At 37.5% G+C, this 72,089-nt stretch overlaps 3 protein-coding genes, 1 long non-coding RNA gene and 1 pseudogene across 4 annotated transcripts; 3 read left to right on the top strand and 2 right to left on the bottom strand.

The window, feature by feature from the left end:
* Positions 1-25,343: 25,343 nt before the first annotated feature.
* LOC130470410 (uncharacterized) lies at positions 25,344-28,702 on the bottom strand. Its single transcript, XR_008930694.1, has 3 exons — positions 27,134-28,702; positions 25,745-26,999; positions 25,344-25,610 (listed from the first exon to the last, which is right to left on the bottom strand). It is a non-coding gene; the product is annotated as an uncharacterized lncRNA (long non-coding RNA).
* Positions 28,703-29,285: 583 nt separating this feature from the next.
* LOC110795295 (cold-regulated 413 plasma membrane protein 4) lies at positions 29,286-33,520 on the top strand. The gene is made up of 4 exons (XM_022000298.2): positions 29,286-29,568; positions 32,763-32,870; positions 32,970-33,040; positions 33,117-33,520. Exons 1-4 carry the CDS (start codon positions 29,441-29,443, stop codon positions 33,356-33,358), a joined length of 549 nt encoding a protein of 182 aa, XP_021855990.1. The 5' UTR covers positions 29,286-29,440; the 3' UTR covers positions 33,359-33,520.
* A 2,401-nt stretch (positions 33,521-35,921) lies between these two features.
* On the top strand, positions 35,922-38,282 carry LOC110795292 (lysM domain receptor-like kinase 4; annotated as a pseudogene).
* A 313-nt stretch (positions 38,283-38,595) lies between these two features.
* On the bottom strand, positions 38,596-44,911 carry LOC110795294 (14-3-3-like protein GF14 kappa). Its single transcript, XM_022000297.2, has 4 exons — positions 44,309-44,911; positions 43,535-43,657; positions 38,980-39,096; positions 38,596-38,881 (listed from the first exon to the last, which is right to left on the bottom strand). Exons 1-4 carry the CDS (start codon positions 44,792-44,794, stop codon positions 38,861-38,863), a joined length of 747 nt encoding a protein of 248 aa, XP_021855989.1. The 5' UTR covers positions 44,795-44,911; the 3' UTR covers positions 38,596-38,860.
* Positions 44,912-57,677: 12,766 nt separating this feature from the next.
* LOC110795283 (protein FAR1-RELATED SEQUENCE 5-like) lies at positions 57,678-60,666 on the top strand. The gene is made up of 5 exons (XM_056839306.1): positions 57,678-57,786; positions 57,943-58,054; positions 58,138-59,185; positions 59,267-59,584; positions 60,388-60,666. The coding sequence occupies exons 1-5, from the start codon at positions 57,678-57,680 to the stop codon at positions 60,664-60,666; spliced, it is 1,866 nt and encodes a 621-aa protein (XP_056695284.1).
* The last annotated feature ends 11,423 nt before the right edge of the window (positions 60,667-72,089 follow it).

The raw sequence follows: 72,089 nt of genomic DNA, 5'->3' as shown, positions 1-72,089 counted from the left end.
CCTTGCTTGGCACAACCTTGCTCGGTCAGAGATTATAGAACCTGAATTTTGAATCTTGTACTTGTCGAATGGGTCTTCACATTCTCCTTGGAAATGGGTTCCTTGATCATTGATGGACTTGTGAGGAACACCATATATGCATATAATGTTTTCTTGAATGAACTGGGACACTTGCTTGGAGACCAATACCTTGAATGATCTGGATACTTGGACTTTTGAATAAACCCGGCCTCTAGCTGCTTAGAGACCTCTTCTTGAATTTTGAGGGAAACGTCCGGTTTTGTGCGACGGACTTTCTGCTTGATGGGCTTTGAACCTGGAATAAGGGGAATTGTATGCTGACCGATGCTTGGATGAACCCCTGGCATATCATGATAGGACCATGCGAAGACGTCTATATACTCTGAAAGTAGCTTGATAAGATCGTGCCGCTCTGCTGGAGAAAGAGTTAAACCAATCTGAACTAGTTTTGAATCACTGTTGTTAGAAAGGTTGATTTTTTCTGTTTCCTCAATTATGGGCGTCCTGTTTTCATGATTTTCGATAGCTTTTAGAAATTCAAAGTCAGTTCCTTGTGAAGCAAAGTTGTGTGGATTAGGATTTGATTTTGAATTAGGACTCGATGAGTAAGTAGAAATTGAAGTGTTATTGAAATCAGCAATCATTACATCGACTGTTTTGACTTATAGCTCGGCCTTTAGAGGCACTTGATTAATGCAAGACTCTAGTTCTAGACACTTAGACTCATTGCTAGACTCGAAAATTGAAAGACAGACTCTGGACCTGGACAAAGATACTAATCGAAAAGATAGTTCTCAGGGTATTCCCAGACATCTGCGTTGTAATCGTCATAATCCTCGAAGATGGGACTGCATGCACAGATTTTCAGGGCTTGATCCCAGACTTGGTTCCATGTGCTGTAAGGAAATGCGGTGAAGCTGCCCTTGCATGAAGTGTTGAGCCCTAAGAGAAACATTCTCACCATTTTGCCCTCTGGTAGCTCAGGCTGAATTGTACGAGCGGAGATTGCCCATCGGTGGTAGTATTCTTGAGTGCACTCATCCTTTTCCTGGCGTACAACCGGCTTTTGCTTGATGAGAGTGTCTCGGAAGCTTGAACCTTTGAGGGTGAGGCAGGCAGGGCCATCTAGTATTTCCTCGAACCAAGGCTCTCCGAATAGTAGGTCGAAGTTAGTAGGCACATCGATTACCAGGAACTCAGCATTGTCGTAATAGGTGTCAAAGGAAAAAACCAGCTCAAGGACTCGCAAGACTTTGTATGTGACACCCTGGAGTTTGACAGTTTGTTGGGCACTCAACATGAGATCGTACTCGGAGAATCCTAAAGCCTTCACGGTGGCGAGTGGACAGATGTTCTCTTGAACGTCGGTGGTTACCCTAGGCTCGGGGATCACCCAATTTTGAGCACTTGGAAGTAGATGGCAAAAGCTTGGAACCATATGCTCGTAACCTGGCTTGCTTATTGTGGAGATCAGATTACATGGAAACTCCTCTTCTTCATCTTCACAGTCATAGGAGATGGCTTGTACAGAGGGGGTTTGCTTAGCCCCGGGTGGTAAGGGTAAAGTCTTGTTGTCGACCATGTTCTGGATCAAGTGTTTGAGCTTGTAGCAGTCCTCGATGTCATGACCCTTCCCTTGATGGTATTTGCAATGAGCTGTCGGATCCCAACTCTTGGATCTTTTGTCAACTGGAGGATCGGGTGTTGGACCGATTGGTGCTATGACTTGTTTTTCGACCAGCCGATCAAATGCCTCACTGTAAGACATCCCGATGTTTGTGGAGACTCTTTGAAGCTTGCCTTGATAGTTGCGCTGGTTAGCATTGCTTTTGAAGTTGTTCGATTTGGGACCTTGAGGAGCCTCTAGGGCGTTAACCTCATGAACTTTGTGTGTTGTCTCAGGTCTCTTCCCCTTCCATTTTTCAGTTTGCGGAGCTGGGGCTGCGGGTGCTTTCATTAGGTCATCCTCTATGTCGACCCCGATGTCGTAGGTTCTCTTGAAGCTTTCCAGACCTAGGTACTTCATGTGAGCATTGTACTTTGGAAGAATATCGGCGAGGAAAATCTTGACTAACTCTCTCTCGGAGGGCCGGGTTACCATTTGGGATGCCATTTCCCTCCACCGGTTGAGGTAAGTAGTAAAGCCTTCCTGAGGCCCTTGCCTGAGAACTTCTAGTTCCCTTAGAGTAGTTTGCAGCTGAATGTTGGGCTGATATTGCTCCATGAATGCTCGAGCAACCGCTTCCCAGGTATTCGTTTGATGTTCCTTGAGTGAATAGTACCACTTCTGGCAGACAGGTTCCAGAGACATAGGGAATACCACTGGGTATAGCGCGAGTTCGACCCCCTTGATGGCCATTGTAGCTCTGAAGTTCTTGAGATGGTACTTGGGATTGTCAGTTGATTTGAACTTTGGAATGTCATTGGCGGAGAATTTGTCTGGCAGATTAGCCTTCCCCTTGAGGTTGTCCTCCATTGAGGTGTCAAAGTAGTTCTCTTGATTGGTAACCTTACTGATAAGACTCTCGATCTTCTTGGTTAAGTCATCAGTGGGCCGCCCTATTCCACGACACCCAATCGGTTGCTTATGCTCTCCATATTGGCACTGAGGCTGGCGAAAGCCTCTAGGAGTTGAGCGAGTTGATCAGAGGCAGACATTTGGACTGTTCCTTGAATGGGGCTGGGAGTCTTATTTGTAGGAGATGATCTGGCTGCTTGCTCGACACCGGCTATGCGGGAGGCTAGGGCTGCTGGAGTTCTTTTCAACCTCTCCCCTCTTCGGCGAACCCACAGGATCTTTGGACTCCTAGTTAGGACACACCAGACAATTTTAGAACTTGGACTTCCCGACACATGATATGATATGCATGCAATGAATGAGACCTAGACTTGACTCTAAGTGTCACTCCGAAGATTCGGGATTTTGGATTTCGTACTTGTATTCGGGATTTGCAACCCGTTGGAAATGTTTGAGAGGAGCCTTCATTCTTTTGTGAAAGTTGAATCTTTGTACTAGAATTTAGGAAATCGAAAAGGAATATTTCGACCTATTGGAAATTGGACTTATTTGAAGGGGATTTCAACCCGCTCTAGGATTTGGAAATTGGACTTGTACTAGGAAATTGAATTTTCAAGGGAATTTCAACCCATTGGACTTGGAATATTTGAAGGGAATTTCAACCCGCTTGAAAGAGAACTGGTTTTGTATTATTTAAAAGGGAATTTCAACCCGTCAATATTTTAGGGGAGTTTCAACCCATTGGACTTGGAATATTTGAAGGGAATTTCAACCCAATTGAAAGGGATTGGTTTTGTATTATTTAAAGGGAATTTCAACCCGTCAATATTTTAGGGGAGTTTCAACCCATTGGACTTGGAATATTTGAAGGGAATTTCAACCCAATTGAAAGGGATTGATTTTGTATTATTTAAAGGGAATTTCAACTCGTCAATATTTTAGGGGAGTTTCAACCCATTGGACTTGGAGTATTTGAAGGGAATTTCAACCCATTGGAATTTGTATTATTTTAGGGGATTTTCAACCCGTAGATGGAATCTTGAACTTGTATTATTTCTGGGGATTTTCAACCCGATTGAACAATTGGACTTGTATTATTTCTGGGGATTTTCAACCCGATTGAACAATTGGACTTGTATTATTTCTGGGGATTTTCAACCCGATTGAACAATTGGACTTGTATTATTTCTGGGGATTTTCAACCCGATTGAACAATTGGACTTGTATTATTTCTGGGGATTTTCAACCCGTTTGAAGTATTTTGACTTTTGTATTGGGAAGGCGAGGATTTTTTGTAACTTGAAGATGAGCTTGAAGTTTGAATTTGACTTGAAGTTTGAGTTTTGAAATGGGAGGAGATGCACTTTCGTATATAGAATATGAGGCTTTGTGTTTGGAAAATCCGGCATTGTGCCGCCGTTGGATTTGAAACATTGAATTTGGGAACTTGAAAGTCCGGCATTATGCCGCCGTGGACTTGGAATTTTGAAGTATAGGACTTGAGGTTCGAAAGGTTGAACATAGAACTTGAGGTTTGAGTTGAAACTTCGGCATTGTGCCGGCAATGAGTTTGGATATTTGAACTTGAGGTTTTGAGATTGGAGTTAGCAACTTGAGTTTGAGGTTTGAAGACTTGAACGTTTGAAATAGGGAATCCGGCATGAAGCCGTTGGATTTGATCTTGAAATTTGGCTAGAGAATCCGGCATTATGAAGCCGTTGTATTTGGGTTTTGAATTGAAACTTTGAAACTCGAAACTTGAACTAGAAAATCCGGCATTATGACGCCGTTGGATTTGGACTTGACAATTGAGGTTTTGGACTAGGAAATTGGGTTTTGAATGGGAAGCTTGAAATTTGGAATTGAAGACCCGGCATTATGACGCCGTTGGATTGAATTTTGAACTTGAAATTTGGAATTCGAAATGGAAAATCCGGCATTATGACGCCATTGGATTGAATTTGTGGCTTGAAATTTGGAATTGAAGACCCGGCATTATGACGCCGTTGGATTGAATTTTGAACTTGAAATTTGGAATTCGAAATGGAAAATCCGGCATTATGACGCCGTTGGATTGAAGTTTGAATTTGTAGCTTGGACTTGAAAATCCGGCATTATGACGCCGTTGGATTGATTTTGAATTTGTAGCTTGGAATTTGGACTTGAAAATCCAGCATTATGACGCCGTTGGATTGATTTTGATTTTGTAGCTTGGAATTTGGACTTGAAAATCCGGCATTATGACGCCGTTGGATTGATTTTGAACTTGTAGCTTGGGATTTGGACTCGAAAATCCGGCATTATGACTCCGTTGGATTGAACTTGAATTTGGCATTTGTGCGTGAGGCGTGTTTAAGGGTTTTGAATCAAATGGAGTGACACTCCTAAAGACCCTAAAATCGGCGATTTAGATGCATGAGGTTTGAATGATGCTCCTAGGGGTTTGGTTTCCTAGTTGGAGGCTAATTGGTTTTGGCAAGCCAGAACTCGAGGTTAGCCATTCACGCGTGCAAAGACGCCCACACAATGCACAAGTAGCACGTTGTCACACTAATCATGAATATGAATGCGACATGCAAAGTTCTCAACCTAAGGCCGGTCTAAGTTTTGTATGATGCAAGTGGTCGGCTTTGGGTGTCAAAAGGTACTCGGCTAAGAGACGGATCCGGCGACAAGCATTCACATCCGCCTAAGGGAAGTGTGTGTCGGCAGACGGCCTCCATACTTGACATCGGGAATGTCAAGCAAATGCCAAGTTTCGGTAGGTGCGGAAATGGTCACACACTTTGGTCGGGAACCGTATGGAGAGTCACCATTTCGTTTCCCCCGGGGCTAGCCCGAATGTAGAACACATCCGTTTGGGCAAAGGTAGAAATTCATTTTGCACAATATGGTTTTCGAAAAATGCATGAAATGCCTAGAAATTGAAATTGAAATCGTACTTGAATTTGTATTTGTAAAGCCCGTTTTTCGGCACTCGTTCACGAGGTTTGGGAGCGTCCTTCCAGATGCAAAAACAGACTAACTCCCAACACGAAAAGTTGAGCAAAAGTGGGCGACAAGCCACTGTGAGCCACTGTCCTGGATGCAGGCAGTGGCGTTGGGCGCAGGGGCTGCGTCTGGCGCCAATGCTGGCATCCAGTACTTCGGTAGATCAGTGGCTGGTTGCTCGAAATCTGCTCTCATTTTCGAAATTAAAATTAGAAATTTCCCCAATTGATTCGCCAGAATTGTAGGGGTTTTTTTTGTTTATATTTTCCCGTTTCCTACAAGGGGGGTTGGCACGCGGCGGTTCGTTTAGAGAACCATTGAATTGTTTTTGCACCTCGAAGGAGTCGCCACCAAACTTTATTTTAGGTCCCGTTTGGGAAGACCGCAAAATGACTCTATTTTTGGATAAGGCCTTGAATCCTTGAAAAGGATGGGTGAGATCCGGGCTCGGGAACGAAAATGCTTATTCGGCGAGCTTTAGAAATATTCAAGTACGTTGGCACCACATTATTTCGAAAATAAACCCTAAGATTAGACTATGTGGGTTTGAAATTTAGAGCAAAATAGAATTTATAATTGTACGGTGGTCACTTTGCTTTAAAGATTGATTTAAGGAACCTAAGGCCGGTTTGTCCAAAAATATCTTCGTTAAGTGTGATGTAACCTTTGTATTTTGTTGTATTTAGCATGTTGGTGATGAAAGCGATAAAGCACATAAAGCAACATCACAATACTAAATAAAGTGCGGAATTAGTAAATACAAGAACCCCTAGAAAAGGACTAGGGAGTAGGTCCACATTGCCTAGAAATGGACTAGGCAAGTAAAGGTGCGGAATTGAAAGTGCGAAATTGAAATTGCGGTATTGAAAGTGCGATATTGAAGGTGCGATATTGAAAGTGCGATATTAAAAGGTGCGGTATTGAAATTGCGATATTGAAAGGTGCATAATTGAAATTTGTACTTGGGCACATGAGATTCGAACGCCAAGCGGCTCCTTAAAAGTAAGTGCGCCCGACATGAATTCAAAGCCAAAAATCTCAACTTGGGAGAGGTTGCTCAACCCAAATGTCCTAGATTTTGCATATTGAACTTGAAATTGAAAGCTTGAATATTGAAAAGTTTGAACTTGAAATGATTGAAATTTGAACTTGAAATGATCCTAGTTTAGAGAGGTAGTTATAAACAACCCTAAACATGGTGGGATCTTGAAATTTGAAAACTTGAACTTGTGTATTGAAAAATGGAGTCTTGAATCTCAAAAGACTAAACCTTTAAATGCTAAAAAGGTGTCATCTTTGATTACTCCACACTTGAAGGTGATTCTAGTTCAAAAAGACGAATGTAAGCAACTTTGAACATCCTTGAATCTTGAAAGTTTGTATTTTGTATTTTGAAAAAGTTTGTATTTTTGAAAAAGCATGTATGATTGTTGCAAGAGGTGTTTTTTATGGCGAAAAACACCAACTTGCTAATCATTTGAAATCAAATAGCATGATTGATTGAAATGGGATTCGGATTTACCTAGTTAGGCTTAGGCACGAGCTCCCAATTTCTTTTGAATTTAGGAATTTTGTATGTGTTTTTGAGGAGTTTTGGAGTTTGTATTGTGAGGAGTAATGTCGAAATTACGACGTTGTATGTGTTGTGCTCCTCCTTTTTTCGATGGAAATGAGGGGTATTTATAGGAAGGAATGGTGCAAAATGCCAGCACACGCCAGCGCCTGGCGCCAGGCCAGCGTTGTGCGCTGCTGACGTGGCCTGAATGCCGCCAAAAAGGACGGAAAGATGCCGTCCTTGATTTGTCTTGTATGGGTGTACCTTCGTACGAATAGTACGATGTTTGGCGTGTAGTGTTTTCTTGGAGGTTAAGACTTGAATTTGCGTCTAAAAACAAGCCTTTCTCGGGTTTTTGAATTCCGGTTTTACGGGACGGGGCCCGGCATGCTCGGTTTTGTGGGCCGGCGCCCGAATTTGACTTGCCTTATATGATTTTGAGTGGAAAAGGCCTAGTAAGACCAATGGGATGGTCCACTAATTGAGATTGAACTTGGATTTTGAAATTGGATTTTGGAAGTTGTATTTTGTACCGAGTTCCGGGAGGGGAACGGTCTCGGGGATTGGATTTTGGACCTTGGATTTTGGAGGTGTTCTTAGCAATTGGCATTTCCGCCTGGAGTTACTCCAATCGCCTAACAAGGATAATGGTGTCGGCATCATCCCAAAGGGGAGACACAAATTAGGTGTCTACATTACTCTTGACTGAACCCATAGGGTCACACAAATAGTACGTGAACAGATCAAGTATTTAATGGAATTAAATACTCCATCTATGGATATTCGGAATCGACGGATCTCGGTTCCAGTGGGAGCTGAAATCGTCAAATGCAAATTATGGATACTCCGAAAACGATGATATTGCCGGAAACGGAAATATGGATCGTATCGGAAATATAAATATTATCCAAGTCGTAGATGTTGCCGGAAACGGAATCATGGTACGTATCGGAAAATATTATCGGAAATGGAAATATTGCCGGAATCGGAAATATTGCCGGAAACGGAAATATGTCAGAATCGGAAATATTATCGGAATCGGAAAATAATTCCGGAAACGGAAATATTAAAGATTTGTTCGAAACGGAAATTAATTCCGGAATCGGAAATGTTAAATATTGTTCGTATCGGAAGAGAATTCCGGAATCGGAAAATTAATTGGAAGTGCGTCGTACGAATTAAGCATCGGACGAGCTTGATAGATGAAGGCCCAGCGCGAAGCCAGGCCCACGTCCAGCAAGCCCAGCGCGCGTCATAGCAGCCCAAGGCAACGCCAGGCCCAGCACGCCAAGGCTGCGAGCACCAAGGCTGCTGGGCAGCGAGCTCGTGTGGGCTGCCAGCGAATGGGCTTCGCGCGCGGGCATGGCCTGCTCGCATGTGGGCCGGTGCTCGTGTGCGTGTTGGAGTTTGTGCATCGATAGAATCCTTAAGCGATTAGGATTAGATTAATTTTCTGAATTACTAGTTTAAGGGAACTCTAATTCTAATAGAGTTGGAATTCTTGAGTCCTAGTAAAATTCCAATTCCATATTCCTACTCTATAAATATGTGATGGCATTCACAAATTTATGATGACATAATTTTCAATCATACATCTAGTTTTAAGGATTAAAACTAGGAAAATTTTGTAATATTAATCCAACCTTTGGCCGGTTTTCTTTTATTAATCCCATCTACGACATATTTTTTAATAATCCCACCTTTACTACCCAACGACTTTTATTGGGCTTAAGTGACCGATAACCGGTGAAAAAATCATCGAGATGGTGATGATTTGATGATGATGACTGAATATATCGAGGGAGAGTACTTCCACGTAGGGACATATTATCGCCTACAATAGGTTTATGACGTTTTAGGCCCAATAAAAGTCGTTGGGTGGTATAGGTGGGATTATTAAAAAATATGTCGTAGGTGGGCTTTATAAAAGAAAATCGGCCAAAGGTTGGATTAATATTACCAAATTTTCCTTAAAACTAAGTATATTATTTGCCATAATATCCGAAAATATTCATAGAACCTTAGGTGCAATTCTAGTTAATTAAATCTAAGGCGGATTCGAACGTGCTGTGGACTATCTACTGAGGGACTACATTTGGAGTCCTAGACTTGTTCTTGTTCGGTTCGGGCGCAGCTAGGGAGGGCAGGCTACAAAGTGTATGTGTCCTAAATTATGCTAATTGTTATGTGGCAATTAATTTGGATTCCTGGATTTATGGTTTTTCTGCATGATTTATATTCAATTATATGTATCATAACCTAACAGGTTCCACCTTAAAACCATATGGCAATAAGGGGAGTAGCCCCTTGGTCGTATTAAGTATTTAAGTCTCTTCTCTTTTATCAATGTGGGACTCTCACACGTGATGTTTCATGGGTCAGAGTGTCTTTTATCACTCCCCCTCACATGGAACCCGTTCTGTTGGCCTAGAATCCAGTACAATAAGGTCCCAACTGTGGGCCCGACTCTGATACCATGTTAAATACGGGTTTGGGCCGCACCCGTCATCAAGAGATAGAGTCCGCTTAACAAGTCCAAAGGAGGTTCCACCTTAAAACCATATGGGAATAAGGGGAGTAGCCCCTTGACCTTTAACTCTCTTCTCTTTTGTCAATGTGGGACTCTCACACGTGATGTTTCATGGTTCAGATCTTAACATAAAAGCAAAGGAAAAGTAATGTACTATCACAGTTTATAAATCTTTGCATATTTTCAACGAATATACTTCTATAATTTGTTCGCTGCACGATCTTCACTTCAGTTTAGTGACATATCCAATAATTGGAAGAATAGAAGCCAATCGTACAACTTTGAAGGTAGACTAACAATCACATGAATGCTCTGAAAAATATACTGAAGTAACAAGCATATTTGTACATCTACTTGTTTGTATTATAAGGAAGGAATTAAAGTAGAAGTACCAAGCTTCTAAGGATACTAAATTCAATTAATCAGTTTCAGTCCCATTAGTTGGTTCTTCCTCTACTAGGGATAGTGGCCTTGAACCACTGTTGTACCGATGAATTACTAAAACAGAAGTATTCATTGAGCCTCCTGAGAGATAAAGAACCCCCAATTGGACCTAACTCAGGAAATTCAGTCTTCATATTAAGACTGAAAGTAGCTGAGAGATTAAAAAAAAAAGAAAACCCATATCATTAGGATTCCCTTCTTTATCTCTACAACTCAAACTTGTGAAACCCCAACTCAAAAAACTCAATTGAGTTTAACCCAATTCATTAACGCCAATTAAACAAAATTCCTAAAATTTAGACAAAATTCACATGAACACAGACGAACACAGATGAGAAGCCTGTTCTCCTAGGCTTAACAGAGGAAGTCTTTATCACAAGTGACTTGTGTCCATATGGACACAAGTGAGTACCAATACAGAATCTAGAGTACCAATACAGAATATGTTAGTACCAATACAAATTATGTGAATACCAATAACATAATATAACTTGTATTGGTGGTACTTCTAAGCAGTTTTGCATTTTGGTACTGATATATTATGTGTTGGTACTCAAGATTGTTGTATTTGATCACTTGTGTCCATATGGACACTGGTCACTTGAGGTTTAGAAACCCTCGGCTTAACATATAAAAAGTGTAATTTATCAGCCAATTCAGTGGAGTAAAGTGCTGGTGTTATAAATGATTCCGGTGAATGTTTTTGGCGTTATTATTAGCCATTATTGTACAATTTTGAAAAACACAAAGACACCATACAACTGTACCAGTAACCCAACTTGTGAAACCCCAAATCATTAGGATTCCCTTCTTCATCTCTACAACTCAAACTTGTGAAACCGGACTCAAAAAACTCAATTGAATTTAACCCAATTCATTAATGATAATTATGCAAAATTCCTCAAATTTAGACCAAATTCAGATGAACACAGATGATTTTAGATGAACACAGAAATTGACAATTGAAAAAAGATTAGAGATGGATATACAGACAAGTAGACAACTGAGACTATGATATACGAACTCGAGTTATAAAAAAATCAGTTCAAATGAACAAAAAAGTGAAACAATAGAGGGAGAAGAAGAAGAAGATTCCTGTTCAATTTGTTAGCTGGGTGATGGTGTGTGTTACCACTCCTAAGTTCTCCCTCATGATCAATGGGAATATCCATGGTTTCTTTGCTTCAAAGAGAGGATTAAGGCAAGGGGATCCCCTCTCTCCATTGTTGTTTGTGGTATGCATGGAGTATTTGTCCAGAATTTTGATTAAGTTGGGCCAAGAAAAGGGATTCAAGTACCATCCTAGATGTAAATCTACAAAGCTCACTCACCTTTTTTTTGCAGATGATCTGATACTTTGCTGCAAGGGTGATTCACAGTCTATTCTCATGTTGCTTCAAAGTTTCAAAGTGTTTTCTGATACTTCTGGTCTAAAAGCTAATATACAGAAGTCAGCTATTTATGCTACTGGTATGAAACAGGATGAGTTTAGTAGAGTGGTGGAGATATCTGGTTTCACTGCAAGGAGCTTTCCCTTCAGATATCTGGGGGTGCCAATTTACTTCAAAAGAGTTTCAAATGCAGATTGTGAGTGTTTGGTTGATAAAATGTTGGCTAGGATCAAAATTTGGAGCTCTAGGAGTTTATCCTTTGCTGGCAGAATCACTCTTATCAATTCTGTATTGATGAGTGTGCACACATATTGGGCACAGGTGTTTGTGTTGCCTAAACATACTCTCAGAACCATAGAGTCTATCTGCAAGGCTTTTCTCTGGCAAGGCACTTACTTCAGCTCTAAGCCTGGGTATATTGCTTGGGACAAAGTATGTACTGATAAGAAAGATGGTGGTTTAGGCATTAGAAATGTTCAGCTGTGGAACATAGCAGCCTTGGGGAAGTATGTGTGGGCAATAGCTAGAAAGCAGGACATTATGTGGGTAAGATGGGTGACTGCCATCTATGTGAAGGGGGAGAATTGGTGGGGTTATCAGCCAAAAGATGATAGTGGGTGGTATTGGAGGAAAATCTGTGTTGTTAAGGAGACACTGAAACAACTCTATGATGAGAGCAGTCTTGCTCAACTGCCTAAGTACTCTGTCAAAAAAGTTTATCAGAAATTTGTGGTGCACCACCAAAAAACCCATTGGTGTCATGCAGTGTGGAATAGAGCTGCTATTCCAAAGCACAGGGTCATCTGTTGGCTCATGGTGCATGGCAGACTGCAGACAAGGTCTAGATTGAAGAAAATGGGGGTGTGTGACAATCCAGTGTGTCTGATTTGTGACAGTCATGAGGAATCTCATCCTCACCTTTTCTTTGAATGCTGTTATAGCAGGGCCTGTTTAATGGAGATCAAGAAGTGTCTTGGAATCCCTGTGCATATTGTGCATTATATGGGACTGATAAGATGGATTCAGTGGAAGAGCAAGGGTAGGAAATTTCAGAAAAATGTTTACTACCATGCTGTAAATGTTGTGGTGTATGCTATATGGAGAGTGAGAAATGATGCTCTGTGGAACAACAAAGTTCCCACTGTGTTGCACACTTACAAGTGGGTGAAACAAAGTGTTACAGATAGGATCAATTGTATAGGTATACCAGATAGAGATGATGTACATCAATGGTGGCAGGAGAGATCTTAGTGCTCCTGGTTTTGTGTAGTTAGGTAGCTTACATGGTTGTTGCCATGTTTTTTGGTTTTGTGCCTGTGTCTGGTTGTTAGGGTCCTTCCTAGAAGGTTTGTAACTCAGACACTTGGGCATGCTGTTTTGTATGGTGTTCTCCTTTGCTAATGAAATGCAATCTGATTTATCAAAAAAAAAAAAAAGAAGAAGAAGATAAGTATAAAAGAAAAGAAAAGGAAGAATACCTTGAACTTGAACAGGATACCAGGGATGGAATGGAGATTGGAGAAAGAACGTACTGTGTGTAGGCGGAAGTAAAAAAAGGAACTTCTAAAACCACTTTGAGTGGTTTTGGGTTTACCGCTTTTGTTTTCTCATAAGATTTGTTTTATGCAACATAATATCCGAACTAGGGCTACAAATGAGCCGAGCCGAGCCCAGTTTTACGTTGTTCGAGCTAAGCTTGATAAGGATTTTAACTGTTCGAGCTTGACTCGAGCTTTACCGAGCTTTGCAATTTGTTGTTCGAGCTTTGTTCGTTAACATTTCCACCTTCTCGAGCTCGGCTCGGGCTCGCTCGTTTAGCTCGAACTCGAGTTCGAGCTCGAGCTAAACGAGCGAGCTCGAGCCGGATAAATGAGCTTTTTTTTTTTATTAGCCACAAAGCAGTAACAGGTACATACAGAGTACAAATTAACCATACAAATTTGGCCTCAAAGTGGAATGAACTACTAATGATAAGGATTACATTCTTTTTTGGACGAAAGAGGACAAGGAAAATATAGTCCTCAATATTATTACTTAGCTTATACCTCATTGGTATTATTAGAAATACATAAAAAGAGTGGAATAGCATTTAGAAGAGTGAAAAATATTTTACTCCGTATTAAATAACATAATAAAGATGAAAAGGTATGTCTATGAGCTTCCATTGGCTTAATTATAATCCAAGAACTAAGGGAGCATAAACCATGCAGCAACCAACAGATAATCAAAAATACAATGCAGCAACAGAGAAGATAACAACAACAGTTGCACCAGTGTTAGTACTGCAGTAAGCCTGCACAGCAGACACAAGTCTGAACAAGGCCAACAACACCTAGGCTGAGCAGACTGCAAGTCTGAAACAACAAGCCAGTAGCTCAGTCTAACAATACACCTTGGCTGAGGAATCTGTAAGTCTAAAAGATAGCAGGCCAGTAAGTACCAAAGCAGTGTAACAATACACCTGCAGATCAACAATCAGTCATGCCATAAGCCAGAAACAATACACTAAGAGTTCAAACTAAAGTAAAATAAATAACCATTAACCAAGCAGGGCACCAAATTGCCTTGCTCTTAAAACAAATGTTTTGTAATCAAAAGGAAATTTACTAAAAAGAATTCCACCAACCACTACAATCAGTATAGTTTTCATTGTGGAGCTTTATTCTTTTACTTCTAAAAACACAAAATAAGGCCTAAATAAAACAAACTGCAATGTATGCAAGACTGCAACTACACCATTGTAGCTGACTCTTTAATTGCATAACTTCAAGTCTTTGATAAGTTAAAAGAGTATTTCCTTCTGCCCATCTTCATATGCCCATAATAAAGTTAAATAAACAAATACATAATTAAAAGTAGCAAATTTAAAGGGAGGAAACAATAGAGTAATGAAATACCTTCTTTTTCTTATGAATCCCATAGTAATTTCTAAGCCAATCTTCCCCACATAGCAGCATTTGCACAGTGTCAGGACCAAGGCAGGCTCTATGTGGTTCAATCACACGTCCACCAGCACTGAATGTTGATTCAGAAGTAATAGATGTGATTGGAATGGCAAGGATATCACATGCCATCCTCGACAAGATTCGGTACTTCAAGTTATTTTCTCTCCACCAATCTAAGGGATCAAAATATTCTGTCTCATTCTCACTACAAATAAAAACACCATCCTCTAAATAGATATCAAGCTCCGACTTTAAGGACTCAACTACATCAACACTTCTTATAAAACTATCAAATTTCTTTCGTCCACTACTTGCCCCCTGTTAGGTTATGATACATATGACAATGCATAAATCATGCGGAAAAACCATAAAGCCAGGAAAGCATATTATTTACACATAATCATTTAGCATAGTATAGATGCATACACTTTGTAGCGTGCCTTCCCTAGCTGCGCCCGAACCGAACAAGAACAAGTCTTTAGGACTCCAAGTGTCGTCCCTCCGTAGATAGTCCACAGTACGTCCGGATCCGCCTCAAGATTGACCAACTAGAATCGCCCTTAAGGTGCTTAGGAATTTCGGTTATTATTGTGCAAGAGTGTGGCTGAATTTTATTTCAAAAACTTACCCTTTGAATACTTCAATCGTGCGTATAAATTATGACCCTAGGCCCTTATTTATAGAGGTTTGGAAAGGGAACTGGAATCCTAGTAGGATACGATTTAATTAAACTTAGAATCCTACAAGGACTCTATTTAATTAAATAATCCTAATAGGAATAGGAATTTAATCATACATCAAATCCTAATAGTTTTTAGGAATTATGCATGGACACAAACACACACACGAGCATGACCCGCAAGCATGCAGGCCATGCCCGCGCACAGCCCACACGCCCACGAAGCCCATGCGAGCTACCGCAGCCTACGAGGCTGCCATGGCCTAAGCTGCGCGTTGGGCCTGCCTTGCGGTAGGCCTGCCGCAGCCTTGGGCTGTGTTGTGGCGCGCCATTGCTTGCTGGGCGATGGCCTGGCTTCGTGTTGGGCCTTCGTCCGGCAGGCCTCGTCCGATGCTTATTCGTACGATACGCTTCCGATAAAATTCCCGGTTTTCGGAATTCATTTCCGATACGAACAATATTTAATATTTCCGATTCCGAAATTAATTTCCGTTTCGAACAAATATTTAATATTTCCGTTTCCGGAATTATTTTCCGATTCCGATAATATTTCCGATTCTGACAATATTTCCGTTTCCGGCAATATTTCCGATTCCGGCAATATTTCCATTTCCGATAATATTTTCCGATACGTACCATGTTTCCGTTTCCGGCAACATCTACGACTTGGATAATATTTATATTTCCGATACGATCCATATTTCCGTTTCCGGCAATATCATCGTTTCCGGAGTATTCATTTCTTGCTTGTGATGATCTCAGCTCCCACTGAAACCAAGATCCGTCGATTCCGAATATCCATAGATAGAGTATTTAATGCCATTAAATACTTGATCCGTTTACGTACTATTTGTGTGACCCTACGGGTTCAGTCAAGAGTAAGCTGTGGATTAATATCATTAATTCCACTTGAACTGAAGCGGCCTCTAGCTAGGCATTCAGCTCACTTGATCTCACTGAATTATTAACTTGTTAATTAATACTGAACCGCACTTATTAGACTTAACATAGAATGCATACTTGGACCAAGGGCATTATTTCCTTCAGTCTCCCACTTGTCCTTAGGGACAAGTGTGCATTTCCTAATTCCTTTGTCGCTCGATGCTTGCTCTTGAACATAAGGTAAGAGTTGTCATCCTTATTATGTCCAGAGGTGTTCCTCGGTTTCAGAGTTCAACTGATCAAATAAACAGATAATCATAGCCTATGATTCATCCGAGCACGGCCATGCATTTCACAGTTTCTAGCTCTCCGAGTGGCCTTGTACAACTTTTAAGCATCTCATCCCGATTTATGGGAGGACAATCCCAATCTTGCGATCTTGAGATTAGACTTCGTTTGATAGGTGATTACCTGAGCGTTGCCTTTATAGCCTCCTTTTACGGTGCGACGGTTGGTCAACGTCAAAGCAACCAATTCTCAAACAAGTAATCTCAAATCACTCAGGTATTGAGGATTTAGTGTCTAATAATTTTAATGAAATTTACTTATGACAGATTTTCATCTCTTACAGTAAAGTTTCATAGGTCTTGTCCGATACTAGTCTTCCCAAAGTAAGTATCTATGCAAATGATTATGACATTGCCATGTCCACATAGTTCAAGAAACAGAACTACTAGTCATCTTGCATTCTAATCGTCTAACGTTTTCTATGCGTCCAATTTTATAGAAAACTCCGACTAGGGACCATTTTCAACCTTTGACATTCAAGTTCACTTGATAGACATTTCTTATTCACAGGACTGGTCCTGACAGTCTATCTTGAATATATCGTCAAATTTGAAGGGACTCGTCATTTAATAAACCACAAATTAAATGGAAAAATGAATTCTTTTCATTTATTGTGAATGATTAACCAATAATGTTTTACAAAGATTTAAACTCTAAAACTTTAAAACATCAAACAGGGATATCAAAGCCATTCTCCAATATGCTTGATTCCCATAGCTGCACTGTGCGAGTTGTGCTTCGCCTCCGGCAGAGGTTTAGTCAATGGATCTGATATGTTGTCATCAGTTCCAATCTTGTTTATCTCGACTTCTTTTCTTTCAACGAACTCTCGTAGAAGGTGAAATCTACGAAGTACATGCTTGACTCTCTGGTGGTGTCTAGGCTCCTTTGCCTGTGCAATAGCTCCGTTATTATCACAATACAGGGCTATTGGTCCTTTAATGGAGGGGACTACACCAAGTTCACCTATGAACTTCCTTAGCCATATAGCTTCCTTTGCTGCTTCATGTGCAGCAATGTACTCCGCTTCAGTTGTAGAATCCGCAATGGTGCTTTGCTTAGCACTTTTCCAGCTTACTGCACCTCCGTTGAGGCAGAAGACAAACCCAGACTGTGATCTGAAATCATCTTTGTCGGTTTGGAAACTTGCGTCCGTATAGCCTTTAACAATTAATTTATCATCTCCACCATAGACCAGGAAGTCATCTTTGTGCCTTTTCAGGTACTTCAGAATATTCTTGGCAGCAGTCCAATGCGCCTCTCCTGGGTCTGACTGGTATCTGCTCGTAGCACTGAGTGCGTACGCAACATCCGGGCATGTACATATCATAGCATACATTATTGAACCAATCAATGATGCATATGGAATCCCATTCATTCGTCTACGCTCATCAAGTGTTTTTGGGCACTGAGTCCTGCTTAGAGTTATTCCATGAGACATGGGTAGGTAGCCTCGCTTGGAGTCTGCCATCTTGAACCTATCAAGCACCTTATTGATATAAGTGCTTTGACTGAGTCCAATCATCCTTTTAGATCTATCTCTGTAAATCTTGATGCCCAATATGTACTGTGCTTCTCCTAGATCTTTCATCAAAAAACATTTCCCAAGCCAAATCTTGACAGAGTTCAACATAGGAATGTCATTTCCGATAAGTAATATGTCGTCGACATATAATACTAGGAAAGCAATTTTGCTCCCACTGACCTTCTTGTATACACAAGATTCGTCTGCGTTCTTGATGAAACCAAAGTCACTGACTGCTTCATCAAAACGTATATTCCAGCTCCTGGATGCCTGCTTCAATCCGTAGATTGATTTCTTTAGCTTGCATACCTTTTTAGCATTCTTTGGATCCTCAAAACCTTCAGGCTGTGTCATAAACACAGTTTCTGTTAAAACGCCGTTTAAGAAAGCAGTTTTGACATCCATCTGCCATATTTCGTAATCGTAATATGCAGCGATTGCTAACATTATCCGAATAGATTTTAGCATTGCAACTGGTGAAAAGGTTTCATCGTAATCCACGCCGTGGACTTGCCTGCAACCTTTTGCAACCAATCTAGCTTTGAAAACTTCAAGTTTCCCATCCTTGTCCTTTTTCAGTTTGAAAACCCATTTGCTTCCAATGGCTTGGTAGCCATCTGGCAAATCGACCAAGTCCCATACTTGGTTTTCAGACATGGAGTCTAATTCAGATTGCATGGCTTCTTGCCATTGCTTGGAGCTAGGGCTCGTCATAGCTTGTTTGTAAGTTGCAGGTTCATCACTTTCAAGTAATAGAACGTCATAGCTCTCGTTCGTCAAAATACCTAAGTACCTTTCGGATTGAGATCTATATCTTTGCGATCTACGCGGGGTAACATTTCTAGATTGACCATGATTCTCACCAGATTCTTCTAAAGATCTCTGAGTTTCATCCTGAATGTCATTTTGAGCTTGAGCATTCTCTAGAGTTTGTTGTTCGACTCGAATTTCTTCGAGGTCTACTTTTCTCCCACTTGTCATTTTGGAAATGTGATCTTTCTCCAAAAAGACACCATCTCGAGCAACAAATACCTTGTTCTCAGATGTATTGTAGAAGTAATACCCCTTTGTTTCCTTTGGATAGCCCACAAGGATACATTTGTCAGATTTTGGATGAAGTTTGTCTGAAATTAATCGTTTGACGTATACTTCACATCCCCAAATCTTAAGAAAAGACACATTTGGAGGCTTTCCAAACCATAACTCATATGGAGTCTTTTCGACAGCTTTAGACGGAGCTCTATTTATAGTGAGTGCAGCTGTATTTAGTGCATGTCCCCAAAATTTTAATGGAAGTTTGGCCTGACCCATCATTGACCTGACCATGTCTAGCAAGGTTCTGTTCCTCCGTTCCGACACACCGTTCCATTGTGGTGTTCCAGGAGGAGTCAATTCTGATAGAATTCCACATTCTTTCAGATGGTCATCAAATTCATAGCTCAGATATTCACCGCCTCTATCAGACCGCAATGCCTTAATCTTCTTGCCTAATTGATTCTCTACTTCACTCTGAAATTCCTTGAATTTGTCAAAGGACTCAGACTTATGCTTCATTAGGTAGACATAACCATATCTACTGAAGTCATCAGTGAAAGTGATAAAGTAGCTGAAACCACCTCTAGCATTTGTACTCATTGGTCCACATACATCTGTATGGATTAAACCCAATAGTTCATTTGCTCTTTCTCCAACTTTAGAGAAAGGTTGCTTTGTCATTTTGCCAAGTAAACATGATTCGCATTTACCATAATCCTCTAAGTCAAATGGTTCTAGAATTCCTTCCTTTTGAAGTCTTTCTAAGCGTTTCAAGTTTATATGGCCTAATTGACAATGCCATAGATAGGTGAGATCTGAATCATCCTTTTTGGCCTTTTTGGTATTTATGTTATATACTTGTTTGTCATGATCTAATAAATAAAGTCCATTGACTAATCTAGCAGATCCATAAAACATCTCTTTAAAATAAAATGAACAACTATTGTCTTTTATTAAAAAGGAAAATCCCTTAGCATCTAAGCAAGAAACCGAAATGATGTTTTTAGTAAGACTTGGAACATGGAAACATTCTTCCAGTTCCAAAACTAGCCCGGAGGGCAACGACAAATAATAAGTTCCTACAGCTAATGCAGCAATCCGTGCTCCATTTCCCACTCGTAGGTCGACTTCACCCTTGCTTAACTTTCTACTTCTTCTTAGTCCCTGTGGATTGGAACATAAGTGTGAGCCACAACCTGTATCTAATACCCAAGAAGTTGAATTAGCAAGTATACAGTCTATAACGAAAATACCTGAAGATGGAACGACTGTTCCGTTCTTCTGATCTTCCTTTAGCTTTGGACATTCTCTTTTGTAATGGCCTATTCCATCACAATAAAGACAGCTTGATGTGGACTTGTCCTGCTTTGATTTAGCATCGCCCTTGGACTTTCCACTTTTCTTGAACGGTCTCCTTCTAGCCTTGAGTAAATCTTTGGCTTCACAGTCCAGTATTATTTCAGCCTTTCTGACAAGGTGAACAAATTCTGCAACTGTTTCTTCTCTTGGTTCACTTAGGTATAGTTGCTTGAAGCGACCAAACCCACTGTGTAGTGAATTGAGCAAGATAGAGACTGCCATCCTTTCGCTTATTGGTGTTCCTAGTAGACTTAGGCGATCAAAGTATGAACGCATAAGATCCACATGGAACCTTAGTGGGACGCCTACCCTCTGTTTAGTGCGAAGGAGCTGAACATGTGTTTCTTGGACTTCCATCCTATAACACCTGTTGGGAGAACTAACCTTTAGACCAGACATTGATTCAATCAACTCATGGACGTTCAGGTCCCTGTCCTCCGTGCTTCCACGACAGATATCCCTCAGATTCTTGATGAGCGTAAAAGGTTCATAGGCTACAAACCTTCTAGCCCAATCATCAGGGATATTGTTCAGCATGAGACTCAAAACCTTTTTGAGATCCGCATCCCAGGCGTAAAATCTCTCAGGGGTCATGTCTCTGGCATAGTAGCTTGGCATGGGATTGGTCAGTACATACTCAAGTCCATTGAGTCTGACTATTTCAACTAGCTTAGCTTCCCATTCAAGAAAATTTGCTAGGTTCAGCTTGACCATAAGCTCAGAACCCATGATGATGTTTTGATTGTTGTTTGCCATAGTTAAAACTACAATTGAAAAGAATAAACAAATAAATAACCATTCACAGTTTCTCTTAATAAACTTAAATTCTAGCATATATGCATAATTCAATGTTCATTAAGCATTTTATTCAAGTTATGTGTTCCGGCAGGTGTGAATAAAATGATTCCAAGATCCTAAAATCATTGAAGAACTAAGCACAGTTTGTCGACTTAATCCTAAAACATCTTAGGTAAGCAAAAGCCTTTTGCTAATAGTCTAGAAACTATTCTTGGTTGATAGGTACGTCTAAGAACTTATTAGGTAAACCTGTCGATTTTGCCACGACATAAAAGGACTCCTTACTTATATCGTTGAGTTTCACCAAAACTAACATGTACTCACAATTATTTGTGTACCTTGCCCCTTTAGGACCAATAAGTAACACCTCGCTGAGCGAAAACTATTACTAGATTGATGTAAAGGATATCCAAGCAAGTGTATATTTTGGCATGGCACCTTTTAACTCAATTTTTTTTAAGTTTGGAACTTAAGGCTCTTACTATGTTGGTTAGATTTTAAGTGAACTAAAATCCTTAATCATGCAACATAATCAAGCTTTGATCTCATGCATTTTAAGACATATTTAAAAGCAATAAATAACTTAAAACATGCATAAGATAAATGTGATCTAGTATGGCCCGACTTCATCTTGAAGCTTTAACTTCAAAGTCCGTCTTGAAAATCTCCATGGGAGGAACCATTTTCTTCAAATAGGATAAGCTATAATTAAAACTAATTACAACTATTTGATGGTACGCAGACCATATTTGAATTGAAAAACAACTTTGGTACTTTAGACCAATTACATTCAAATTAATGGTACGCAGACCATATTTTCTATCCTATTTGGGCCATACTAGTCACTTCATAACCTGCAAAACAGTACATATACAATATATACCATTCACCCATTTATTATCATGAATGGCCTACATAGATGGTTAGTAAAACACGTTATGCATCACATAAATATTTGCAGCAATTAATCAAGGGCACCAATAATCTACAAATTATTCAGTCCTTATTAATTCTAATCAAGTTGTTTTAACCTTAAGGATTTGTAGACCTAATCAAGAGTTTATGACTAAAAAGGGCTCCCACTTAAACCAATAAATTCATATGTTTTACTAATTTTAAACATAAAAATGTATTTCTAGTCTAACCGGAAACATACAAATTTAATTAAAATTTAAAGCTCATATAAATTTATAATTGAATCCAAAAAGTTTAATTTAATTTCAGTCGTATTTAAATTAATTCATGATTTTAATTTTAGTAAAATAATTAGAATAAATAAAATTTATTATAATTACAATATTCAAAATTAAAATCCAAGAAAATAATTTAAATTATTAATTTTAAAATTAATTAAAATTACGTAAACTGAAATTTTCAAATTAAAATTTCAAAACGATCTAATCGCAACGCAACAATCCCACGCAACGCACGCCCATGGGCCACACGCACACAACCATCGCTGGCCATGTGCGCGCAGCCCATGCGCTGCGTCGCATCGCTGCTGCTGACCATCGCAAGGCATCAATCGAACACGCGAGCTGGTGCTCGCTGCGCGCGCCAGCGCTCGATGTACGCGAGCCATCGCTCGCTGCGCGCCCCAGCGCTCGATTTATGCGAGCCATCGCTCGCTGCGCGCCTGCCTTTCCCGCACGCGAGCTTGCGCTCATCGCACGAGGCAGCAGTATGCGAGCTGGCGCTCGCTGCGCGCGAGCCATCGACGCTGTGCGTAGCGCTCGTGGCACGCGAGCTTGCGCTCGCTGCGCGCGAGGCTCCGCATGCTTGCGCGAGGCAGTGCGCGCTGTGGCGCAGCACGCTTGCTGCCCACACGCGACTGCTCGTGCCTTGCTCTCGCCCCTGCCCATGCGCCCATTGCTCATAGCCCACGACACAAGGCAGGGCTGCTGCCTTGTGCTCGTGCACCATGCCCTTGCTCGCTGCATTCGTACCGCATGGGCGACGAGCTCCCTTGCTCGTCGTCGCATGCCCGCACTATACAACACCTCTTAAGGGTAACACGTAGCGTCCATTGCTTTGTGCGTGCAAGTTATATGAGCGAATCGCATAAAAATTTAAATTTAAATTCAAAATTAATGACAAATTAATAAATAATATTAATTTCATAATTTTAGGGCGAAAAATCGAATATTTATTATTTAATTGATTTCCGATTAACATGGATTCAAGTCTAGGTCATAAAAATTTAAAATTTAACACAAATTTACAATTTTTATGGTGGTTTTTAATCATAGGTATCTAATTAAATTATAACTAATTATGAAAATCAAATTAATTCTAAATTATTCCAATTTTCAACAAATTAATCATAATTACAAATTAGATTGCATAATTAACAAGGCTAGGCATTCAAACTTGTTAAACATATACAGTAGGTCAATCAAAAATTCAAGATTTATCAACAAGAATCGCAAATATTTAATTTAACATCTTAAATTTACGAAATTTTGCATTCGAAAAACTAAAACCTTCGAAAAGTCATAGTTAGGCTTCGAATTTGAGAATTCTGGGTTCGGCCGAAAATTTTTTTTTGTCAAAATTTTAGAATGCCTTTTACATGCGGAATTGACACAAAAATCACTCGATTTGGATGAGTAACGAAGAAACTGCCGAAAAACTGCGTACGTATAATTAAATAAACGCAATTTGCAATTAATTAACAATTACGAAAATTAATCACCCCTTTTAATTCTTGCAAATTTGTAATATTTAACCATGTTCATGCAATTTAGATTATGAAAATAATAAGAGGCTCGTGATACCACTGTTAGGTTATGATACATATGACAATACATAAATCATGCGGAAAAACCATAAAGCCAGGAAAGCATATTATTTACACATAATCATTTAGCATAGTATAGATGCATACACTTTGTAGCGTGCCTTCCCTAGCTGCGCCCGAACCGAACAAGAACAAGTCTTTAGGACTCCAAGTGTCGTCCCTCCGTAGATAGTCCACAGTACGTCCGGATCCGCCTCAAGATTGACCAACTAGAATCGCCCTTAAGGTGCTTAGGAATTTCGGTTATTATTGTGCAAGAGTGTGGCTGAATTTTATTTCAAAAACTTACCCTTTGAATACTTCAATCGTGCGTATAAATTATGACCCTAGGCCCTTATTTATAGAGGTTTGGAAATGGAACTGGAATCCTAGTAGGATACGATTTAACTAAACTTAGAATCCTACAAGGACTCTATTTAATTAAATAATCTTAATAGGAATAGGAATTTAATCATACATCAAATCCTAATAGTTTTTAGGAATTATGCATGGACACAAACACACACACGAGCATGACCCGCAAGCATGCAGGCCATGCCCGCGCACAGCCCACACGCCCACGAAGCCCATGCGAGCTACCGCAGCCTACGAGGCTGCCATGGCCTAAGCTGCGCGCTGGGCCTGCCTTGCGGTAGGCCTGCCGCAGCCTTGGGCTGTGTTGTGGCGCGCCATTGCTTGCTGGGCGATGGCCTGGCTTCATGCTGAGCCTTCGTCCGGCATGCCTCGTCCGATGCTTATTCGTACGATACGCTTCCGATAAAATTCCCGGTTTTCGGAATTCATTTCCGATACGAACAATATTTAATATTTCCGATTCCGGAATTAATTTCCGTTTCGAACAAATATTTAATATTTCCGTTTCCGGAATTATTTTCCGATTCCGATAATATTTCCGATTCTGACAATATTTCCGTTTCCGGCAATATTTCCGATTCTGGCAATATTTCCATTTCCGATAATATTTTCCGATACGTACCATGTTTCCGTTTCCGGCAACATCTACGACTTGGATAATATTTATATTTCCGATACGATCCATATTTCCGTTTCCGGCAATATCATCGTTTCCGGAGTATTCATTTCTTGCTTGTGACGATCTCAGCTCCCACTGAAACCAAGATCCGTCGATTCCGAATATCCATAGATAGAGTATTTAATGCCATTAAATACTTGATCCGTTTATGTACTATTTGTGTGACCCTACGGGTTCAGTCAAGAGTAAGCTGTGGATTAATATCATTAATTCCACTTGAACTGAAGCGGCCTCTAGCTAGGCATTCAGCTCACTTGATCTCACTGAATTATTAACTTGTTAATTAATACTGAACCGCACTTATTAAACTTAACATAGAATGCATACTTGGACCAAGGGCATTATTTCCTTCACCCCCTTCGCACCCACATTGGAATTAGAAGTTCTACTTATGTTCTCTGCATTATCCTCAACACCAACTTGATAGTCTTTCACAGCATTCTCATTAGAAAAAGCATCCATATATTCTCTATAAATGTCATATAAAGTTGATTTAACAGAAAATATATGTTCATTAGCTTCAAAATCACCATAAAGAGCACAGAAAGAGAACTCAATTAACTTCATTTTGTTCCTAGGATCCATTACAGCAGCCACAACAATCAACAAGTTAAGGTCACCCCAATACTTGTCAACTTTTCATTTTGAGTGTCATTCTCTTCATGTCAGCATCACTAGAAACAGAATTCTCATCCAACGTCTCCTTGATCAATGTAAGCTCAGGAAGAAATAAATTGGATGTAGGATACTCACAACCTAAATTTGAAATTGAAGTATTAATCATTCTAAGATATTGAAAAATTAAGTGTACATATAATTGGAAAAAAGAACAGCAAGCATAATAAAAGAACAATGAAAATATAAACTAAAAAGGATAACATATAGATTACCTGATATTATATGAGTGATCTCGCTGAAAATCTCAAGCAAGTTGCACACCTTTTGAACCATGTTCCAATCATCACTTGAAGGATTATTCTTGTAAGATGAATCTTTCTCTTGGTAGCGAGGGAAATCATCTTTGAACTCCAAAGCACAACGTAGCATCTCATAGGTTGAATTCCATCTGGTACAACAGTCCAATACTAATTTTTTTGCATGGAAGACGCATCTGTTTAGTTGTCTCACTAAACATTTGGATTCTAAGAGGAGTGGCTGAAATATGTTTCACAGAGTCTCTCACGTCATGAATCACACTCTCAATCTCAGACAACCCATCTTGGACTAGTATATTAAGAATGTGTGCACAACAACGGACATGAAAGAATTTACCATCATAAGGTAACTTCCCCAAATAAGAAAGACTCTCTTTCAACCTTTTTACATCAACATCATTATAGGAAGCATTATCCATGGTAACACTAGCTAATTTTCTCTCTAGACCCCAATCCTCTAAACATTTATAAAGGGAGTCTGAAAGAGCAGCTCCATTATGAGGGGGAGGAACTTTAACAAAGTTCAAAACTCTTTTATGCAATTTTCAATCATGCACAAAATGGCATGTAACAACCATGTACTCAAGCTTTTGACCAGATCTCCAAATATCAGTTGTAATAGAAACTCTTTTAGGATATTTCAATAGACCCTGAACCCTTTTTTTTCTCAATTTCATAACTAGTTTCACAATCACTTTTTAAAGTAGTTCGTGACACCTTTTGAAAATCAAGGGCAGCTTGTTTCATTAACAGGTTAAAAATGTCATATTCAGCAAACACAAAGGGTAGTTCATCAACCATTACCATATGAGACAAAAGCTCTCTTATCTTAGCATGGTCATACTTCCAAGGCTTCATGGTACTAAAAGAATCACATCTAGGAGTGCATGTTTGCATACTAAGTTGTGGTTGTCCTGGAATAGACACTCTACGTTTAGGACAAATCAGTAAGTGTCTCCCATATTGTGTAGTGGTACCACTTTCATTGAACTTAAAAAGTGACTTACAATGCTTGCATTTCATTTTCTTCTCACTGCCAATTTCTATGTAGTAAATTCTTCCCATACCTTGGATATCTTCCTTCTTCTTTTCTTTCCAAATTGAAGAGCTATATCATCACCATTCTCCTAATTTTCATTTGTGTTTCGTATGTCCTCGACATTAGTTTGATCATCATTAATTTCCCTGTTGTGGTCGCTATTTTCTTCTTCTGAAAGATTTATAAATAATCTTAAAAATGAAAATAATTAACAAAAAACTATTCAATTCATTACAATAATTAAAGAATTGAAGGAAATCAATACAATATCAAAAGAAATATTGAATTAAGATAAACAACCATACCTTCGGGGGACGACATGATTTGAGGCTGCAAAGAAAGACAGAGATTTTGATTCAAATCCCTTATTTTGCTTGAGGGAGGGTAATGAATTTACGGTTGTATAACTTGTATTTATCCTAGCCATTGAGATTTGAATGGAAGCAATAATAATGGAATTAAATTGGTAACAGGGAAAGCCCAAAAATTCTTCCTCTGAAAGTTGGGAATTGATCGATCAATCAAATCCTCAAATTAGGGTAAATTATACAATCATGGAGAAAAATCCCAAAATATATGATTTGATGAAATAATCTACATTTTTACGAGATTATTATAGTATAGGATTTATTCACTTTCTTCAAATAATCTATTTGTTGACATTTAAGGGGTAATGATTTTTAAGAAAGCTTATATTTTATTTTACGGATTTTTCATGAAATGACCCCGAGGTTTGCGTTAATGCACCAAATACCCTTAATGTTTTCAGAATGCACCAAATACCCCCGAGGTTTAAAACAATAACACAATATGCCCTTAATGAGCATTTTCCGTCCATTCCGTTAAGTCTCTGTTAGCGTGAATTTACTTTTTTGCCCATAGTCAACCATTTTCTCTACTAATTCTAATATTAGCACTTAATTATATTAATTAAACCCAAAAAAAATAATTAACTACCTATTATTAAAAAAAAAAACTAAAACTTTTTTTTACTTCACCCCATCAATCATCATCATCTTCTTCTTTCACCGATTAAACGTGATTTTATTGAAACTAGATCAATTCTAGGAAAACACCTAAACACCTAAACAATTAGAAACAACATAAATCATTCACAAAATCCTAAAAACATAAACAATTAGAAACAACATAAATCATTCACAAAATCCTAAAAACCTAAACAATTAGAAACGGAATACCTTTATTGCTAAAACTAAAATTCAATCCCAAAAATCGCTGATGCTACTGCTTTAATCTCCTCAAAATTCATATCTATGACACAAACTTTAACAAAAAAATTGATTAAAGGATTTCAATCTATATTGCTGCTCGTCGCAATAATCGCGGCCAAAAACCTGCAACCACCCTCTTCTTCTTCTTCATCATCTTCTTTTCTTTCTTTAACCCAAAAAATTCATCCAATAAATCAGATATGGTGGGTATTCTCAATCGAAGATCGAGGGTGAAGAATCTCCACCACCGTCGCAGGCTCCACCACTGCAATTGAGGCAATACATCGCAAGCTCCACCACCACTGTCGTAGGCTCCTCCCTCTCTCTCCTCTACCACCTCCTCCCAAATCTCTCTCTGTCTCCGATTTGCTTCGTTGTTGCGCCGTTTCATTCCGTCTAACATTGTTTCTAATTGTTTAGGATAGATTAGTAACAATTAGAAACTGAATTGGGTTAATTTGGTTTTTGGATTTGATATTTGTTTTTGGATTTGAGAGTAGTTTTGGGCAACGTCTGTGGAGAAATGGACATTGAATGTGTTTATTTTAGTTTGAGTTGATCTGAATCTTTGAAAGGGGAGGTAGTGGGGGTGGGGATTTTAAAAAAGCTTAAGGATTGTGTTGGTGAAATAATGGGGTAACTGTGAAGATTGAAAAAGGAAAGAGAAAGAGACAGAGAAAGATAAAGGGAAAAAAAGGAAAAAAAAATCAATTTCAATTTTAACGGAGACTTAACGAATGGACGGAAAATGCTCATTAAGGGCATTTTGTGTTATTGTTTTAAAGCTCGGGGGTATTTGGTGCATTCTGGAAACATTAGGGGTATTTGGTGCATTAATGCAAAACTTGGGGTCATTTCATGAAAAATCCGTTTATTTTATAATAAAATTATCTTTTCGAGCTTGAACGAGTCATAAACGGGCTAATAAACGGATTTATAAACGGGTAATTAACGAGCTATGAACGAGTACTCGTGAACTATATTATCGAGCTGAACGTAATGTTGTTCGAGCTTAGCTCGTTTACTTAACGAGCCTAGAAATTTTGTTCAAGCTTGTTCATTACTTAATAAACGAGCTTTGACCGAGCTTGTTCGCGAGTTGTTCGCGAATATATCGGCTCATTTGCAGCCCTACTCCGAACAAGGCCGTTTTGGTTTTTCTGATTAAAAAATGAAAAAACGGGAAAGGGAAGCGTCTTCGAACGCACCCTTACATATCATTTGAAACGGAGGTATCCGTAACGGCTTACGAAACGGAGGGAATATGTTGTTTAATGGGGTTGCTTGTACAGAACGGAGCCTGTGCAACACAACGTCTACTAATTGGATATTTGGAAGGGCAGAAGGCGATGCCGTGATCTCTTGACCCCGCCAGAAAAAATGACGACGACAGTGATGGAAATGGAATCTGCGGTGGTTGCAACGGCAATCGGCGGCGATTTTGTGACGGAAAATCCGAACACAGGAATCCGCTCCGCCTTTTGCTGGGGCGCATCCTTCTCTGCTTTGTAAGTCTCTCTCTATCTATCCGGATTATTGATTTTTGTGTTAAATTTGAATCATTTCTTTTTTCTCTTTCACTTTTTAGAATTACAATTGTTAAGAGAACAAATTTCTTAAAGTTCCACTCCTGTTTTCATTGATAATCGTGTGTTATTTATGATTTTAGGGTAAGATTTTTCGAGCATAATGATGTTATGTTATTTTGGAATTGTACATGAAAATCGTTTTTGTACAGGCAGTGTCTACTCGAGGTTTTCTAAACATCAAGTGGCTTGTGACCAAATTGGCCACAAGCCACCCAATACAACCTGTTTTTAATACCAACAATAAAGCAAATGACTGGTATTGGTACTACAAGTGTGCATTGGTATACAAAATAATCAATACCAATAAGAGGTACTTGCGTCCATTTCGCACACTAGCCATTTTTAACATAGACTTACTCGTGTCTACTCACTTACTCAAAGATCGACTTGATTAGAACTCAATTTGATTCGAGTAAAGCGACTCAATCGGATTCAGCTCAAACTTCAGTCTTTGATGAGTCGCCTCTAGCTTGCTAAAATGGCTTGTAAAAGCCAGGTTCATGTACCGACATGGAAATCCACACATTACTAGGCTAATTTGAAACAAAGGAAGTAATAAATTCAACGCAAACGCATGGCTTTAGGACTCCAAGTCTCCAACATTATTAGGATAAAGTTACAAAACTTACACTTCACTTTTATATGGAAATTGGTTTATACTTTATAGTTTTTGATGTTAACCTAGAATAAAAAGGTTGTTCATTATTTGCTTGCACATGACGATAACCAAAGGAGCTAGCAGCGTAACAAGCTGGTCACGATTGATTTTGGTGAAAGTTGATTAAAACTCTAGTCGAGTCAAGATTAATCATAAGTCAAAGTTGAGCAAGTGTAAAGTCAACTACCTCAAGGTTGACTACCTCTAGATCTAAACCATGAGTTTGGCAGTTGGGACTTGGGATTTCTAGGACCTAAATCTCCATGGCTGGAGGTGTATAATTCCTACTTCGTATTACTTACCTCTCACCTCTTGTTTCATTGGAGTTTTGACTTTTGAGTAAAAAATAATCATCTAGTGAGTTTTATTTTGTTTGTAGTTGAGAAGAAAAATTAGATTGTGTGTTTGAGCCAAGTCACTTGCTCACAACACAATAAGCTGACCTTTGCGTTGACGTTGGATGAAATCCCTTCAATATCTAAGTTCGCTCGAGCTATGTGAGAAAGATGAGATCTCTTTAAAAGAGATGTGTATGAGGTGCCTCGGGTGAGTAATTTGACATGCCTTGGTATCTCTACATTTTAGCTATTTATTAGTCGGACAATCATTGTCTCATTGGCATGAGTTGTGGAAATTTTGGCTTTATTGAGCTTTTTTTTCCCTTTAATTACTCCTTAATAAACATATTTGTTCTTTATGGGGTGCTTAATAAGAGGAACAAATGGGGAAATCATTTTGGTACCCGAACAACTAAAAGTTACTTTGATTATTTTTCTCGGTCTCAAAGTGGATATCTCTGAGCCGAAAATCAAGACATTTGAGGATTAAGCACAATGGAATACCAGCTCTTTTATCAATTGTAGGGAAGTTTTGTTGTTATTGTTTAATGACAAATGAACTAATTTCAGACATGGAAAATAGTGGTCTGCCCATTATATGTATACTGTTTCAAATGACAAGATAAGAATAGTACAGAGAGCAGGTGCTGCAGGCTGAATATATGTTTTAGTTCATTTTCTTAATAGTCGACTTGTGCTGAAGAGAGGGTCATGATTCAAACCTAAAATCATTTCCTAGGCCCTAATCATGATCCCTTAAGTAGACTATTATGATAAGGTGGAGATTTTTTGTTAGTTAGTTTGACAGTTGAGTTTTCCGTCTTGAATGTTTTAGTGAGGAATGTTTAGCCTTTTCTTTTTTTATTAAGCGGTAGAGTCGCATATGACATGAGAATTGTCTCCCACCCCATTCACCCTGTAAGCCATAAACTACTGAAAGTACACTGTATAGTGTATACTGCTGTCCTTTGATGCCCAACCAGACAAGGTAATTCTCCAATTCAAACTCAAGTCTATCAGCTAGCCAAGCTAAGGTTTGTAAGAAGATAATGGTTCATGAGTTAGGAATTTGGTTTTCATCCATCATAGAATATATATATGTCAAGCTTGGTATTATAGAGTGGCGATATCTTCTGAGGCATGCCTAGGCACAAGGCATTTAGGTGCTAGTATCATTACCTCAAGCAACTATAGGCCAAGTATGGGCAATGAGGTATGGGGCATAGCTGAAGAGTGTTAGGTGCTGTTATGCTGCACACATGAGTTGCTAAGCTCCCTCCATTATTCTTTGTTTGATTCCTCCCCCCCGCCCCCACCCCCTCGTTCCCTTGCTAGGGTGCTTCGTACAGAAACCCTTTCGTATGAGAATCGAGAGAACTTTTGCAAAGAAATGTGAAGTTTAGTTTGTTAGCAGTTAAAAAAAAAAACTTGCATCTCGTGTTTGTGATGAATGATGATCAACCATTCAACCCATCACCTTTTGCTTCACCTTAGAGTGAATGATGATCTTTGAAACATAGATATGAAATTCTAGTGTGCCACTGGACTTGGAACATAGATATGAAGTTCTTTTTGTTAATATAATTTAGAAAACAATGTAAAAGAGAGGGAAATAAGGTTAACTGTAAAAGTCTAGTTTATTGAAAAAAAAGGTCTGTTATAAAAGTCAGCATAGGAAGCTTTAACATTTGGTACCTTGTATTTCTGGAATCTATAGACAAGTTATACATGGTAATATCAATAATGCTTTATTACGAGTATGGATAAAAGAAAGCTCTTGTGACTTACACGCTAAAAACTTGTGACTACAAATGATTAATGTTGTATAGAAACATTATACTACGTAACTTCTTATCCTCTTACAGGCGGAAGAGGATATCTCTTTGTGATTAACAAGATAAAGTAGCTGAATTATCTATTGGTCAATATAAAACTTTCATAGTACTTTTAAATTTTTATTTGAATCTCCCAGTTCTCTTCTTTCATACGTCCTCTGAGTTATAACTGTTTTGCTGTGGTTTTAAGTTTTAATTTATTTTTTGCTATTTAATTTGATATTTTAATGCATTTTCTGATCCTTATATCTGTCTTTTTGTCCTCCTTTTCCATTGTTGTAGGTTTCTGTTAGTTTTGAATCTAATAGGGAGAAGATCAAGTCTTCAAGCTTCAGTTCTGACCCTATTTCTTACAGCTAGTCTCCCAGAAGCTGTTTTCCAGATATTACGGTGGCTTTAAAGATTTTTGGAAAATCTATGGTCTTCTCGAATTAGAACTTTTTCTGTATATGAAAATTACTGAAGAGAATCTCCCACGTTTTGTTGCAGAGGACAGTTTGGATGTTGGGTTGCTATTCTTGCTGTTGCTGCAAATTACTGCTTTCCTAATTTCTTCCCAGGTAAGAAAAAAACTAACACTTACATCACATTTAACCCGGTTAATCAATTACTACAATGTCATTTTCTTGCTTGCAGCTTCTTTGTCTCGCTTTATCCTTTTTGTTGTCATGCCGGAATGGCTGGCCAATGAACTGCGTCAAAGCATTGCTGGTGGTGTGTTCTGTATGTTGATTTGCATTTTACTTCTTGTATTGGAGATACATGCAAATGGAGGATGCAGCAGTTGCTTATGTAACTTGCAGTGCTGTGCATATTGGTTGAGTATGGCTCTTCTATTCTTCTTTACAATACTGTACCTATGTTTAGGATCTTGGTAAGTGACTGGAATCCTCGGCAGGATTATGAATCATTATGCAATTTTGTTATGTGCTGATTGAGGTACATTTTCTCGTGGACATTTTTGCCTTGTAAATCTTTGTATATGCACAAATTCTATTTGTATAGATCACCTAATAAAAGTAGGAAATTCTTGGTGAAAATTGTTTGCTGTTCTTTTTTGTTTATACTTGGTTTTCTGCCTAAAATTTGCTAACAGTAATATGAAATTGTTGTTTGTTTTCTATTGTGATTAATGAGAAGGAGTCCACAATATTTAAATGAGACACTGGAACGTATAAAGTGAATCCAGTTCCATCTTTCTGTAGAAGTTGATTCATTTTTCAGTGGAGGAAGAAGGGAGGAACAATAAAAGAGCCTCATGCAGCTGTTAGAATATAGGTCAAGCTGATAGGGCAAGCAGTGTGTTCGATACAATTATTGAGTTGGTTGATGTTGTTTGATTTGTGCAAAATGTGAACTGTATTGTTTTAGGACCAACTTGAAAACTGAATGTTAGTAAGAGAAATAATTCCATGTGCAGTTGTTGTCATAGTTTATAGTACATTCTTCGTTCTTTTGTGATTAGAATTGTCGTCCAGTTCAGTTGTGTTCCTGAATTTTTTTAATTGTTAGACCAAAAGCTTTGTGTGACTGTTCATCCTAGAGAGATTAAGCATATAAGAGGATTTTTCTGTATTCAGATATCATGCTAATATTAATAGGAGCTTTTCTTCAAGTTCAGGAATTGATTTGAATGCATTTGTTACTTGGTTTTTAGTTTAGGGATCGCTTGTGCACACTTTTGTAATCGGGTTTTGAAAGGAAGCTTAATGTGAAACGCACGGGACAGTGTTCAAATTCAATGTGCACTCTTTGGTTTAATGACAAATTGACGTAGTTGACTGGTTGACTGTTAGACTGTTGACTGATGAAGTTTCAACTTAGGCAAATTCTAGTGGCGCACTCCTTGGGTATACTATACGCAAAATGAAGTGATAGTTCACTAATGAGTAATGATTACTCTATTGACTAGAATGAGGGTCTTTTGTTGGGCTCATTTTCTCATTTGGGAGAGCTCTAAGCCTCTACATGAGTAAATAAGGGCAACCATAAAACAATTGAGGTTTGTACCGTTGTACTATATGTCTATATGACTATATGTATGATTCAGAGCATGGGAATAGCAGGCCTAGACTTGTCAATTGAAGGCGAGTCACCTTAAAGTAGATCGATATTGGGTGGAAGCAGCTTGGATTGTGGGCGGATCAATAATAAAGCAATAAAAAATCAAGGAGAGAGCTAAAGTTGATTAGTGAATACGAAATTATACATTTTTTTTTTATTCTAACTATTTTAAATATTCAAAATTATTGGGTTATCAGTTTGATTCTCTAATGACTCTGCTCAATAAGAGTCATTCTAAATATTCAAAATTATTGGGTTATCAAGAGTCATTTTAACTTGACCCTATCACTATACTTATCGGATTACCCTACCCAATAACTAGGTATAAGTAGGCATGTGAGGGCGTGAGGCGCAGTTGTTCACCCTTTTATGTTTTTAAATTGGCGTTTTAAAGTAATCATTTTTGAGTTATAGTTTGAATCTTTGATACGTTTTTTGACCCTTATTTAGGAAGGATATTTAATACTTCTTTCGCTTTCATAATGTTTTGGAATCTTAGGGAATTCTAAAATCGCTTGTCAAAAAATCTCATAGGAATCTTATCCATGTGGCTAGGAGAGTCAAAAGATTAAGGCCACAAGAGAATCTAGTTGAGACAAAATAGAAATAAAAAAAACAACTTTACATAAAAAATAAAAAATAAAAAAAACAAATCAATAAGTAAACATGACCAACATTCTAGATCAGGGAGTGTATCATACCTCTGATTTTAGTGAGGTTGTTTTTTCGGATATCAGATATGTGTGGCAACACACATATCAGCTAAAAGACAAATAGCTAAAAGACAAAAAAGGAAGTATCATTTATGTTAAAAAAGTACCATTCTGTAAAAAAAAAGTACCATTCAGTTAAAAAAAGTACCATTTTTGTTTAAAAAGTACCATTTAATTTCTTTTTTGTCATTTTTCTTATTTTGTCTTTTGCTATGATATGCATTTGCCCACACATATCTGATATCCGAAAATACTTCCTCGATTTTAGTAGCAAAAAGTAGGCAACTTATGCAAAAATGAGCATGGGTCCCTACTCCATAGTTTTTACTCGTACTAGTGTTGTTTGTTATTTTTTTTTTTTCTTTTTTCGCGTATGAGCTACAAGTGTAATATAAATTACAAATGGGGATTGGGGGATTCGAACCTGAGACCTATAATACACAGACCCTCAGTCTTAATCATTAGGCCAAGACATCATTGGTATCCGTACTAGTGTTGTAAGTGTTACAGTAAAATGGTATGTACGAGATTCGGAAGTCGGCAATGCAATTCATAACAAAATTGTTTTGTTTAGTTGACTGTTGACGTCAATATGTACTAGTACGTTCTCCTTTCAACTCTGTTTGTTTGTTTGTTTTGATGAAAATAGGCGAGACAGCAACTCCCTTTTAACTTTTCTGACGTTAAATCCAGTTCAATAACATTCTCATTCAAGAGTCAAAAAGTTACCATGCTATCAATCACAATTCATAATACCATTAATCATTATACATCCCACTCAAAAACCTTACTATAAATGATGGATTTCCCCTTCCATCCATCCATCCATCTTCATCCCTTTCTAATCAAATCCAAATGGCTTCTCCTTCATTCATCCATGTCTATGCTTTCCTTTTCTGGTCACTCTACTTATTTCGTTCGATCAAAGCCCAGCAGCCTTATGCTGGAAACATTTGCCATAGAAACGAGTCTTCTGCTCTTGGGTATTACTGCAATGGTGTCAAAACATCTTGCCAAACTTTTCTCATTTACCGAACTCAGCCTCCATACAACACTTTCTCTTCCATCGCCTCTCTTTTTTCTGCAAATGTATCTCACATTTCCGCAATTAACAACAAGACCATTGCAGAAAACATGGCCTTGGCAACAAACACCAAGGTCATCATCCCTGTGACATGCTCCTGTGCTGGTAAATTCTACCAAGCCAACACCACTCACGTTGTTGTAAGTGGTGACAATTACTACAAGTTGGCTAACAAAACCTTCGAAGGTTTGACTACTTGCAGTTCTATCAGAGCTCAGAAACTCAGTCCAAACATTGTTGATATTTTTCCCGATGAAAAGCTTACTATACCTCTTAGGTGTGCTTGTCCTACTAAGACCCAACTTAATTTGGGGATTAAGTACCTTATGAGTTTTGTCATCCAACCAAGCAATCCTAGTATTGGGATGATTGCAACCTATTTTGGAGCTGATGTTGGACAAACTCTTGAGGCCAATGAAAAATCTGAGAATGATAGTATTATCCAACCTTTCACAACCCTTCTTGTTCCATTACAGAACCCGCCAAATGGTTCTCAATTGGAGTACCTTCCTTACGTACCACCCCCAACATCTTCTCTGGCATCCTTTCCTCCTATAACAACACCATTACCGTTGTCTAGTGGGAATTTGAACAAGAAATGGGTTTATTTTGGGTTAGGGGCAGTTGCTGGGGGTATATTTATTTCTGTGGCAGGGTTATTTCTGTTCTTTGTGTTGCCATGGGTGTGTATTAGGAAAAAAACTAATCCAATTGTGTCATCGGAAAACTTTGAAGCACAAGAAAGCGCTCTTTTGAAGCAGACGCCAGAGAAAGAATCCCTTGATTTTCTTAAAAACATATCTACAATAGCTTCCCTGAAGATTTACAGTTTCAAGGACTTGCAGGCAGCAACAATGAATTTCAGTTCTGATCGTTGGATTAAAGGATCAGTATACAAGGGAAACATTGATGGTGATGAAGTGATCATCAAGAAGATGGATGGAGATGTCAGCAAAGAGATTAGTGTACTAAACAAGATCAACCATTTCAACCTAATCAAGTTGTTAGGGGTTTGCTTTGATGATGGGGTATGGTACTTTGTGTATGAATATGCAGATAATGGACCTTTAAGGGATTGGATCTACCTAAATAATCCTGACGGAAAAACCTTGAGTTGGGGGCAGAGAATGATGGTTGCTTGCGATGTTGCCACCGGGTTGAACTATCTTCATAGCTATACTAACCCGCCACACATTCACCAAGACATAAGGACCAACAATGTTCTGCTGAATAAGGAATTCAGGGCAAAAATTGCCAAATTTGGTCTGTCAAGACCACTCAGAGGGAACGATGGTCAATTTACGATAACAAAGCATATTGTGGGGACTAAGGGTTATTTGGCTCCTGAGTATTTGGAGAATGGAATAGTCTCCCCCATGCTTGATGTTTATGCTTTCGGTGTTGTTCTGCTAGAGATGTTAACTGGTAAGGAAGTTGCTTTCCTTTATGAAGGGGTTAAGCTGCATTTATCAGAAATCTTAATCCCTGTGTTGAGTGACAAGAACGGGATTTCTAGTTTGAAAGAATTTATGGATTCTTCACTTGGGGAGGATTATCCTAATGATAAAGCATATACTATGATCATGCTAGTTGATCGTTGCTTGAAGAAAGATCCGGGAAATCGTCCTTTCATGGATGAAATTGTGAAAATTCTATCAAAAACCTTGGACAACCTCACTAATCTGGGGATCCAGTACTTCTGAGAGCATCTCAAGTTCATGATAATCTTAAAACATGTTACAAACTGCTTGAATAATTTATTATGCTTGGCTAAAATGGCTGGTATGTGTAGATTAAGATTATGACAGGCACCTATGCTACTTAGACTTATGTACCAATTGCTTTCAGTTTTACCATACGGCGTAGATGATAGCCTGTAAGTTTCATTTTCAGCGTATCTTTGACCTTTTCAAATAAATATAGTTAATTTTCTTGCTGTTATTCCCGTATTCCGTTCAGGGAAAAGTTTCTTATATTGTATCACGATATCTATATATACGCAGGGGCTCCTCCACTCCACCACCTACAATCGCATTCCCTTGTGAGTTTCGAAATGCAGAATATTCCCTTGTGAGTTGTGATGAGAAGCGTAAGAGATAAAATAAAATGTTAAAACAATTTCAAAATATCCAAAACAAACAAGTTTTGAGCCTAAAAAAGTGCTAGCTATGCTTAAAACTCTTTCTTGGGAAGAAAAAGATCCAAAGGGATAATGCTACCACTTATTATGTCACTTGTGTACTGGAACTGGAAGTGTAATAACAGACAATGAAAAACTTGCATACCAAGTCTTAATATTACAATTAGAGAAGACAACTATCACGCTGTTTCAGAAGAGCACAGCGGTTGTCTGTCTAATACAGTATTATTTACTCATAATAAATTGCCATCAAAGCTAAAAACTTCACTGGATAATCTTACAAATTTCATTTACAAACGTTCTGTGCATAGTCTTTCTGTCCAGATGACAGCAAATTAATGACATTCAAGATGCGGACTTTGTGAGTTTACCTACCCATCTATGCCTCGTCCATTTGATCCTGCGTCATCACAAACAAACAAACAATGGTGAGATGGTCAATTCACACAACACTGGATCCCAAAAGCATATCTTTGTAGAACAAGAATTGTCATGTACCTGCATATCTGATGTCCAAAGAGTGAGATTATCCCGCAAGAGTTGCATTATGAGTGTGCTGTCTTTATAGGACTCTTCACCCAACGTATCCAGCTCAGCTATGGCTTCCTCAAAAGCCTTCATACGCAACAAAGTTTAAGATAAAGAATCAAAAACATAATTATGGCCTAATCTGCTAAGATTAGTCCTATTATAGGATATGCCTTTCAAAGTAAAAGAACCCATCACCAATTATGGATCCAGCTATATGCAGCATCTAGTAAATCACAGAAATACCACACAAAAAACAAAATAAAAAAATCTTCTGGAGCAGAATGTTGATAAAAATAATTAATGGTGGAGGTTAAGTGACGTGCATATCTGAAATACGGAAACAACAAACAGTCAAGAGTCAAGAATATTGCATTGTTACTGAACTGAAGTGGGCATATCTCGAGTATTACAGCAGGTTATTGCAGTTCTTTGACAAATTTGATTTCAAGTTCTACCATATAATTCTAGTGATTCTAAATATTAATTGAGAGCTCTACTAGAAGTCTAAATGTCAAATTTCTCTAATCAAATTACGAAGAAAATGAAAATAATTTTAGAAACCATGCTATGTACAGCGACTACAGCCCAAGGCGTAATGGGAAGTGGTAACAACTACTACCTCCGTATTTTAAAAAGAGATACACTTTCCTTAAACGGACATATTTTAAAAAAAAACGATACACTTTCCTTTTTTGACAAGTTTTGGTCCTCACTTCCAAATATATTAATATTTCTCTCTTTCTGGTGGTCCCACACTTACTCACATCATCTTTTTACTACAATAAATAATTCATTCACTACCCCACTTTCATCTTATTTTAACAAATTCAACTCACTCTCCTAAAACTATATGCCGGTCATAGTGTATCTCTTTTTAAAATCTGGAGAGAGTATTATGTGGTTCAATGATGGTTAGACGAACAATTGATGATTAAAGGCCGATAGCATTTAAAATAAGCATCTAAAGCTCTTCTTAAAATCAGAATTCTCTAAAAAATATTCTTAGAGCAAGTTTGGTTCAAGCTCAAAAAGGGAAATAGGAATTGGATAAGGTGGGGAAGCGAAATCCTTTTACCTCATTCAATGTTTGGGTTAAGGTGTTTAATACTTTAATCACTACTACTTTTGTTTGTTAAGCCCATAAGAAAACATACCATTCACCATCACCTTGACATGGTCCATTTGTTCTCCAACTCCCTTATCTCTCTCCTTCCCTTTCTACACTACATGCAAATCTGAGAGAAGCAGATTCATGCTGAAAAAATGGCGGAAAGTTCAACTTTCGGCCAAATCTCCTTGCTATCACCTTTATGAAAAGGATCAAACTTCATCTCTATTGACTATGCTGGTGGTCAGATCACCATGACAAACATCAATTTTAATGAAGTCTTAGTCCGTCTTTACTTGGTGGCTCAGCCTCAAACCAAAGTGAAAGTCGGTAATGACATCTCCCCCCCCCCCCCCTCTTTTCTCATATGAACGCTCATGGTTTTGAGATTTCGGAGTACAGACTAAGCTCAGTATACGACAGAGAGGTGATATTCCTTCGTATTCCTTCCTAGTAAAAAGAAAAAAGGTTTCTTAAAGCAAAAAATTTCATTTTTCAATTTCGTATCTCTTGCAATGTCAAATTCTTCTTCTTCTAAAATCAAACTGAAGAAAAAATCAAACTGCAGAAATTGAACGAAAACCGGAAGGAAGAAATAGTCGAAGATACAGAGGAAGAGGATCAGGAAGAGGATATGTATCTTCTTTCATTCAATTTCTAAGAGGAAAAAGAGTTCGGCATTGCAAGAGATATGGAATTGAAAAATGAAAAACTTTGGTTTAAGAAACATTTTTACTATGAAGGAATACAAAAGAGTAGTGGTCTATGTTTCAACCTCCCCAGAAACCTTTATACTACGAAATACGACCATAAGGAATAAGACCGTAAGACCATTCACCATCACCTTGACATTGGTCCATTTGTCCTCCAACTCCATCATCTCTCTCCTTCCCTACATGCAAATAGGAGAGATGAAAGCAACGGCAAAAATGGCGGAAATTTTAACTTCGTCCAGTCTCCTTACTCCACATCACCTTTCTGATAAAGAAAAGGATCAAACTTCATCTCTATCGAATTTGCTAGTGGTCAGATGTTGGCACCACCACCATGACATTCGACCACATAAACATCAATTTTAATGAAATATTCTAAGCTGCAAAAATGGCAGAAAGATTAACTTCTTCCGGTCTCCATGGTCATCCCTGGAAGACGAATAGAATGAAGAAATTTCTAAGTGTCTTCTACTAATCATCCACTTCCCCTGTATCTTCTACTATTTCTTCTTAATTTTCTGGTTTTTCATTCAATTTCTACAGTTTTCAATGCTTTAGAAGAAGAAGATACGATATTGCAAGAGAAATGAAATTGAAAAATGAAAAACTTTATTTCGATAAACCTTTTTACTAGAACAAATACGAAGGAGTAGTTGCGTATGTTTCAACCTCCAAGAAACTTTTATACTACGAAGTTGATGTATCATGTATCAGGCACTTTAACATTTTCACTTGCATCCAATACATTATGTTAGATAAGGCAAGTTCGGTTTTGACGGAGGTTTGGCTTGGTGAAGCTTCATTCTCACAGTTTCTTTCCTTCTTTCCTTCAACCAATTATCATCTTCCCAATCTACTCCTATTTCAAAGGCTTTTTTTCTCAAATGAAACCATTGCCTCCTACAAATTTAATAGCATGAGGCAAGGTGATCCAAAGGAATTATTACTACGCAATATCATTTCTCTATCTATTGAATGGATACTCAAATTCCATTTAGACTATTAAATTCCCTCCACGGTATTCCTCGTGAAGCCTTTACATCTCTATTTTACAAAAATAACTTCCAAGTTCAAGGGTTTTCTCACTGTATTCTCAAGCATTTTTCGTTTTCCATCAAATAGCATGATATAAATCAAACCCAAAGGTTTAGAATGGAAGATTCCCAAAATAAACCAACAGTAAGAGTTTGGTTGACAAACATACTCACCCACCCACTCCCCTAATAGCATGACGCAAGGTGATCTAGAGGAATTGTTTAATATCATTTCTGTCTTTTGAAAGGATATTCAAAGGCCACTTATCTTATTAAATTCCCTCTACAATCTTACAATCTTTCTCCCGAGGCCTTTAAATTTCCATTTAGACTCAATTTGGTTTGTCGTAAAATGTTTTTAGTGAAAATTGATTTTTCATAGAAAACATATTCAAAGAAAAACACAATTCCAAACTAGTATTTCTTTGTTTGGTTCCTTGCAAGAAAATTAATAGAAAAAAGGAAAATGGGAGAAGATGGTTGAAAAATTGATGGGAAGAAGGAAGAGGGAGATAAGGATGAAAAGTGGTTTCCCTTCCTTTTAAATGGAAAAGGTTTTTCCAACTTTGTGGAAGTTATAAAAAATTATTTTTTATCCCTTGCCAAACCAAACACCGTAAAATAATTGAAAAGGGGAAATCATTTCCATGAAAACGTTTTACACCAAATCAAGCAGAGTGGAGTCTTAGGGAAAAACCTTCAAAGTTTAAGGTTTTTTTTTACTGTATTCTCAAGCATTTTTCATTTGCCATAGAATGGCAAGATGTAAATCAAGCCCGAGGGCTTAAAGTGGATGAATCCCAATTAAACTACCTAAAAATAAGAGTTTGGTTGAAAAACATAACCACCCCTCCCAACTTTATTACGTATGTCCTCCTTTTCCTCTCCTCCAACTTTGTTGAGTTTACTCGCTCTGCTCTTCCTCCACCATCTCTCCTCACTTGTTCCTCCTTTGTTGCATACTTTTACCTCCTCTACTCTTATCCCACACTTCCACTTTTCGGAGTTCACACATTTGCATCACTTTTAAATTCTTATGAATATCAGTATCTACCAGGCATATTTGGCCATTCAATGTGTAGCAAGATTAGCAAGAGGGGAAAGTGGTAACAAGTCATAATAACCCTGCCAAAAGTTCGTAAGAATTGAACATCAAATTCTCACAATGTTAGGTAAAGCTTTTGCCTCTAAAACTGGTTACCAAATTGCAGGATATCCAAAAGCCCACCATGGCTTCATATTCCATGAAAAGTTCATACAACAAAATACCCTGAGAAAGAGTTGATGCCTCCTGATAGGCTATTAGTATCACTCTGTGATCTCGTACCAGGGTACACCTGCACTAGCACCCTTCAATACTACCCGTTAGTAACCGTATTACTGAAGTTCCCCTCTCCCCTTAACTGGTAAAAAGGGGAGGAAAGTTCGGATTTTTATTTTCTAAATCAAAGAAGTCATTTCATATCAGACTGCAGGGACCACTGCTATCAAGATCCAAAACTAAAAAAAGAGAAGATCAACTCTAACAAGACTTCTCATTTGGTAAAATTTTCAAAAGTCATAAAATAAAAAATCAAACACAACACACAAGTTCCTTCACATACACGGAATTAAAATATGAGTCAAATCCAACGGGATCTATAGTGGAAATGGATATTCGAACATACCTGTTTTGCCAAACTACATGCTTTTTCAGCTGAGTTAAGTATTTCAAAGTAGAACACGGAGAAATTCAGTGCAAGCCCCAATCTGATCGGATGTGTGGGAGCAAGATCAGCAAGTGCAATATCCTATTGAATTAGTGACAAAAGGAGCAGACAAGAGCAAGAGTCAGATACATTCAATAGCGACAGTATTCCATAACTAGTATTTTTATACCAAACAAAAAAAAATTTGTGTTTAACGACTTCGATACAACAACGACAAGCTGATAAAACCAAATGAAATATCAAAAACCATCAAATCGTGTGGACTTTCCATTTCACCTCAAGTAACCACTACCAAAACTTTCACCACTCTAAATATGAACATTTAGACACTTCGTTAGGACCAAAAACATGCAACTTTTTCTTAAAACATATCCACAAACCCACTTATTGAATGGCTACTGAGAGCACGATATATAGACAAAAGCAACTGATAAAGATGACTAGATCATGCCATCATGTGGGGGGGGGGGGGGGGGGGGGGGGGAGAGGAAAAAAACAAGAGCATTTTGGATCCAATTTTCTGTTTGATCTACTAAAACCCATCTAGTAAGTCATTAATCAAATCTACTCATATCACTTCAAATTTCAGCTACTACGTCTCCAAACTGTTAAAGAAGACTCAAATAAAACGCCGTTTTACTATAAAAAACGCTAGTACCTAAAAATGACAGTTGCAATCAACAAACAAAAATATATGAATGAGATAAAAGAAAGGATAATTAAGAAGTAAACCTGAGCAGCCTTATAAGCAACCATAGTTTCTTCAGCAGCTTTCTTACGGTCATCACCAGACAAAAACTCAGCCAAATAACGATGATAATCACCCTTCATCTTCAAATAAAACACCTTTGATTCCGTAGCGGTAGCGGACGGTATGAGATGCGAGTCCAAGAGCTTAAATATGGACGCACAAATAGTTGAAAGCTCCGATTCAACTTTACAACGGTAAGATTTAACGAGGGGGACATGGTCATCGTTGCGGCGGCTCTCCTCCTTCTGTTCAATCGACGAAACGATTCTCCAGGCAGCGCGTAGAGATCCGATGACATTTTTATAGGCGACGGAAAGGAGATTCCGCTCTTCGACGGTGAGTTCTCCGACGGCGGAGGTTACGAGGTTGTCCATGTAGGTAACCATCTCCTCGTAACGCTCGGCTTGCTCAGCGAGCTTTGCGAGGTAGAGAGACTGATCTCTGGTTAGGTTTTCAGGAATCGCCATTGACGGAAGCTAAAGCTTGAGGTTGAGGAGAGAGAGTGTGTGTGTGTTGGAGTAGTTGGAGTGAGAGGGGAGGAGAATAATAATAATGTAGTCGGGGGTTGCTATGAAAAAGGAAAGGAAATGAGTAGGACAGCTTTTATAAAGATAAGAATGAATGACATAATGAGTGATGATGAATTGATGAGTAGATGAACAGAGTTGATGGGTTGGAAACTTGAGGCGTGATAGAACAATACCGGCCTAGGGGTCATCTTGACCGCTACCCGATTTGTCAATGTCGATCGTAAGAGTTTGGAATTTAACGGTATATTCAATATAATAGTACTCCCTTCGTTTCTAAATAAGTGTCACTTATCGAAAAGGCTACATATATATATAAGGGGTATGGAATAGTTTCATATCCTTGCATCTGATTGGTCCAAAATTTTGGTGATGAGCGGCAAAGGTGGGGCAATTTGGGGGGAAAAATTTGTGGAATTGCGCCACTTTCACAATCCTTCCCTTTCCCGCCAACTTTGGTCCTACAAAAAAAAAAATTGGTAATTTATATTTTCTGACACAATTATCTCCCCAAAATTAGCTCCCCTAGAAATTAGCACTAATTAATTAATTAGAACTTAGCACTAATTATTACCCTAGAAATTAAAATCGAAAGCTTCATTGACGGGAGTCATTTTGAAGTGAACTTCCGCGGCACCAGAGTTATACAAATTCCGTCAACAACAAAACTTCCGGCGACCTTAGCCGAGAGGTGGTTAGTATCAAATTTCGGCGTTACCAAAAGTTCCGGCCACAATAGGGGTTTAAGAATCAAATTCCGATCACAACAAGAGTACCGGCGACCACAACTGAGAGGGTTTAATAATCAAATTCCGTAGTCAACAAAAGTTCCGGCGAACACAACTGAGAGCTGGTAAATTCTATTCAATATTGCAATAATTATTTTGTTAAATTCGGCAATTGACCTGATACTTTTAGGTTATATTTATTCATTATCAAATGAAAGTATGAGTTAATTGGTGATATTTGTAATAATAAACAAGGGTGGGTATTAATTATTAAGTTAATGTTGCATCAAATGTATGTGTGAAATTTGGGTGGCGGAGTTGTCGAAGCCATTGATAGCAGAGTAGAGGGGATAAGGTGCTCAAATTTAGTATGATCAATTAATTACTCGAAAAAACATTTAGTATGACGTACCTGCATGCATGCAATGATAAATTGAAAAATTTAGTATGCCTTTGAATTATGTTTGTGTAATGGCAGCGTGATTTTGAAATTATGTTTGTGTGATGGCAGCGTGATGGATAACATAGAAGAGCATCATGTTAGGTTATGATACATATGACAAAACATAAATCATGCGGAAAAACTTAATGCCAGGAAACATATTATTTACACATAATCATTTAGCATAATTTAGGTGCATACACTTTGTAGCGTGCCCTCCCTAGCTGCGCCCGAACCGAACAAGAACAAGTCTTTAGGACTCCAAGTGTCGTCCCTCCGTAGATAGTCCACAGCACGTCCGGATCCGCCTTAAGCTTGACCAACTAGAATCGCCCTTAAGGTTCTAAGAATTTTGACTAAATAGGTTGCAAGTGTTTTGCTGATTTGTGCTTCAAAATCTTACCTTTGAATACTTCAATGTTGTATATAAATTTGTGACCCTAGGCCCCTATTTATAGAGTTATGGAAAAGGACTTATAATCCTATTAGAATACTAATTTAGTTTAATTAGAATCCTGCTAGGACTCTATTAAATAAACTTTATCTATTAGGATTAGAATTTAATCATATGTCAAATCCCGATAGCTTTAGGATTCTTATAGCACGCACACGAGCATCGCACGAGCACCGTACACCCGTGCGCAGGCCTTGCGGCCCACGCTGAGCGCACAGCGCCTCGGCCCAGCTCGCTGCCTGTGATCCGCGCGCGCGCCCAAGGCCTTGGCTGGGCCTGGCCTTGCGCTGGGCCTGGTCGAGGCTTGGCGTGTGGTTTGTTGCGTGTGGCTTGCTGGGCGACGACCTGGCTTCGTGTTGGGCCTTCGTCTAGCGAACCTCGTCCGATGCTAATTCGTACGATACGCTTCCGATTAAATTCCCGATTCCGGAATTCATTTCCGATACGAACAATATTTAATATTTTCGATTCCGGAATTAATTTCCGTTTCGAACAAATATTTAATATTTCCGTTTCCGGAATTATTTTTCGATTTCAATAATATTTCTGATTCTGACAATATTTCCGTTTCCGGCAATATTTCCGATTCCGGCAATATTTCCATTTCGAATAATATTTTCCGATACGTACCATGTTTCCGTTTCCGGCAACATCTACGACTTGGATAATATTTATATTTCCGATACGATCCATATTTCCGTTTCCGGCAATATCATCGTTTCCGGAGTATTCATTTCTTGCCTTTGACGATCTCAGCTCCCACTGAAACCAAGATCCGTCGATTCCGAATATCCATAGATGGAGTATTTAATGCCATTAAATACTTGATCTGTTTACGTACTATTTGTGTGACCCTACGGGTTCAGTCAAGAGTAAGCTGTGGATTAATATCATTAATTCCACTTGAACTGAAGCGGCCTCTAGCTAGGCATTCATCTCACTTGATCTCACTGAATTATTAACTTGTCAATTAATACTGAACCGCATTTATTAGACTTATCATTAAATGCATACTTGGACCAAGGGCATTATTTCCTTCACATCCTAGGTTACCCATAGACCTGAATGAAAGTGGTGAAACAGAAGAATTAGATAAACCTAGGGTAGGGATGAGCTTTTTATCAGGAGCCGACTTTAGTAGATTTTGTCATGAATATGCTTACAGGGAAGGTTTCGAGCATTTTATAGAATGTAGTGACTTGATGAAAGAGTTTAATGTAACACCCCGATAATTCTCTCTTTTCTAAAATAATCTTCTAATATAAAACGTAGAGAATTATCAAAGCATTATCGCCCGTGTGAAAACGTAACGGCTTATTCAGAATTTTGCAGCGGAAAACATAAAACTAACTTTAGGTTTATAAATAATCGATTACAGGTTTATCCCCAAAAATCAACCAACGAAAATAAGGAAATATAAATAGTTCGACAAGTTTAAAGTCCCAATTAACAAACCCAAGTCAACTTAGCAAATCAAAACTAAATACAAGCTCTCTATTCCCGATCCCAATGATGCAACATCTTCAAACCTGCAGATGGACAATGCTTATTGATCCTTAGAGACTGCTCACCAAAGATTGGGTCATCACAGGATCAATAAGGCATAGCCATGATCAACATGCACAAGCAAAAGCACGTAATCAGCAAAGCTGAGTACTACATACTAAAACAATAATAATCCTAACATAATTCTATTAAACGAACAATCCTAACATGATGTTAATGAAATATAAGTAAGGGCAAACGACACATATTAATTTGAATACCACACTTGACTAGACTAAGCTAGACTGGACTAGACTTTTATAACAAGAGTATTATTTTAATTGAAATAGGCAATGGACTGAGCTGTCTACTAGAAACTTCTTCTTCTTCACTAAGGAAGACGAGGTACGGGCGCGACTCCGTAAACCCCAATGACCTGCGATATCGAGGGACTTTTAAATAAAATAGAACCGGTGATCAATCCGGCCCCAGAAAAGCCATAGGCGACCCATGACCCCAACTCCTGATTGTCCGTCACTTTAGACGTGCACAGTCTAAAGCTATTGCTACTCAGCTTCACTTTACATGACTTAACCTTTAATACTTGGTTATGACTCATCAAACATAAATATTATATTCAACAAGTAAACACAACTTCTTTTATCTTTGAATTAAACAAGTGATCACAGAGATTTCACACAAGACTTATTCCAATTAATTCAACCTTTCCTTTAATACTGATCAACCCCTCTAGATGGGTATAAGGTTTCAACTTACTAAACAAGGTCCTCGGCCCTTATAAAGTAGTGAAAAGCTAAAAGGGAACAATGAACAATCGATCTGAATCAATATGTATAATAATCTAATGTTCCCAACTAACATGTTCGCATCAATCATCCATACCAACATGCTATAATTCTCATAACGAAATATATATGCTTAACATGTCCATCCAACAATATTAAACATGCACTTTCAACATAACCTAGTTCATCAACAATTTCAACATAACCAAGTTCCTCAATCGTTTCAACATAACGAAGTTCATCAATCATTTCAATATGGTTTCAACAAATCACACACATTCCAAGCACACAAGTATGTACGTACCTTGTGTAAACAAACTGATAGGCCACTTTAACGAATTCAAAAGTCACCCACAAAGAATTCTCCGCCTAAAATAATCAAGAAACGTATACCCAAATCAATTCCTAATAATTTACAGCAACACTAACGTATTCTAAACACATCCTAAACATGTTTAGAACATTCCCTAACATCGAAACTTAATTAATTAACTTCCTAGAATAGTGATTACTACACTAATGATCACCAATTATCATAAGCTCCAATAAAGCATCCCTTTTTAAAATTCCAGCAATATAAAATAGTTTACAACTTCGCCAAACCATAATTAATATGCTTAAAATCATAAAAATAATAACCTTGATAACTCACAAACATCATACCATGATTTTAAAACTATTAAAACCTTAAAAATTCATGCTTTAATAATTAAAAATCATTATTTCAATGCAATCGCATAATCTGAAAATTGAATTTATTATTTAAACATAATATATAATCTGAAAATATAATTTAATCATAATAACTTATAATTTAAATTCAATAAACATGAATTAAATCACTAAACTAATTTAAAACCTTAACTCACATATTAATCAATCAAAACTGAAATTAATTAATTTACAATATCAATATCAAATCTGAAAATTATAATTTAGCTATAAAGATTAATAATTTAATTCAAGAAACATAAATTAAAATCAATAACTTAAATCAAAATATTTAAATAACTTAGGGTTTAAGAAATAACCAAAAAGGAGAGAAAGGAGAGTGCTGGCCGGCGGTGGTGCAGGCACGGCAGTGCTGGCGAGCTAGGAGACGCGGCTGGGCGCGGTGGAGGTTGCGGTTGGGATGGTTGCCGAAGGTGGTGATGGCCCGCGTGGAGTAGTGACGAAACAGAGAGGAGAGAGAACGTGCTGGTCGGCGATAGGGTTTCGCGGCGGCGAGCAGGGGTGGCGGAAAGAGGTTAGCGACGAGCCGAAGGTGACTGCGGTGGTGCTGGGCTGGTGGTTGCTGGTTCGAACACAGAGCAGCAAGTGAGAAAGAGGGGAAGAGTAAGAATGAAGGAGAAGAAAGAAGAAGAGGGAGAGGGAGGAAGACGAAATTACCGAACGGAAGAGGAAGCTGGCGGTGGTTCGGCGAGGCTGCCGGCTGGCGGCTGAGCAAAGGGAGGAAGAGGAAGCAGGTTCCACGAAATTGGGAGGATGAGGGTTGAGGGTTTTTGGTGCTTGATTTTCACGTGAAATTGAAAAGGGAATGGTTTTGGCTTTTGTTTCTTTTGTTTTACGTGAATTCAACAAGTGTGGGGAGTTTTGGGTTTATCTATTTGGGCTTTGTCAACTTGGGCTAGGAATTAGAATTGAGTTTGTTTGAATCCAAAACCGGTTATGATTATTTTCCAAATTCCAATGTATTTCGTAATTCAAATTCTTTTCAACATAAAATTCTAAAATCATTCTTGATTGCACAAACCGTTAAAATATTTAGGATATATTTAAATAAAATTAAATATACATTAAATATATAATAAAGTTCTAAAATCGTTAAATATTTAGAACGTAATTAAAATAAAATAAATATACGTTAATTATATATTTATTACTTAAAATTCATAAATTCTATTTAAATATAAATAATGTACGTTAATATATATTATAAAATTTATAAATTTACGGGGGATTACAATCTACCCCTCTTAAAAGAAGTTTCGTCCCGAAACTTGACACGAAATTTCCCACATTTTCCCCAAAAGCTTTTAACTTATTCTTACTAGAGAAGTACTTGTGCCACCTATGTGCACTCTTTTGCCAACTCAAAGCTGTTTGTGTTACTCATGAACACCTTTTCTTATGCGGAGAGTCTATTTGCTTTGCCTAAACTTGTAAAATTTGCTAAAATAAGCATACAAATGCATAAAAATGCCATAAAATAGGTAAAAAGCGCGAATTTCTATCGAATTCTACCCCCTTAAAGAAAACGAGTTACGCCCTCGTAACTCACATCCGGGAATAGCTAACCAAAATTCTCTTTCGACGAATTCTATTCTCAAAATTCCTATTTCATTAAAACTACTAACTTTAGACTTTTCACCACAGATGACTAAACAAAAGAACAAGTCACCAGAATTAAATAATGCTTAACTTGTGCGGAGTTAATAGAAAAGTACCAGAATCTATATCGGCAGATCGTTCATCCTCATTCTGATTCATCATGTACAACTTTCCTGGAGCCTTATTCGGGTTGTTGTTATCATTTGCAGGCTTATTATAGTTCTCTTGATTGTTTTGTGCCCCTCCAGGCTTTGAATTTTGACCTCCAGACTGGTTAAACCTCACTTGGTTTCCACCTCCATTACTATTTTGTTCCTTTCTGTGTTTAGTGAAGCACTCATACTCCCTATGTCCCCTTTTTTGACAATAGTTGCAGGTCACTAATTCTCCTTTGCAGTTCTTACCAGGGTGATTGTTACTGCACATCTTGCAATGATGCACTCTCTCAGATGAGTTCGAGTTGTTGTGGTGCCCCTGATTGTTTCCTCCTTGGAAATTTCCATTTCCATTCCCATTTCCGTTTCTATTCCTTTTAAAGTTTTCTTGGTTACCCCCAGCATTAAAATCTTTTCTCTTTTCCCCAATTACCACAGTTTTCTTGTCCCTTCTAGACTGTAGCCCATAAATATGAGCAGCTCTCCCGTACACTATGTCTAAGGATGTAAAAGTTTCACCACCTAATCCCAGTTGAATTTCATCAGTCAGCCCCTGCTCAAACCTTTGAGCCTTTAGCTCCTCAGTAGCTACCACCTCAGGTGCAAACCTCGATAAAGTTATAAACTTGCTATAGTATTCAGCAATAGTCATATTCCCCATCCTAAGGTTGATAAACTCCTGCGCTTTCTGCTTTCTCATAAAAGGAGGATAAAACTTCCCCCTCAAGGCAACAATAAATGAATCCCAATTGAATCCCTCAACAGCACTTAGTCTAGTTCCATTTTCCTTCCACCAAAGGTCGGCTTCATCTTTTAGATATAGAACAGCTTGACTTACTCTCATACTCCCAGGGCAACTCACAGCCTCAAATAGTTTCTCAAATTCCCTAATCCAGTTTTCCAGGAAGGTAGGGTCTGCTTGTCCCTTGAAATACGGTGGCTTAACCTTAGAAAGTCTTTCAAACATTTCCCCTGCAGAATCGGGGCGCTCAGTTCTCTCTTGGGTTAGCTTTTCCGCTAAGAGGCGAATCGCAGCAGCTAGATCATTGTTGTTGGCCATTCTAGAACGCGACCTGCAATTAGTATACTCTACTTTAGGTTTGAAACATCACCTATACGTTATCCCATACAATTTAATACTTGAATTGGCCATAAAGATCGCCTCAACCAACAATGTTCACATTAATACACATCATTTACGAAGGCACGACAATCGTCTGCAAATGTGCAACGATCGTCTACAAGATGCAATAATCATTAAAAAAAAAAAATCATCCTCAATAGTTCACGAAAGACATTCACACTGCACGTAAGGCATAACATTTTGAATTATATTGGTCATGAGGGTCTATATTGGCCCTCACTTCCTTTATGTACTCATCATTTAATATTATTGTGGCAATTAAATTGATCCACAATTCACATTGAGTATGCAAACAATTAATCCATGACGTACTACCTAGAGGTTGGGGTATTATGGAATCCTCAAAATAGAATAAAGAACAATTCCTTGAAAACTTTAACTTTTATTGCTAACTCCATAGAGGTTTATTACATCCTTGAAAATAATAAAGAACATCTCAAACTTCAATAAACTTAAACCTTAAACAGTTGTAGCTTTGCTTGCTACTTATTCTTTAAAACATGAAAGAGCTAATTAACTATTTATGACTTCAAAATATTTGTGGCCTCTTGCCTAATCATTGCTCCTGAAACTTGCAGAGTGAAATTTAGATCTCAAGATCATCGAACTCTTCTTCAGGGTCTTCATCGGGGTCTTCCTCAGGGTTTGCATCTTCACCCATGTCTTCATCTTGATTAGGTTCACTTGCCATCTCATGTTCACTTTCGAGCTCTGCATCCGAATCACTAGAGATCTCAATGGTTGGCTCATGAGCCGCTGGGTTAGGATTCTCTGCCTCAACACCTACATTCTCATTCTCCACAGCTACATCATTTTCCTCTAGGTCATTATTTACACTAATTCCCATAGGTTCTTCTGTAACTGAATCCCCAACATGACTTCCTACGATTTTACCGTCTCTAAACCCACTTTCTGCCGCTTCAATAATGGTGGTCAGAATTTCTGAATCATATTTCCATCTACCATCCCAAGTCCCATACTTAGCCAAGTTTGGAGTTCCATTATCAGAATGCATGTCTTTAAACTTTTCCTTGAGTTCTAGGTATGGAAATTTGTTAGGTAAGCAATTAATAATAGTGGCTGCTATCGTATCCTTTCTCATTAAGATAGGTTGCCCTAGAACTTTAGCATGATATTCGCATCCAAACACAATTTTCTTCACGTAAATATCAGGGGTTTCTATATCAAGTTTCTCGAAAGATCCTATGTTGGTGTACTTGGAAAGAAATATTTTATTCCTGAAATAAACAATTCCATGTCTCACTAACGATTTTCCAACCAAATTATAAACAAAGTTCAATAACGCAATAAGTTTGGTGGAAGCAAACAATTCTTTATGCACATTTAAATGTAACACTTAAACAATTAGTACACGCACGTTCATAACAATCAACTTCTTATCATTGACTAGCTACTAATGCACATATAATTCTATCTTATATGCCCTTCTTATACTACCCATCTCTCATAAACTAAAGCATTGAAATAATTTAATTAACAAAGTAAAATGACGATAATATAAGAAAATTATAACATAGAATAATAACATGAATAAAATATAAAATAAATTAAGTAAAATAAATTAAGGAAATGCGTAGCGAATAAATTAGAAAATAAAGTTATTAATTCGAAAAAGATTTATATTTCCTAATAACGAATTCTAACTCTTGAAACAACTAAAAAAAAAATTGAACTTCTTTTAAAAAAAAACGTACTCATTTTTTTTTTTTTGTTTTTTTTTTTTTTGAATAATAAATAATAAGAAAAATATAAATGTCGAAAGTATCACTTTAATTTTAATAATAATTTGATTTCGAACTTAAATAAGAAATATTATGTTCTTTCAAACAAGATAAAAGGAAATCGGCCCCCGAAAAAAAAAGTATCAATTTTGAACACTATAATATGTAGGAGCTCGATTGTAAGAAATTTATTTTAAATAACTAGATAGTTAGGCGCCTAAAATTTATTAAAGTAAAACCTTAGCTTCTAGATACCACTTTGTAACACCCCGATAATTCTCTCTTTTCTAAAATAATCTTCTAATATAAAACGTAGAGAATTATCAAAGCATTATCGCCCGTGTGAAAACGTAACGGCTTATTCAGAATTTTGCAGCGGAAAACATAAAACTAACTTTAGGTTTATAAATAATCGATTACAGGTTTATCCCCAAAAATCAACCAACGAAAATAAGGAAATATAAATAGTTCGACAAGTTTAAAGTCCCAATTAACAAACCCAAGTCAACTTAGCAAATCAAAACTAAATACAAGCTCTCTATTCCCGATCCCAATGATGCAACATCTTCAAACCTGCAGATGGACAATGCTTATTGATCCTTAGAGACTGCTCACCAAAGATTGGGTCATCACAGGATCAATAAGGCATAGCCATGATCAACATGCACAAGCAAAAGCACGTAATCAGCAAAGCTGAGTACTACATACTAAAACAATAATAATCCTAACATAATTCTATTAAACGAACAATCCTAACATGATGTTAATGAAATATAAGTAAGGGCAAACGACACATATTAATTTGAATACCACACTTGACTAGACTAAGCTAGACTGGACTAGACTTTTATAACAAGAGTATTATTTTAATTGAAATAGGCAATGGACTGAGCTGTCTACTAGAAACTTCTTCTTCTTCACTAAGGAAGACGAGGTACGGGCGCGACTCCGTAAACCCCAATGACCTGCGATATCGAGGGACTTTTAAATAAAATAGAACCGGTGATCAATCCGGCCCCAGAAAAGCCATAGGCGACCCATGACCCCAACTCCTGATTGTCCGTCACTTTAGACGTGCACAGTCTAAAGCTATTGCTACTCAGCTTCACTTTACATGACTTAACCTTTAATACTTGGTTATGACTCATCAAACATAAATATTATATTCAACAAGTAAACACAACTTCTTTTATCTTTGAATTAAACAAGTGATCACAGAGATTTCACACAAGACTTATTCCAATTAATTCAACCTTTCCTTTAATACTGATCAACCCCTCTAGATGGGTATAAGGTTTCAACTTACTAAACAAGGTCCTCGGCCCTTATAAAGTAGTGAAAAGCTAAAAGGGAACAATGAACAATCGATCTGAATCAATATGTATAATAATCTAATGTTCCCAACTAACATGTTCGCATCAATCATCCATACCAACATGCTATAATTCTCATAACGAAATATATATGCTTAACATGTCCATCCAACAATATTAAACATGCACTTTCAACATAACCTAGTTCATCAACAATTTCAACATAACCAAGTTCCTCAATCGTTTCAACATAACGAAGTTCATCAATCATTTCAATATGGTTTCAACAAATCACACACATTCCAAGCACACAAGTATGTACGTACCTTGTGTAAACAAACTGATAGGCCACTTTAACGAATTCAAAAGTCACCCACAAAGAATTCTCCGCCTAAAATAATCAAGAAACGTATACCCAAATCAATTCCTAATAATTTACAGCAACACTAACGTATTCTAAACACATCCTAAACATGTTTAGAACATTCCCTAACATCGAAACTTAATTAATTAACTTCCTAGAATAGTGATTACTACACTAATGATCACCAATTATCATAAGCTCCAATAAAGCATCCCTTTTTAAAATTCCAGCAATATAAAATAGTTTACAACTTCGCCAAACCATAATTAATATGCTTAAAATCATAAAAATAATAACCTTGATAACTCACAAACATCATACCATGATTTTAAAACTATTAAAACCTTAAAAATTCATGCTTTAATAATTAAAAATCATTATTTCAATGCAATCGCATAATCTGAAAATTGAATTTATTATTTAAACATAATATATAATCTGAAAATATAATTTAATCATAATAACTTATAATTTAAATTCAATAAACATGAATTAAATCACTAAACTAATTTAAAACCTTAACTCACATATTAATCAATCAAAACTGAAATTAATTAATTTACAATATCAATATCAAATCTGAAAATTATAATTTAGCTATAAAGATTAATAATTTAATTCAAGAAACATAAATTAAAATCAATAACTTAAATCAAAATATTTAAATAACTTAGGGTTTAAGAAATAACCAAAAAGGAGAGAAAGGAGAGTGCTGGCCGGCGGTGGTGCAGGCACGGCAGTGCTGGCGAGCTAGGAGACGCGGCTGGGCGCGGTGGAGGTTGCGGTTGGGATGGTTGCCGAAGGTGGTGATGGCCCGCGTGGAGTAGTGACGAAACAGAGAGGAGAGAGAACGTGCTGGTCGGCGATAGGGTTTCGCGGCGGCGAGCAGGGGTGGCGGAAAGAGGTTAGCGACGAGCCGAAGGTGACTGCGGTGGTGCTGGGCTGGTGGTTGCTGGTTCGAACACAGAGCAGCAAGTGAGAAAGAGGGGAAGAGTAAGAATGAAGGAGAAGAAAGAAGAAGAGGGAGAGGGAGGAAGACGAAATTACCGAACGGAAGAGGAAGCTGGCGGTGGTTCGGCGAGGCTGCCGGCTGGCGGCTGAGCAAAGGGAGGAAGAGGAAGCAGGTTCCACGAAATTGGGAGGATGAGGGTTGAGGGTTTTTGGTGCTTGATTTTCACGTGAAATTGAAAAGGGAATGGTTTTGGCTTTTGTTTCTTTTGTTTTACGTGAATTCAACAAGTGTGGGGAGTTTTGGGTTTATCTATTTGGGCTTTGTCAACTTGGGCTAGGAATTAGAATTGAGTTTGTTTGAATCCAAAACCGGTTATGATTATTTTCCAAATTCCAATGTATTTCGTAATTCAAATTCTTTTCAACATAAAATTCTAAAATCATTCTTGATTGCACAAACCGTTAAAATATTTAGGATATATTTAAATAAAATTAAATATACATTAAATATATAATAAAGTTCTAAAATCGTTAAATATTTAGAACGTAATTAAAATAAAATAAATATACGTTAATTATATATTTATTACTTAAAATTCATAAATTCTATTTAAATATAAATAATGTACGTTAATATATATTATAAAATTTATAAATTTACGGGGGATTACATTTAAGGCTAAGGGGGTTTGTAGAAGAGGTGTAGGAGAAAAAGAGGCGAAGCCATATATGACGAAACATATGAGTTCAAATGTAAGAGGGGGGGGGGGGGGCAGGCAAAAACGGAAGGTTGTAATGTCACTGGTTGCAAAATGTTTGTTTATGGGGTTTTGAGGGGAGGAAAATATGAGATAACGAGGTGTGAGCTGGCGCATAACCATGAACTCAATCCTTCGTGTAGTAATTTAATGGTTAACTATAGAAGTATTGATCAAGGAACGTTTGAGAGAGTGATCATCAATGATAATGCGAGAATTAGCATAAATAGGAACTTCAGTGCACAGGTTCTTGAGCGTGGTGGGTTTGATAATATGACTTTCACCAATCGAGATCTGAGGAATGCAATTAATTTAGATTGACGTATGTCAAGGTGTTTGGGAGATGCAAGGGCACTGGAAGATTACTTCAAGAAGTAACATGAACTGAATAATGAATTTTATAGTTGTCTTAAAGTTGGTGAAGATGGGACGTTGTTGAATGCTTTCTGGTCTGATGCCCGGAGCAGAGATTCCTATAAATACTTTGGAGATGTAATAACATTCGACACAACCTTCTCTCTGAACAGGTGTTATTCTAAATTAACTTCTGCTAACCAAGTAACGTGAATGAATGAAATGTCGGGTGCTAATATGTTGTTTCCCCATGCAGGTTCCGTATGCCCTTTGCACCCTTTATCGGTATCAACCACCACGGATCATCGATAATATTTGGGGCTGCATTAATCACGCACGAAGACACAGAAACTTTTGTATGGGTGTTTGAGCAATTTCTGAAGTGCATGGGTACGAAACCAAAAGGAATTTGTACAGATCAGTGTAGGGCGATTGGTAGAGTAGTGGAGGTTGTGTTCCCCAGTGTCCCGCACATATTTTGTTTATGGCATCTCCTCCAGAATGCCATGAAGAACCTGGGAACCAATGCCAATTGGAAAGATATTGACCGTTTAATACATACAACTGTCCATGATATGATGGATCAGGAAGAATTTTATGAAGCTTGGTGTATAATAATGGATAAATATGGTCTAAGGGAAGCAGGTTGGATGAAGGAGCAATATGAAACAAGGAGTCAATGGGCGCCCGCGTATTGTAGAGGCACTTTTTGGGCTGGGATGTCTTCCACGCAGAGGAGTGAAGGTTTGAATAGGTTTTTTAAAACTCAAGTTAATTTACAATGTGGATTGCTTACATTTGTGAAACGGTACGAGCAAGCTTTGAAAATTAAAGCCGCGGAGGAAGCAGATAATAATTTAAAAACAAGGGAAAAACCTCTGAAGTTTAACAAGACAATACTAGCGGAGTACGTTTTCCAGAAGTCGTACACAAATGCAATGTTTGCGAAGGTGAAGAAAGAGTGTGAAGGTTTGCTTCACACAAATTTTACGAAGAAAGACTATGCACTGGGGTCAGCAGTATTCTACGTAGCTGTTGAAAGGTTCCCCACTGTAATTCGGCGGAAAAAAGTCAGGACCTTCGACGTGACATGTGATAAGGTTAATGGTGAATTTTCTTGCTCGTGCAAATTGTTTGAGTTTAGAGGTATATTATGCAGACACATAATCTGTGCCATGTCCATTGAAGACGTTGAATTTATCCCAGAAAAGTACATCCTACAGCGCTGGAAGAAAGACGCGAGGTCGTATGAGAACATAAAGGTGTCCTACTATGATCCAGAAGAATCCGCAGTGGAGATGAAGGCAAAAGAGCTAGCTCAAAGACACAACTATTTGAGTACGCTAGCTATGCATAATGACGTTACGCTTGCATTGTACAATTAGGCCACGGATAAAATTAGGCTGACTCTGGAGGATTTAGTTGGAATACGGAAGACTGGGGAGCTTGGGGATGAATCAAAACCGTGGTGGGATCTCGCATCACGTAGTGTATTTGGGCGTCGTAGATTACGTCCAAGGGAGAACAATGAAAGAGAACTTGTACGAAATGCACAACCTGCTGAAGAAGATGAAGGATGCATAAAAACCCCTATGGATAAGCGACGAACGGGCAGGGGGAAGACTAGACGAACAACGGTCTTATGTGATAAGCGTAGGAAGGTGCCAGATGCGGCTGTTGCCGAGGAAATAGCTACAAAGGAGGTATGTAATAGTATAACATTAGATTATCAATATATTATTATTTTACACCTTTATTTAGAAGGCAAAATGTGCAGGCCCTAATTCGTACGACGTTCGGTTCGACTGCTTGGTACCGGCAAAGTATGGCGATCAATCCTAGTAGTTCCGGATATAGGGTTGACGTTGCAGGTAGCTCTCAGGTGGACATGTCTCAAGAGAACCCATTTAATGGGTTTGATTTATTAACGAGAGAAAGGTCTTGGGTGAACCCGTCGCAGGATAATCCGCCTAATGGGTATGATTTATTCTTACGACGAAGCTCTCGGCTCAACACCTCGCAAGATATGTCACAACAATCTGAGTACAATGGTTTCGATTGGAGTACACCGCTTGACTAAGTGGTGTGGGTCTAACTTTTGATATGTAGTCCCAAAGAAGTGTTTAACCTTAATCGATAATATGTTAATGCGTAGTTGTATAAAACTATGAGAACTTATAATATAAAAAAAAATTTGTAACGTAGTTTGTTAAATTGTTAGGCATTTTAGAACTAGTACAAGTTTGTTTTATCGCATGAGACTATGAGAGTGTGTCATAACTTTAAAGTTAGTATTAGTCTGCATTAACCATATTTTAGTATGTTCATTTAAAATAGTTAAAAATACTAATTTAAAAAATTAGCCGTTAGAACAGTGTGTGTGTATATATAAACCCTTTGAAACAATGATTTGCTCACAACCAATTTCCGTTCTATTGTTGTTTTATTTTCTTACTTTTTGTAGAAAAACAATTTACAATACTAGATGATTAACTGTGAATGTCAGCGTCGGGTCTTTCGGAAGGTGTCAAGGACTGTACATCATCCGTTCACGAGGTTCTTGATATGCCAAAATTACAAGCAGCCTAATGGTTGTTCCTTTTTTGAGTGGATTGATAATCCACACCCTATTGAGCTAAGTATTGAAATGGTGAACGTGATTAAGAGGAACAAAGATCTGGAGGAAGATGCATCTGACCAGAAGAAGAAGATATTGGTACAGAGCTGTGTAATTTTATTTATACTTGCTACTTTGATTTTGGTTATTTTGTGTAAGTGTAAGTGATGTCCCTAGTAAAATTATGATTTTATATTGGTGTAACCATTCCCTGTAGATGATTAGGGGGTGTTTTAATGAAATTGTGTTATTATTATTACGTTTTATCCTTTGACATATATTATGAAGGATCGATGTTTGTTGTCATTAATTAATGAATTAATTAGTGTACTGAATAAAATAATTTTATAACAATAAAACATTATTTAAAAGTTAAGGGCACTAAATAAAATTTAACTAAGAATCGAACTCGTGACCATTTTTTTGAAGGTTTGACATTTACTTCTAGTGACCAATGTGACGTGAGGCCGTAGACATTGCACTATTTGAATAAAACATACTACTATTTTAAATAAAACATACTACTATTTTAAATAAGTGTAGATATTTTATAACATACTAGTATTTTTAGTAAATATAGTTAAATATTTTATGTCATACTAATATTTTTTGTGCTATTAAAAAGGTATTCCTATATGTTAAGATATTATTTGTTGGCAAAGTAGTAATCATAAGTTAGTCATGTTTGAGTATTCTAAAGAATGTTTTTATCGTTTTATGGATTAAGGTTATAAAACTCAAGGGTAATTGGTAGTTTTTTTGGATTATATCACATTTACTAAAACTTCAATGAATGTAAATGAAAAACATCAAATCTGGACCTGCAAATGATATTTAGTTATTACAATCCACAATATAAGTTAATTATTACAATCCACAATTACAAATAATTATTAAAATTCACACACACAATTCACACACGACATTAGTAATTATTTACACAAAACACAGCTAATCCAGCATCCATAATGAATGCAAGGCCTATGCAGGGTTTCTGTTACGAGAGGTTCTTCACGTTATCAGTCATGACTAGCCTCTTTTACGGCAGCCTCCTCCCGGTCCTCCACGTCGACATCCTCTTCTATAACAGCCTCTCCTATAGCAGCCTCCTGAATGGCATCCTCCACGTCAACAACCTCCTCTATAGGAGCCACCTCCACGTCAACAACCTCCTACCTTATAGCAGCCTCCTCCACGTCAACAGGTCCGGCGGACTCTTCAAAGAACCTCTCCTCCATGGCGTTATTGTAAACTCTGACATGAAAGATACCGAGTCCAGCATAATAGAAATACAATACATCTCCGTCTCGAAGGTGTAAATAAGCAACGAAATGTTCCCACCCAGCCCCGATGTACAAGTACCCCTTAGCCCGCCAAATTGCAACGTGCCATTCCCTTTGTGTATTTGGCATGCATATCCTACCAGCATATAAATTCCTGCGCCATATGTCCTTAGCCTTATTAAATTTAGGCGGTATTTCCTGCATGCATTACGTAAATATGGGGTAAATTGGCCGTAAAACAATATTATGTAAATACAATAGACGGAGTGTATAAAAATAACGACAATAACAAGGACTATGAGAAGAATGTATTTCACCACTTTGACGCGGTTGTCATTTAGCCCACGCTCGGTGAAGGTAATCGTAAAATGGGGGAGGTTATACATTGTGAGAATTGATTATCGTTGGTGTATGGTTATATGCATGATGCATGTTTGGTCAATGCGCTTATATAGTAGTCACGAAACCCCCAAGGGATATGTATGTACAATGACCATTTTATCCCTTTAAACTTTAGGGTGGTTAATATTGTAATGGTAGTTAATATGGAAGTTACTTTGGGGTGGTTAATTAAGCCCTTATCCTATTATCCAACCAATTGACGATAAAAAACAAGAAACAATTATTTATTAAATAAAATCTATTAAACATAAAAAGTTAAAACGTCAAACGGTAAAGGGCTAATTATACCAGTAATACCACCACAAAAAAAGGACTAATTATACGATATGTAAAAGTTAGGGATAATTATACAACATCAAAAGTTTAAATTATACTACATCAAAAGTTCTAAGTTGTACATCAAGAGTTAAAGGCTACCTATACCACACCTGTTGATTATACTACGACACAAGTTTTGGGTAGTGATCAGACGAAATAGATAGACACTTGTTAGTTATATGTATGCTTGTGTAGGGTAAATGTACATGCAACACATCTGGACCCTTCATTTTTGTTAAAAAATGAATAGCGTAGGATTATAGTAACCAAAATTTGTTTTTGCTTTTAATAAATAATTTCAATACTTTTAACTTCTCTTCACAGTAAAATATAATGAAAAATGAAATAAATGTCATACCACATTCATCTAATCAATGTCGGCAGTAATTATTACTCTTTATCCACCACTTTCCAATGCACATATGACCTTTGGCATGCCATTTTGACGGATCAGTGGTGGTAGAGGAAAAAGAAAAAATCATACTAATTTTAAAAAGTGATGTGTATTTCTTACATAAGGCGTAGAAGAAATTCAACAGGCCATACTAAATTTAGGTAATTATTTTGACAACATGTGGGAAAGTTCATCAATATGAACGCATATAATTTATACTAATATATTAAAAGGAGTTCTTAAGAATGTATTCGTGTCACGTATACCTATCGCCAGGTGAACACTAATTAGCATCATGACATGTCAGTACTACAAATAAACAGGTAACAAGGATTAAACACTAGACCTCTTTGTTAAAAGTTACACTTCCTACCATCTTAGCCAACCACAACTTATGTTACATCTTTCTACACAAACGTACATATCCTTTGATGTTAAATAATACATTAAATAAAATTGAATGCAAAAAAAGCAAGAAAAAAAAGATAATGATTACTTAATTTATAAATGTTCCGTTATTTTTTTTCTAGCTTAAGCCTTAAAACAAAAATAAAAAAAACGGTGTAGTAAATCAACTAATTTTGAAGAAAAGTATCCAAATTTGTTTTGATTTTCGAATGTGGGGTTTCATATTTGGGAAAGTTGTTGATCAGCCACTAATCTTGTGTCACCACCGTAATTCGATGTCGACGAAGAGTCCATCTATATGTGCACATATTTAAAAAATTTGGAAGTTAAACCAAGATGTTACAATATCTTTTGCTAAACCTAAACAAATAGGATAGGGTGTAAACTAATAATCTTATATTTGGTGGCATTACTACGAATTTTACAAAGCTAAATATAATCCAAAAATCTAATGATCTTGTATTATATTATATGGCATAGTACGAATTTTACCTAGATAAATTTAATCCCAAAATATAATAATCTAATATTATATTGGAAACCAAATTTACAAAGAATAATATAAGTCCGAAATTTAGCTTTTTAAAATTTACAAAGCAAAATTTAAGTCCAAATTTACAAAGCAAAATATAAGTCCAAAATATAATAATCTTATACGTATTATTTTGGAAACCAATTTTACAAAGCTTACTTGTACTAAATGAAAATCTAATAAGCCCAAAAACTTTAACTAGATATTACCATGAAATACATCCTCTTACTTGTAGTAAAGGAAAATTCATAATTAGATACTACAAAATAAAATTACAACTTTAGTGAAAATTTTGACAAAATTATGATATAAACTACAAAATAAAAAACATAAACTACAAGATTTCAGAAATCCCAGATTTTATGACACGTCCAACACCAACTTTAGTACCAAGGTCCTTTTCCATACATCCCGGAATGCTCATCGGAGTCTCTGGCTCCTGATTCGATGTCGCCCTCCTCCTTACACCGTATGTAGTTGTAAGTGTGCAACCTCTCGGGCCTTCTATTCCTCCTCTCTCTACGTCGTTCCGCTGCCCTTGCTTGCCTCCTTATTCTTCGTCTCCTCTGGCGACAGCGCTCCTTCCGCTCATCGCGCTCCAAGTCGTCAAACAATTGAAGAAGGGACAACTCAGCAGGTGAAAGGTTTTGCTCCGGCAGGACCGTGGTGGGGAGTTCATTGATGTTGGGGTTGGTATCTACAACGTTGACCTGTGTGTGTGGACGTGTAGTTTGGTCTACAATTGGGAGATTTTGGTGATTGGATGCCATGATTATGTTGTTGATGGTGAGAAAGAGTGTTTATGGAGTGAGTGGGAGATGGAGAGAGAGATAGAAATGAGTCAGAGGGAGATGAATTGATTTGTTGGGTATGGTGTTCAAATGTTGTATTGCAACCTATTTATAATTGTAAGGGATCAAAATACGAAACGACGTCATTTGTCGAGTGCCTTTTAATCTTGTACTCTTTTACTCTTGAAACACAGAAGCATAATAAAATTATACTCTACCGCAAAAATGTTTTCATTTTAGAGACTACTATGTTAGCCTTTCCGATAATTCTAGGTTTCAAATTATAGTCAATTTGTCATTTGCTAATACTAGAATCTAGAGGTTGTGTAGGCTAAATGAACATGCAAATGATCTGGACCCTTGAAAGTATTAAACATATATGGACCGTCGGATTATTTAAAGGTAATTTATTTTTTTGTGCAAAAAAATTAATATTTAATATTTTGAACTTCTCTTATAAGCTAAAGTTACTGAAAATATATTAAATGTCATACCAAATCCATCAACTCAATGTCGGGTGTAATTATTACTTTTTTTTTACCTATTCCCAATGCAAATTTGACCTTTGAAATTTGCATGTTAGTCCGTCGATATAGGTAAAAAATATTTCATACTAAACTAAGATATCAAAGAATATGAAAAAATTTATTTTATAAACGAATTTGTATATGGCATACTAAATTTAGGTGTAGAACATTTTAGATAATGTTGGTGACCTTTTAGATGTGAATGCATCCAATTATTCTGTCATGTGTCTTTTGGTTAGTGTGACTTTAAATATAGGCATGCAAAGTACTTATGATCCACCGTTTGTGTTACAAGAGGAATCTACCTTTGGTGCAAAAAATAATGTTGAAGGTAATTTGCCATAATTTTAATCCGAGGCATACTAAAGATAATAGTAACAAGGAATTATTAAAAACCCTCGCAGACTATTTTCACAAGGACAAAATGAAATAAAAGGAATGTAGAAAGTCACTGTAAGGGTCCTATAAATATAGCTTCCCTCCAGTAAGTATTACGCACTTATCATTTAAGAGAAGTCTAGTCTCTCTCCTTCTCTCTCCTTTATAATTTTCTCTTTCCAAAAAACCACCAAAAAATGGAGGATTACCCTTGTGAATGCCCAAATCACCATCTTCAATTTGATAACTTCGAAGACATTCTGAAGGATTGGATTGCCGAAAAGAGGGAGTCCTTCGTCCAATCGCTTGATAACCAATTCGGGCCTAACCCCTTGGTCCAATTCGATGATATCTACTATCCAAGGAAGGTAAGTGCGTCCTTGGTTGGGTGAATTCCAGAAATTAGGCAGCAAATTTTGTCTAAACTTGATTATCAGACCAAGGATAGGTGTATCACTGTTTGCAAGGAGTGGGGAAGGGAAATTAAATACGATTTCAACCAGCTCCTTTACGTATGGGATTTTTTGACTCGTATTCGGTATGCCAATTTTTTCTACTATGAAATCACCACTTAAGAAGTGAAGATGGTGTTGGCTTGAAGGCTTTGATCAAGTATAAGTGTGCATGTCCACTATGGAAGGAGGCCAAAGAGAGGGAAGATCCAAAGGCTGATGAATTGCTCGAACCAAGCGATGATGAGTTCGAGGATTATGATGCGACTCCCGGGAATCCCAGACTTAGGTGGATTTTAGAATATGATTTTTAATTTATTATTATGATGTTAATGTGTGTTTTATTTTTAGTTTAGGATTATGATGTCAATGTGTGCTTTTTATTTTAGTTTAGTATGACTGTGTTAATTTGTTTATTTTGTATCTTTAAGCTAAAGGTTTATTTTGCGGCCATGTTTAATGTTAAATCCAAAATGGCTTTTGAGTGAACAAGTTCCTGTTTTGATGTTTTAATTCATGTGCTTAAACTTAATTTTTGTAATGTGTAGTGAATGATTTAAGCTAAAATGTTTAATTTTGATAAACGGCTCAGATTTTTCAATGAAACTACTTATTTGGAGATAAACAGCGTATTATTATTATAGTTCCCTGTTTTTACAAATAGTATGATCCATTTATTATAAGTCACGATAAAAAATTGAATCTCGGATTGTTAACGAGTCGAATTGTAAACGGGTCGAATTGTAGTCGGGTTGGTGGGATTGTAAGTGGGTTGGAGTGTAAACGGGTTAATATCGGTCCAGATTGTAAACGGGTCGGATTGTAGTCGGGTTGGGTCGTATCGGGTTGGTACAGGGCGGATTGTTGACGACCTATAACGGGTTCGGATTCATATCGTGTAACACCCCCAAATATCTTTCTTTTTAACACCAAAATTTAAATTGCATGCAACCTTGAGAGAAACTAGTGCAGCGAAATTACTCAAATACTTTTCTTTATTGAATAATAGTAATCGAAATAATATTGGTGTGTATTTGATAAACCCTTGAACTTTAAATACTAAAATCTGAAATGACAAATAAAACTAACTTAGAAAAATGAATTCTAGCTAAGTACGAATATATGTAAGACATGTAACACATTTGTATGTAATTGAGCATACTTTCACAAACTATTTAATTCAAACGTGCTTAATTGAAATCATAGAATATTCAGCTTTCAAAATTAGAAACTTTCCACAAATAGTAACTTTCCATAAAAGTATAAATATTTCAAGAATTGAGATTTCCGATATAGAAACTTTCCAAAAGTGTAAACATTGAAAGAAAAGATAAATTCCAAAAATAATAACTTTGCACGATCTTTGCTCTCGGGTTCTAAATGTGTTTTGGATTCCAAAAGGTCGGACAAACCCGTTGTTTCACTGGGTTGGATTGAGAATTGACATCACGACACGTGGGATATTCAATTTTTTACGATCAAATATGTTGTTCAATTTAAAGCTCCTTTATAATCTATACTTATATATTAAAAGGCGTCCTAAAGAACGTATACGTGTCACGTATACCCATCTTTATCACGCCACATCACCACTAATCAGCATAATGACATATCATCTATCTTTATCACGCCACATCACCACTAATCAGCATAATGACATATCATTGACAACCAAAAACCATGTAGCAAGGACTAGAATGAATAATTGCTTTATTTATAAATGTACGGTTATTACTTTCCTATCTTAAGCCACAAAACAAAAAAATAATCGGGGTAATAGAATGTAATAATGAGTAAGAGGGGAAACACCGACGAAGGTTGAGTATTTTATCAACTAATGTGATCAAAAGGATACGACTTTGTTTTAATTTTTGGATATATGGTTTCAGGTTAAGAAAGTTGTACGTTGATCGACAACTAATCTTGTGTCACCTCCGTAATTCGAAGACGACACCATCTATATGGGTTGAGGGTTTGGAACATATTTATTTTTTTCAATAATTTTTATATTTATTAGTTTATTAACGAGCCATAAAAATTACGAAGTGTATATAGGATCGGTGCCGAGTTTTTACTATCCTTCTGACGTTCATGTTCACGTTCAACAAGTCACTTAAATATAAGAATGATTAAAAACATTCAAACAAGATCCATCCATCTATTCAAATTCATTCACCTAATTGTTGACCAATCCCTTCACCTCAAAGGACCTCTTCACTCACCACACGTATATGCACCCCTTCACATTCGATATTTAAGTCGAACCCCAAATACATCATAGTAATTCTATACGTCGTATGTAGTTCATACTATGTTTAAAAATTGGCCACTCGACAAAACTTCTACGTATTTAGTGGATCATACTATTTGTAAGAATAGACAACTGTAATAATACGTTTTTTTATCACCAAATAAGTAGTTTCATTGAAAAATCTAAGCCGTTTATCTTATTTAATCGTAGCCATTGAAATCAACGAAATCCAGTATAAATCCAATTCGTACTTCGCCAGTGTTATTTTACCTAAAAAAGCGCCTCCCTCTTCTGAGTATCTCTAAGACTCAACCCTTTCCACAAATGGCTTCCTCTAATTCCAGTTCCTCTGTTTCTACCGTCCCTAAGAAACGAGTGAAGTTGAATCCAATTCGATCTCCACCCATTCCCACTCCTACACCCATTCACGTCCATGAGTTAAGCACTAGTTGGACGAGCGTAACCTCCACTACCCCTCCTAGCTTAACCTTACTGGGTCTTCATATTAACATGAAAAACTACTACGGGATCGGGATTAAAGGGAATCCTTACAACATTTCCACTTTCACCATGAGGGACATTTACGGTGCGACGGTTGGTCAACGTCAAAGCAACCAGTTCTCAAACAAGTAATCTCAAATCACTCAGGTATTGAGGATTTAGTGTCTAATAATTTTAATGAAATTTACTTATGACAGATTTTCATCTCTTACAGTAAAGTTTCATAGGTCTGTCCGATACTAGTCTTCTCAAAGTAAGTATCTATGCAAATGATTATGACATTGCCATGTCCACATAGTTCAAGAAACAGAACTACTAGTCATCTTGCATTCTAGTCGTCTAACGTTTTCTATGCATCCAATTTTATAGAAAACTCCGACCAGGGACCATTTTCAACCTTTGACATTCAAGTTCACTTGATAGACATTTCTTAGTCACAGGACTAGTCCTGACAGTCTATCTTGAATATATCGTCAAATTGAAGGGACTCATCATTTAATAAACCACAAATTAAATGGAAAAATGAATTCTATTCATTTATTGTGAATGATTAACCAATAATGTTTTACAAAGACTTAAACTCTAAAACTTTAAAACATTAAATAAGGACATCAAAGCCATTCTCCAATATGTTTGATTCCCATAGCTGCAGTGTGCGAGTTGTGCTTCGCCTGCGGCAAAGGTTTAGTCAATGGATCTGATATGTTGTCATCAGTTCCTATCTTGCTTATCTCGACTTCTTTTCTTTCAACGAACTCTCGTAGAAGGTGAAATCTACGAAGTACATGCTTGACTCTTTGGTGGTGTCTAGGCTCCTTTGCCTGTGCAATAGCTCCGTTATTATCACAATACAGGGCTATTGGTCCTTTAATGGAGGGGACTACACCAAGTTCACCTATGAACTTCCTTAGCCATATAGCTTCCTTTGCTGCTTCATGTGCAGCAATGTACTCCGCTTCAGTTGTAGAATCCGCAATGGTGCTTTGCTTAGCACTTTTCCAGCTTACTGCACCTCCGTTGAGGCAGAAGACAAACCCAGACTGTGATCTGAAATCATCTTTGTCGGTTTGGAAACTTGCGTCCGTATAGCCTTTAACAATTAATTCATCATCTCCACCATAGACCAGGAAGTCATCTTTGTGCCTTTTCAGGTACTTCAGAATGTTCTTGGCAGCAGTCCAATGCGCCTCTCCTGGGTCTGACTGGTATCTGCTCGTAGCACTGAGTGCGTACGCAACATCCGGGCGTGTACATATCATAGCATACATTATTGAACCAATCAATGATGCATACGGAATCCCATTCATTCGTCTACGCTCATCAAGTGTTTTTGGGCACTGAGTCTTGCTTAGAGTTATTCCATGAGACATGGGTAGGTAGCCTCGCTTGGAGTCTGCCATCTTGAACCTATCAAGCACCTTATTGATATAAGTGCTTTGACTAAGTCCAATCATCTTTTTAGATCTATCTCTGTAAATCTTGATGCCCAATATGTACTGTGCTTCTCCTAGATCCTTCATCGAAAAACATTTCCCAAGCCAAATCTTGACAGAGTTCAACATAGGAATGTCATTTCCGATAAGTAATATGTCGTCGACATATAATACTAGGAAATAAATTTTTCTCCCACTGACCTTCTTGTATACACAAGATTCGTCTGCGTTCTTGATGAAACCAAAGTCACTGACTGACAGGCTAAATCGCACTCCTATCAAAGATAAACCTAACGTTCACCAACTAAAAATATAACAAGGGAAGCAGGGATCGTATCCACAGGGAAACAATGTTCTTTCTACTATTAATCGGCAATTCTAGACTATTGGGAAACAAGAATATGGATTGATTTGTATAATATAACTAGGACGATAATAAAATAGGAAAAAATCAGATATTAAAAGGTCTAGGGCATAGGTTCACCGATGAACAACATTCCAGGATGACAACAATCGATAATAATCAATAAAACAGTTAATTAGACTAGCGTGCTCTCTCGAATCGATACTAATCATAGACTTAGAATTAACGGGCTCTCGCTACGTATTAACCCCAATTCCACCTATTGACACAAGCCTAAACATCAAATTGCATCTCTCGAATCTTAATTTGATATTGCGAAACTAATACAATCAAACCTGCGCAAATCTAATTGCAAAGTAAATAGGAGCAATCAATAGGAATTAACAGCTAAACCAACAATCAACAACAATTAATCATCCCTTCATATTCGTTCATGGATTCCCAAAACCCTAGAAAATCAACTACTCACACATATTTAAATTAAACCAAGTAAACATATTAAATAAAAGCATGATTGAAATTGAATAATAGAATCATAAATAAAGTAATACCTAAACGAAGAACGAAGAATTAGCTGAGAGATTGAAGCTTTAAATTAATAAAAGTTGAGTAATTGGAAAATAAAAATTGAAGTTTTAAACTAAGGAATAATAATAATACGAAGTTCGGAGAGGAGAGGCTACTAAAACACTAATTTAATATAAATAGCCTTCCCCTTAAACCTACGGAGAGAAACGAACAAAGGAATACGGTTTGGGGCCGAAAACCTGGCACCCCGGTTTGTGAAAACCTGCCGGTTTTCGGTCCTTCCCAGCATAGAAAACCTACAGGTAGCGAAAACCTGGCACCCGGGTTTGTGAAAACCTGCCGGTTTCGCGCCTAAAATTAAAATCCTCCTTTTCTCAAAACCTGCCGGTTTTCAGAACCCGGCCGGTTTTCGGTGCAAAACTGCACAAAGTCTCTATCTTCAAAACGTCATAACTCCTTCGTTATTTATCGGAATTAGGCAAATGACCACTCGTTGGAAAGATCTTGAAATTTAGAATTCAACCCAATTAAAATCACTGCATTTGGAGTTGTAGAACTTGAGTTATGATCAAAAGAGTGGACGAGAGTCGCTTTTCTACGTCTTTCACTATTCGCTTTGCTTGTTAACTCTTCCAACTCAATGTTTGTGCTCTCGAAAGTACATAATCTCTTGTATTGATTCAAATGAGTAGGAAACGCACAAAAATATGCTAATTTCTACAATGATGAACCCGAAACTACAACCACACTAAAAGGAGCACATTAGTACTAAAAATCGCTCCGAAGAGCTCATTTGAGATCAAAAAGTACTAAGGGACGGGGGTAAAAACACTATAAAATATGAACATATCAACCCCCCCAAGCTAGATCTTTGCTTGTCCCTAAGCAAAGAAATCAACGATGAATACATAAATCAACTTCACCCCAAACACATCTTAAAACAATGGATACGATTCAAAGTAAAATTCAACAAGCATGCATCAATGCCAACCAATTAAATCCATTCGACCACAAATCCTCCCTAACAAT

Source organism: Spinacia oleracea, chromosome 3 (genome assembly GCF_020520425.1).
Source record: "Spinacia oleracea cultivar Varoflay chromosome 3, BTI_SOV_V1, whole genome shotgun sequence".
Lineage (NCBI taxonomy): Eukaryota > Viridiplantae > Streptophyta > Magnoliopsida > Caryophyllales > Amaranthaceae > Spinacia > Spinacia oleracea.
This window is presented reverse-complemented; position numbering and strand designations above follow the sequence as displayed.

Excerpts from the sequence above, each read along its gene's own strand:
- LOC110795294 (XM_022000297.2), bottom strand. The coding sequence starts at position 44,794 with ATGGCGATTCCTGAAAACCTAACCAGAGATCAGTCTCTCTACCTCGCA. Across the intron at positions 43,658-44,308 it reads TTGCTTATAAGGCTGCTCAG|GATATTGCACTTGCTGATCT; the intron begins GTTTACTTCTTA and ends CTAATTCAATAG. Across the intron at positions 39,097-43,534 it reads CATGTAGTTTGGCAAAACAG|GCTTTTGAGGAAGCCATAGC; the intron begins GTATGTTCGAAT and ends TTGCGTATGAAG.
- LOC110795295 (XM_022000298.2), top strand. The coding sequence starts at position 29,441 with ATGACGACGACAGTGATGGAAATGGAATCTGCGGTGGTTGCAACGGCA. Across the intron at positions 32,871-32,969 it reads GCTGTTTTCCAGATATTACG|AGGACAGTTTGGATGTTGGG; the intron begins GTGGCTTTAAAG and ends GTTTTGTTGCAG. Across the intron at positions 33,041-33,116 it reads CTTTCCTAATTTCTTCCCAG|CTTCTTTGTCTCGCTTTATC; the intron begins GTAAGAAAAAAA and ends TCTTGCTTGCAG.
- LOC110795283 (XM_056839306.1), top strand. The coding sequence starts at position 57,678 with ATGGTTAACTATAGAAGTATTGATCAAGGAACGTTTGAGAGAGTGATC. Across the intron at positions 58,055-58,137 it reads ACAACCTTCTCTCTGAACAG|GTTCCGTATGCCCTTTGCAC; the intron begins GTGTTATTCTAA and ends TTCCCCATGCAG. Across the intron at positions 59,186-59,266 it reads AATCCGCAGTGGAGATGAAG|GCCACGGATAAAATTAGGCT; the intron begins GCAAAAGAGCTA and ends TTGTACAATTAG.